Source organism: Chenopodium quinoa, unplaced genomic scaffold, assembly GCF_001683475.1.
Source record: "Chenopodium quinoa cultivar QQ74 unplaced genomic scaffold, ASM168347v1, whole genome shotgun sequence".
NCBI classification, from domain to species: Eukaryota; Viridiplantae; Streptophyta; class Magnoliopsida; order Caryophyllales; family Amaranthaceae; genus Chenopodium; species Chenopodium quinoa.
The window spans coordinates 3673765-3743198 of record NW_018743919.1 but is presented as its reverse complement, the minus strand read 5'-3'; the positions used below and the strand labels follow the sequence as shown (position 1 = coordinate 3743198).

General features: G+C 33.9%; 8 protein-coding genes across 11 annotated transcripts in view; 2 read left to right on the top strand and 6 right to left on the bottom strand.

Annotated features, from left to right (window-relative positions):
* The window catches only part of LOC110687439 (protein NRT1/ PTR FAMILY 5.5-like), a 4541-nt gene extending 1419 nt beyond the window's left edge, over window positions 1–3122 (top strand). Inside the window, exons 4-5 of the mRNA XM_021864089.1 lie at window positions 955–1487; window positions 1968–3122. Coding sequence (XP_021719781.1) covers window positions 955–1487; window positions 1968–2826 — 1392 coding nt within the window. The 3' untranslated portion in view covers window positions 2827–3122. The remainder of the gene's footprint in view (window positions 1–954; window positions 1488–1967) is intronic.
* Window positions 3123–12613: 9491 nt separating this feature from the next.
* LOC110687537 (acyl-CoA--sterol O-acyltransferase 1-like) lies at window positions 12614–13165 on the bottom strand. Its single transcript, XM_021864196.1, has one exon. It carries the CDS (start codon window positions 13163–13165, stop codon window positions 12614–12616), a length of 552 nt encoding a protein of 183 aa, XP_021719888.1.
* Window positions 13166–18456: 5291 nt separating this feature from the next.
* On the bottom strand, window positions 18457–28509 carry LOC110687438 (fumarylacetoacetase-like). Of its 3 annotated transcripts, XM_021864086.1 has the most exons (17): window positions 27946–28506; window positions 26014–26092; window positions 25770–25828; window positions 25555–25679; window positions 25397–25471; window positions 24970–25048; window positions 24681–24780; window positions 24540–24599; window positions 24367–24437; window positions 24109–24171; window positions 23873–23934; window positions 23372–23468; window positions 23140–23265; window positions 20695–20895; window positions 20184–20306; window positions 19656–19867; window positions 18457–19565 (listed from the first exon to the last, which is right to left on the bottom strand). In XM_021864086.1, the coding sequence occupies exons 1-16, from the start codon at window positions 28147–28149 to the stop codon at window positions 19745–19747; spliced, it is 1647 nt and encodes a 548-aa protein (XP_021719778.1). In that variant the 5' UTR covers window positions 28150–28506; the 3' UTR covers window positions 18457–19565; window positions 19656–19744. The 3 variants fall into 3 exon arrangements, with proteins under 3 accessions (XP_021719778.1, XP_021719780.1, XP_021719779.1); XM_021864088.1 differs by lacking the exons at window positions 18457–19565; window positions 19656–19867; window positions 20184–20306 and adding an exon at window positions 21588–21807 and having other exon boundaries at window positions 20768–20895; window positions 27946–28509; XM_021864087.1 differs by lacking the exons at window positions 18457–19565; window positions 19656–19867; window positions 20184–20306 and having other exon boundaries at window positions 20768–20895; window positions 21588–23265; window positions 27946–28509.
* Window positions 19153–19698, bottom strand: LOC110687536 (mannan endo-1,4-beta-mannosidase 6-like). Its single transcript, XM_021864195.1, has 2 exons — window positions 19656–19698; window positions 19153–19565 (listed from the first exon to the last, which is right to left on the bottom strand). Exons 1-2 carry the CDS (start codon window positions 19696–19698, stop codon window positions 19153–19155), a joined length of 456 nt encoding a protein of 151 aa, XP_021719887.1.
* An 11336-nt stretch (window positions 28510–39845) lies between the features above and the next one.
* Window positions 39846–41655, bottom strand: LOC110687437 (uclacyanin 1-like). Its single transcript, XM_021864085.1, has 2 exons — window positions 41317–41655; window positions 39846–40437 (listed from the first exon to the last, which is right to left on the bottom strand). The coding sequence occupies exons 1-2, from the start codon at window positions 41501–41503 to the stop codon at window positions 40079–40081; spliced, it is 546 nt and encodes a 181-aa protein (XP_021719777.1). The 5' UTR covers window positions 41504–41655; the 3' UTR covers window positions 39846–40078.
* Window positions 41656–43534: 1879 nt separating this feature from the next.
* On the bottom strand, window positions 43535–48275 carry LOC110687436 (alkaline ceramidase-like). The gene is made up of 3 exons (XM_021864084.1): window positions 47958–48275; window positions 44997–45338; window positions 43535–44553 (listed from the first exon to the last, which is right to left on the bottom strand). Exons 2-3 carry the CDS (start codon window positions 45248–45250, stop codon window positions 44040–44042), a joined length of 768 nt encoding a protein of 255 aa, XP_021719776.1. The 5' UTR covers window positions 45251–45338; window positions 47958–48275; the 3' UTR covers window positions 43535–44039.
* Window positions 48276–51338: 3063 nt separating this feature from the next.
* Window positions 51339–62156, top strand: LOC110687435 (transcription initiation factor IIF subunit alpha-like). The gene is made up of 9 exons (XM_021864083.1): window positions 51339–51833; window positions 51926–52084; window positions 54601–54746; window positions 58642–59015; window positions 59767–59882; window positions 60513–60683; window positions 60793–60999; window positions 61108–61323; window positions 61802–62156. The coding sequence occupies exons 1-9, from the start codon at window positions 51663–51665 to the stop codon at window positions 61895–61897; spliced, it is 1656 nt and encodes a 551-aa protein (XP_021719775.1). The 5' UTR covers window positions 51339–51662; the 3' UTR covers window positions 61898–62156.
* A 551-nt stretch (window positions 62157–62707) lies between these two features.
* Window positions 62708–69173, bottom strand: LOC110687434 (alkaline ceramidase-like). Of its 2 annotated transcripts, XM_021864082.1 has the most exons (4): window positions 69013–69173; window positions 65622–66672; window positions 64640–64978; window positions 62708–63647 (listed from the first exon to the last, which is right to left on the bottom strand). In XM_021864082.1, exons 3-4 carry the CDS (start codon window positions 64891–64893, stop codon window positions 63134–63136), a joined length of 768 nt encoding a protein of 255 aa, XP_021719774.1. In that variant the 5' UTR covers window positions 64894–64978; window positions 65622–66672; window positions 69013–69173; the 3' UTR covers window positions 62708–63133. The 2 variants fall into 2 exon arrangements, with proteins under 2 accessions (XP_021719774.1, XP_021719773.1); XM_021864081.1 differs by lacking the exon at window positions 65622–66672 and having other exon boundaries at window positions 69013–69172.
* Between the last annotated feature and the right edge of the window lie 261 nt (window positions 69174–69434).

Below are 69434 nucleotides of genomic sequence, written 5' to 3'. Positions count from 1 at the left end.
TTAGTTATTTCTACTCTTATATAGCGCGATTCCCTCATTTTCTCAAATAACTAAGTTGCTAGCCAATTAACTTCAGTTTAATTGGCTAACATGTACTATGTCTATCAGTCTATGTATATAATTTATGATTAAAGATTCACATGAAGTTAGTCTACCACCCTTTGTTGAATTGAACAAAAAATAAATTTAGGAGTCTAATGGCCATATACAAGTGTAGCAGTATTCCATCATAAAACCAATTGATACTAGGGAAAATATCAGATTTATTTATTACTTTCTTGAATATATGTTTGAGAACAGTATGTTTTGTGTGCAGCTGGTCATACCATGTGACTGCTTGTAAAAGAACAAATTAATTTCTATAACACTGACAAAGTAACCCTTATAATAGTGTAATAATGCCCGAGTAACCCTTATAATAGTAAGTGACTCCTATAACACTGACGAAATAATTAACCCCTATGATGATTGATCACACGGTACGGTGTGGCCAGCCATATATAAGAATTTGTGGTTTGCGAATTATTCTAACCCATCAGCTAATTGTTTGTAAAAAGGGTGACGATTACCATATTATTGCTTGACTATTATGAGATAATATTGGTTTTGGACGATACAATAATGATTTTGGTAATGATGGAAGTACTAAACTTCTAAAGCAAAGAATCTTTCTTTCAAATAACTGTCATTAACTTGTCTTTATCAATAATTCAACTCTTTCGTTGTCATTCTCATCCAAATCATCAGTTAGTAGATCTATATAATACAAGTAATGTTTTTGTATTAAGCCGCCCTTGAGTGCATGATTATTCTAATTTTCTGTCTTGTAGATATAATGTAAGGAGTTTTTATTTTTTATTTTTTTTATTTGGTATTTTAAGTTATTTGAGACTTAATTAAGTTAAGGTCAAGTTAACCAATATTTCTTGTACCAAATGTTGAATCATATTGTAGGGACTTGGTCTAATATGGATGTCAACACCACCTGTATTGGGCAAGTCAAATGGAAATTGCACCCAATACAAGCCTGAATGCATTGGCGAGCAGCAAAAACAACTATTTTATTCGGGGCTCGTATTCACCGCGTTGGGAATGGCTGCTCTCTCTGCTTGCTATGCGCCCTTTGCGCAGGAGCAAGCAGAGGAGGCTGCTGCTAGTAACAGTACACGTCGCGTAGGGTGGTGTCGTACTCACTTGGTTGCCTTTGCCGCACTCTTAATAGCAGCCTTTGTCAAGCCATGGGCTATCTTATTTGGAATATGTGCCATACTTGGTGTGGTTTCTTTCTTTTTTTGCTTAATCTTGAGGGTTTGCTTAGGGGTTGGAAACCCTGCTCCTAGGCCACAAGGGAGCCCCTTGACTACAATCTTTCGGGTTCTTTTCGCTGCTGTCTCCAAGAGCTTTTTCTCGCGCCCACAAGATATGAATGAGCTCTATGAAAACCCTAACTCTCTCCAAGAATTATTGCCTCATACGAATGGCCTCAGGTTAAATTAAATTTTGACTTATTCTATATTATACCTATCTCAATATATTTTCTCCATACCATTTTAAATGCAATAATTTGACTTTTACATCTATCAATGCTGAACTTCAACAATTAACATTGATCTTTAACCATGATTTAGCAAAGATGTTAAAAGTCAATATTATGAAAACGTACATTGAGACGTATCTATACTTGATTATATTTTACATTACATATCAATCACTAAGATGATCAAACATGAATATGTGAATAGTTGCACATTCAAACTGTTGTGATTAAAATGGAAGCGGATTAAAGATATATTTGGTCTTGTATTAATAAGCTAGTTAATTAAAACTAACATAGTATACCAAAACCTGTTGACAAAAAGTTACATGAGTACAAGAAGAGTTTAGGGGATCATAGTATACAAAAAGTGTTGCATAAGGTATAATTTTCATATAATTTGTAATATAATGTTACGCTTTACTATGCGCAGGTGCCTCGACAAGGCAGCTATAATCGAAGCAGAACCCGTGCTAGAGCAACAAGTGAAAAAAAGATGGAGCCTTTGCAAAGTAACAGAAGTTGAGGAAACCAAGATATTTATACGCACAATTCCCATTTGGATGACCTTCATTGTTTGCGGTTTTGTATCATCCTTAGGGGCTACCTATTTTCTTGAGCAAGCGAATCACTTGGATCGTAGAGTAGGAAAGGCGAAAACCCCTCTTATACTTTTCTATTGGTTTTATGACCACTTTAGGAAAAGCTTCACTAGTGGCTTTTTACCAACAATGTCCTTAAGTCGACGTTACATTCCTCGAATTGGAATCGCAGCTGCCATGATGTACGCTACACTTGCTTGCATCGCGGCAGCAAAGATAGAGACAAGAAGGCTCGGTGTTGTCAAGAGTCATGACTTAATTGACAAGCCACACGAAAGAGTACCTATGACTATATTTTGGCTTTTGTTCCAATTCGTGTTGCTAGGTTGTCATGATGGCATTCATCGATTGAGTGCTTACGGGCTATCATTGGATCAAGCACCTAAATCCATGGTCAAGTACTTTAATCTATTCGCGAGGGGCTTCTTTGGCCTAGGGGTCATGGGAAGTGTTGTGTTAGTCGACATTGTTGGGAACATTAGCGAGAAAAGAACGGGAATAAATTGGTTTCAAAGCACATTGAACACTAGCCGATTAGATAATTATTATTGGGTGCTAGCTTCATTAGCTGCTGTAAATCTTGTGATCTTTATTGTTGCGGCATGTTTTTATCGTTATAGGGTACCAAGAGATGGGCAATTGGAGAAAGGGCTATTACCTGTGGGCTTTATGGATGATGATCATATTTGACGACATGTGTAGTGATGTATTGCATTGGTTTTTATTTGTGTTTATTTATCGTTGAGCAATCTTGGGTGTAAAAAAAGTTATCAAATAGTCATATTGTCTTTACATTTGTAGTTAGTATTTGTATTAATTTTAATATATCCTAGCAATGCATGATACATGTAATCTCCCCATCCTTGTGTATTCTTAGTTTTTGGTTTTTTTTTCTTTTTTTTTTTAAATCACAAGCCAACATGAAATTTTATCTGTATTATCCTAACGGCTACATATAAAAAGTTAAAAGTGGCTGGCTTGATTGATATACGAGTGATTTTTCATGCATTCCTAAAGCTGTTGTGTAAAGTCCTATGTTCTTCACCTTATTTTTACTGAATCGAAATTAAGTAGGGCTTATTGAGAGTTAAAATAATATAGAATAAAGTTGGGGTAGTATGAGAGGAAAAACGATAAGAAATAAGAGAATATGTCCAAAAAGAAAGTAATAAACTAAAAAACAACTAATTTTTAAAAAATTATACGAAATATATTGATGTGCTTAATAAAAAACAGTGGGAGTGTTAGCTAGGATGACATGACCTAACTCCTTCGGTTTTGTTAGTGATTTAAATGTTAAGACGTGACCCAAAATTATATAAAGCCCAAAAATCTTGCTAATATAATCCTGATTAATCTAGTATGTTGTGGTAAATTGGCATTTAAATTTCCAACTACAAAGTTAGTTGAAGAAGAAGGATAATTAACTAGAATTTTCTAGTTATGAAGATTTCTAGATGGGACTTGAATTGAAGGATTTCAATCAACTGATATTCACTACTATATATATGAATAGTTGGCCATCCATTTGGTCATCTACAAAAGTCCGTCACTCAAATAGAAAATATAAGCTTTCCTACAAATAATCTCCTCCTTGTAATCAATTCCGCTATTCTTTATCTTCAAAATTTCTTGATTTACTTTACGCTTTTACTGCGAGTCCATACCCTAACATTAACTCTCTTTTCATTAGTGTGACTTGATCCGTTTACTTTTTTCATCTAATAAGTCATCCAACTAATAATATTGTTTGTTAACCATACATAAATCTTATGGTAGTCACTCTTCATGTTTTTAGTCTAATGTGACATATTTCAACCAAAATTTGGTAGTATATAACTATATATATATATATATAGGTCTCTTTAGCGATTAAATTATTTACATTTTTAGAAAATAATAGATTAATTGTAGACTCACATATATATACATAAACATGGGAAATAATCTAGCAAGTACCGAATATTCATGTAAAAATTTGGAAACAATATTATGTTAATGTAAAATTTTGGAAATAATATTAAAAAAGTAATTGGAGTGAGTCAAAATTTGAACTTAAAATGAATTTTTAGATTGCTCAAAACCAAAAATAATAATTAAAATTGGACCGAGTAGGGCCAAAACATGCTTTTGGAGCCCAACATCTTTTCGGTCTGGGTTAGCATCTAATATTTACATGAATAAACAGGAGGGTAGTCAGGATTTAAAAGCTATTAGGACCAACGGACCAACAAAAATAAAAGGAAAAATATATATTTTCAAGTACTTTTAAAAAGGATTGTTACCTGAGTTTGTATCAATGGTTTACTTATTTGTCACAAGGTTTTGATCATCATCCTTGAAATGCAATCAAGAATGAATATTTTTTTCAAAAAAAAAAATAGTTGGGTTACCGAATTTGGGTGAATGGTTCATTTACTTGTCTCAAGATCATCATCTTTTAAAGACGTTATATTTGCCCGTGCTCAAACCAACAACCCTCTTATACATGCAATATGTTAAACCCAACTAAGACAAAAGAATAAAATTGTGTTATAATTCCATTGTCACAATCAAGTTTCATTTTTACATTTTTTACCTTTAAACTTTAAGTGATATTATTTGCGAGGGTTTGGATGCACCTGAAACATTCAATATATAGTATATATCAAAGTGGGTGAATAGTTAGTATTGCATGTAATATGCTATTTTACTTTATTTAACTATAAAAATTTACAATTTACAATTTATTAATGCTTCGCTTTTGTGTTCGTATTTTTGTCATTTAAAAATTTATGTCCAAAGTTAAGATTTTGCACCAATAACACACATCAAAATACTGATAGGGTAACCCTTGACTGATCGAGTAACCACTGACCGACCGAGTACCCCTAATCGACAAAGTAACCCCTTGATCGACTGATGAGTAACCCCTGACCAACAAAGTAACCCAGGTCATACCTTGACCGGCAGAGTAACCCTGGCCACACCTTGACCGAGTATCCTGACCGGCCGACTAACCCCTGAATAAGTAACTCTTGACCAACCGACTAACCCCTGAGCAACCTCAACCACACAGTGTGGCCAGCTCGCTACATATGAAACTTTTCAGAATCATTTTTGTTTTGGTTAAAACTACCTTTAAATTACTATTCTAATTTATATGGTTTATTTAGTTAATTTGATATCGAAGCTGCTGAAAAAGTACATCATGATCATATAAAATTCTCTCCTTCCATAGTTGAGAGTCGGTCCTGATTCCATAGTTCATACTCTTTCCAAATAGCCCATCATGATCATATAAAATCCTCTCTTTCCAAATAGCCCATCATGATCATATAAAATCCTCTCTTATAAAATCCACTCTCTTCATAAACCCTAATTACAAAAACAGTTATTCATCAATGGCCTTAAAACCCCTTATTCTCCAACATCAAAAAATACATCTATGGCGGCATCGGCTTCAATATCGATGGCGGTCTTGGCCTCAACATCAATGGTTAGCCTGGCGGCATAGGCTTCAATATCGATGGCGGCACCGGCCTCAACATCAATGGCGTCCACGACGACAAAGACTAGGACAACAACATTCCAAAGAAACCCTAGAGCTTGATCGAATAAACCAATTACCGGATTCCGTTCTTCTCCATATTTTTTCTTTTCTCTCGACCTTCGACGCCACGTATCGAGCCGCTTTTGTCTCGAAAGGTTGGTCTTCCTTGATATGGTCCTCTCTTCCATCCCTTGTTTTCCGGCAATCTGACTTAAAGCAATCATATGATAATAATCAACACAAGTTTATTTTATATGTTGATGAAGTCTTGAGATATCACAATCGCAACAATTTTGAGAGGTGTTGCTTTGACTTAGAGTATTTTTGGCTCTCTAATATTTATAAGTATCATAAGCAGAAAATGAATTCGTGGATACGATTAGCACTTGATCATTAAGTCAAAAACCTCGAATTATTATTTTACAGTAGCAGGGCCTCGTGTTGTTTGCCTAGTTTCTTGTTTCGAAACGAGGTTTTAACCACTCTGAGTTTACAGGGTGTTAACTTTGAGGGTTGTCCTCGGGAGATTAATTGGAAATCATTGACGAATTTGTTTATAGAACAAACCGATTTGACGGATACCTTGTTGCAAAAAATATTGGTGGGATGTCCTTTATTAGTGTACTAGAAATTGGCCGATTGCAAAGGAATCAAAAGATTAGAAATAGTTTCTTCGACTTTGAGGCAATTGGTTCTACATAATTGCGGACTAGCTTCGGATTATAGACTTATAAAATGTGGGGAGATGTTGCATATTCTTGCCCCTTTTCTTGAAGAACTGAGTGTTTCAGGGTATATGTACTATAACAAGTGTAGTGTTATGAATCTTTCGTGCTTGGTCAAGGCTACTCTTGGATTTAAAATGGACAACGATGATCATAGTATAAGCGATAGTGACAGTGATATTGATAGTGACAATGATAGTGATAATGATAGTATCGACGAAGAGAATGCTCCTAAGCGTAACATTAAGTCGATAAAGATCCTAGGAACTGTTCGACATGTGAAGAAACTTACTTTAGGGACTTGGGTTCTTCAGGTGAGTACCTCAATTTAGCCCTTTTTTTTTTTTTTTTGGGGTAATCTTATGCTTGTCTTGACTGAAAATTTTTACATGCCTATAGATGAGCTATGCACCGGGTGTATATAATAATTTAGAGATAAATAATAGCTGGTATCACAATGAAATGATGTATCTTCTATCTGTACTCTCCTATCTTATATCTTAGCTTATTATATTCTTGTGTTATTATTTTCTTAACCTAACTATGTACTTTGTACTCTGTATTTGATCAACTTATCGAGGTATTAGACTTTGATCAAACTATATATAAATTTTAGTATTTCCTAAAAACATGGACATGAAAGTTTTAGCTTAAATTAGCATATAGCTAGAAATTTATCTTCTTTTTTTTTTTGTTTGTTTTTATCTTAAATTAAAGAAATGATTAGAATTCACTTTGTTTAAAATTATAATGAGCATTGTTACGTTATTGAAAAAAATATATACAAGTATTATCAATAGTTTCACTTGAATGAGTAATTTTTTTTTTTAGTACTTATTTGAAAGAGTAAATAATTTCGCTAAACTAGCCCCTTTAGCGCAAGATCCGAATGCACTACTATACATTTTAATTTATAGTGATGTTATTAATTTTATTTTGCACAATGCCATGTATTTAATTTGTTGCATCCTTCTTTCAAAAAAAAAAATAAATAAATAAAAATTGTTGCATCCTTGGGACACTACTAGTGAATATAATTTACATTACTTATGGATGAATAATAGGTTCTTGTTGCGGAATATCAATCTTTGTCATTCATCAATTGTAAGAGTTTAACTTTGGATATCAATTTTGAGCCGTGGGAACTATCTGGGCTAGCAAGCATGCTTCAAAATTGCCCCGAGCTGGAGAGCTTGACCATTAATACAACGAGTTGGTCGGTATGTACCTAAATTGCTATCAATAGATTAGTTTGTGCTGTTGATTATGCTACTTATATATATCTTACTCATTTGAGACTTAAGGTGTGATAAATAATGGTTAGATCTATAAAATATCCTCTCTCTTTTTATTATATAAACTATACTAGATTAAGGTCTTGTCCACTTCACATCTCACCTTAATATTTGCTGAACTAAAATTATTTTTACTGAACTAAAATTATTTTGACTGAACTAAAATTATTATTGCTGAAATTAAATTATTTTTACTGAATTACTGAATCTTTATTATACTTCTTTGAAATTACTGATTGTTACTGAACTGAACTTATATTTATTGAAATGAACTTATTTTTACTTATATTATGTTTTTTTTAAATGAAGTGAACATGGCCTAAATTAAAGATAAAGTAGTTAATATAGTCACGGATCGTAGCCATATTACAATACTATCCCATGATTAAGGCGGATCCTAAAGTGGTGAATTAGCACCAACAGTGAGATTAGAGTTAGCACAGGCCGTGGTTGTAGCCATTGAGGGAACGAGGGCTGATTAATAATAATTACAAATTGTTCTATTATGGAGAATCTATCTCATAACCTGCTAGTAGTTTGTGGTAGAACCGATTTGGCTCACCTCACCGCCACATTTGCTTCCTTGACTGCTTCCCTGGTAGATTGAGGAGGTTCTTGATTTGTCGTAGTAATGATAAATATCATTGTGGATACTGTGAATAACTTGCTATAGTTTTTATAAATAGATTTTATTTTAATTTTCAACAAATATCATGTGAATATAGAATCTCATTTTTTTTTTTTTTTCATTATTGTAGCCGAAGTACAATGACATCAAATATGATTATGATAAAGAGAAGAATTTTTGGGAGTCAAATCCCATTTACAAAAGCTGCAATTGTCTATTAAGATACCTTAAGACAGTGAATATTGTTGGCTTATCTCATGATAAAGGTAGCAAACTAGTGATTGAATTTTTACAGTTTATCTTGCAACATGCGATGGTGTTGGAAACACTATCCATTGACGTCGTTGATCAACGATACGACAAAACGAAGTTAGGTGATGATTTTCATCAACAATCTGTGTTTTACATGTTGACAAGCTTTCCGAGGTCCTCTCCAGCTGTGGTGATTCAAGTCATCTCTAATAACAGTGTTAAGAAGAGTACTTAGAAATTGCTATTTGTCTCACATTAAGTTTAGGGTTTTTTCTAAGGGATCTTTTTCTATTGGATGATATGATATTAATCACTTTGTTATTGCATAGTATTACTTAATTGATGCTAAATTTTTTTTTTAACAAATTGATGCTACTTGATGTATAACAAATACTTCCTCCGTTCTGTTTTACTTGACCTTTTTTCTTTTATCACGCTTGTCAATGCACAATTTTAAAGATTATTTTAATAAGATCCCACATGAATATGTTTTCCCTTACATACTTCGTATAATTCACAAAAGGCGGTCAAAGGATGGATGGTAAACAGTGTAAAAGTCAAAGCAGGTCAAGTAAAAAAGAATAGAGGAAATACAAAATTATGAGCGACCCTTTTATCTTTGCCTTAGTCAAATTATTAATATTTAGTACAAGTAATGGGATTTTCTAATGTGTGCTCATAGGATACTCTGAAATTTGTTATATGCCTGGGATTTTGCTCACTTGATGATTAAATAAAAAAACTATCATCAAGATGAGTACAAAATACTCATGGGTGTACGACTGTACGGTGCACCCGAATGTATACAACAATCTCTCGGGATACCCAAGTGCATGCAACTAGTTCAATTGGTTAAAGCCTTTGGGCGCAATACTCAAGACTTAGGATGGAAGCCAATTTAGAATCTTTTCATGTGTAATAATTTTTCATGTCCAATTTAGTATAAAATGAGAAAGTATATAAGTTTTCCCTTTGGGTTCATCTATCATTCCTATATACTCCCTTTTTTTTTTTGAAAGGTATATACTCCCTTTTTTCATAGGATTTAAGTTAATTTGACAGGAAACTGCCAAAAAATATTTAAAAATAGGTTTAGTTCAATAAAACAAAACTTTCATTAACAAAAATCAGTAATTTAAAAAATATATATATATTAGAAAATCAGTAATGAATTATTAAAAATAATTTAAGTTTAAAAAGAAATTAAATTTAACAAAAAATAATTTTAATTCAGTAAAATAATTTTAATCCACACCTCTATAAATTGAGAGTCGGCCTGATTTCCATCCCAAAACCCACCTTAGTTCATTCTTCAATCCATAGTCTTTCTTTATACAATATCCCATCATCTTTAACCTCTCTTATAAAATCTTCCTAAACCCTAACTACAAAAGTTCAACAAAAGATAAGTTAATAATGACCTTATTAACAACCTCCAATTCTAAAAAAAGGCAAAGAGTAGGAGAAGAGCAAGATTCAAAAGAAAGCGATCGAATAACCCAATTACCGGACCCAATTCTAGTCCATATTTTTTCTCATCTTCCAACCTACGATGCCGTGTATCGAGCCGGGTTTGCCTAGAAAGATTGGTCTTCCCTTTGGACCTCTCTTCCTTCCCTTGTTTTCCGGCAATCTGATTTTAAACAATCATGGGACAGTAATCACAAGTTTATTTTCTTTGTCGATCAAGTCTTTAACTATCACAATCCCTGCGATTTCGAGAGGTGTTGCTTTGATTTTGATTATAATTGGTTCTATCGTAATTTTCAGTATGATAAGCCTAAATTGGATTCTTGGATACGTTTAGCACTTCATCGTAAAGCTAAGGAGCTTGAATTATTGTTAGGTACCAAGTCCTCGTATTGTTTGCCTAGTATCTTGTTTCGAAACGAGGTTTTAACCAACTTGACTCTGCGGGGTGTTAACTTTAATAGATTTAGTGGTGAGATTAATTGGAAGTCGTTGACGAGTTTGTCCATAGAACAAGTTCGTAATCGATTGGCAGATGATTGGTTACAAAAAATATTTGTAGGTTGTCCTTTATTAGAGTACTTGAAATTGGCTGATTGTAACGGATTCAAAAGATTGGATATAGTTTCTACAACTTTGAGGCAATTGGTGCTTCATAATAGCAAGTTTGAGAGTCATAGATGTGGTGAAATGTTACGAATTTCGGCCCCTTTTCTTCAAGTATTGACTATTACTGGGTTTATGTGCTATAACAAGTGTTATTTGGGGGAGTCTATTCTTAAATTCGAAAATTTTCATAATGATGATAATCTTCTTCAATTCGCTTTAAAAGGTTAGAAAAGGATACAAATAGAAGTAGTGATAACAAAGAATATGATAGTGAAAGTAGTGATGACGAAGAATATGATGATGAATGTGTTCGAAATGTGAAGAAACTTACTTTAGGGACTTGGGGTCTTCAGGTGACTACTTCAATTACTTTAGCCTTTCTATTTTTCTTCATCTCTTAATTTCATAATTTGTTGCATACTTGACTACTACTAAGCTAATGAATTTACATTTCATATATGGATGAACAATAGGTTTTCGTTGGGAAATATGAACAATTCAATTGTAAGAGTCTAACTTTGGATATCAATATTAAGCAATGGGAACTTCCTGGACTAGCAAGCATGCTTCAAAATTGTCTCGAGTTGGAAAGCTTGACCATTAATATGACAACAACATTGGAACTTAAGGTATGTATCTAAATTGCTATCAATTGATTAGTTTGTGCTGTTATCATCGTATGCTACATATATATATGGATCTTACTCAATTGAGACTTTGGAAAGATAAATAATGGATCATGGATAGATCTATATGGTTTGAAAAAAATACCACTATGGATAATTATTTATGGAGTAGAATTTTTAGACATCACGTACAATTTACAGCATTGATTACATATGGGAATTGGCTTTATTTATTTATATAATGTGACAAGTTTTTTTTTTTTTTTTTTTTTTTTTTTTTTATGGAGGAGGTTACATGTGTCAAGTTATACACGGCCTTTTCACTTGAAGAATGAAATAACCTACTACTTTGTATATATTTATAAAAAAAAAAAAAAAAAATTGATTACATGCAATAGAACTATGTATCATGTGAGATTTTGGGATCAATTCTCATTACTCGCCCTTGTGACTCTCTAACCAACAAAAAAAAATAAAAATAAAAAATAAATAAATAAAACCTATGTATCATGTGAAGCAAGTGAATAAAGAACCTCATTTGTTTAATTTCATTATTGTAGGTGAAGTGCAAAGGCGTCAATTATGATTATGATGAAGAGAAGAACTATAGGGAGTTAAAATCCCAAATATAGAAGCTGCAATTGTTTATTAAGACACCTTAAGATGGTGAAAATTGTTGGTTTAGTTAGTAACAAAGGTAGCAAACTAGTGATTGAATTTTTACAGTTCATCTTAAAATATGCCAAGGTGTTGGAAACACTATCCATTCACGTTGATTCGAAGCTTAACGACAAAAACTATTTTCTTCAACAATCTGTGTTCTACATGTTGACAAGCTTCCCGAAGTTCTCACATGGTGCTGTGATTCAAGTCATCTCTGGTGACAGTATTTTAAAGAGTACTTAGAATCAGAAATTGCTATTTGGCTCACATAAAGTTTAGACTTTTTGTTTTGGGATTTTTTTTTTTTGGATGACATAGACTTTGTTATTGCAAATATATCTATATTTTCTTTTTTGCTTGACCACATTTCAACGCTCACGGTTTTTTAGTTCATTGCAGGTCATACACTTCGTAGTAGAAGGAAGTGTAAGAAATACCTACCTTTTAGCACCCTCATCACATGATACGATTCGAAGTCTAAACCATTAGGATCTAAGATAAGCTCCCTAATAAGTGATCCAACACCTAGTTAATACTTTGTTATTGCATACAATATTGCTTAGAGCAATTTAATTGATATGTGATGAATAAAAATAATAAATAATAATTAATTAAAAATAAGACACATCTTTTTCAAACTTTTTACACATTTGACATATTTCTCATTAAGGGTACCTCTAAACCTTCCTATCACATCCTACCCCTGCAATTCTCCTAACAGGGAGAAAAATCAGCCAATATGACGTTGCTAACACAAAACTAAGTGTTAATGGCACGGAAACAACCGGGTGGATCGATGACCACCCTAGGGTTCGTACCCAAAACCTCTTGACTAACATCTCAAGATCCATAAAAAATCCTTGTAGAACAAAGAGCTTGGTCATCTCCCAAGTGGGTTTCATCCCACAAGTCATGTGGTAGAACATTATCTCGTGCATTATCCCGGATACTACTAGGGTGACAACCAATGCTACTACTTGTCCTGGACCAACTCCGACGTAAACTTCTAGTAAGATACGCGCTGGATTGTAAATTGTGTGCCTTAGAATATCTGAAGAACCTCGGTTCCATCTTCTACCCCAGAAATTTTGAAGTGATGTAGCTCTATAGGGCTGCTTCAAAATAGGTATTGGCTCTAAATGTGGCAACATTTGGTGGACGACAATGATAAGTGCTAGGAGGAATATCATTCCATCACGTAAAGAAAGGGCGAAAATTGATATTGACATCGCTAGTACTAGTATTTGCAATACATTTTCCGACAACAAACTACTGTTGTCAGAAAATAAGGTTGTGTACATCTGATCCTTTTCAGTACCCTTTCGAACAAAACACGTACTGATGATGGCTTCATTCCTAATTTTAAAAGGGAAAACGGCAACGACCACAAAGTTTACATAACTATCACAAAGAATAAGATCACCCTTACCAAACGAGAAGAGTACGAGTTTGAAAGAGGAGATCCAAGAAATAAGAAAGACGCGAGCCCTCGAAGGGAGATCAGATAGATGAAGGGAAGTACCAAGAGGCAACAAAAAGAACGTAGAATACACAAACAAGTGGAATTAGCCTTGGTACGCCCTTAGGCAACTTTGTCACAAAGAAGTAGCAGTAACCATATGACATCAATAGTAGTAAGAGTAGAGAGATTGGTGATGATGAATCTGAGTAAGAGGGATTAGCTCCTTCATCAACTTCACTTAACATAATTAGTAACACTAATTTCACTGCTAATGAATAATATTAATTAGAAATTACAAAATGTATGTAGTAGCTAATTTATGTTGCAACTTAAGTTTGTAGTGAGGAGACTTATGATCCTTACTCTATATGCTTTAAGAAGGGAAGCTTATACATGGTCTAAATAACACTAATAGTAGCTGATATGTCCACGGTTAAGAATTAATTGCATCGCATTGACTTTACGTTTACCGACATACAACTTTATTTAAATTTATTTAACTCCATAATAAAAATATTTTCTCCGCTGTTTTAAAGTTGCATCACTTTTTTAAAACGATATTTTCAAATTATTAGTTACATCACTTTCCTTTTTAAATAATAAACTCTCTCTATCTCTTTTCTATCACATAGGCGCTATTTATTTTTGTTTCTACTCCAAAAATTGTATAGGAGTTCGTAAAAACTAAAATGATACAACTTTAAAAAAATAAAAAATAAATAAATAAATAAATAAAACTACAACAGTGCAAAAGTCAAATTAACGCATATGCTTATTTAAACTTTTGTACGGAGCATTGTGCACCACAGCACCACTGTACCTCTAAATGAAGTTGCTGGCCTATACTGGCTGAAGTTTGATGAGGATTTGACGAGTGTGAGGACTTTGTTGAAAACTTAATCAAATGTTCATATTTTTGGATGAATCTAATTCATGTGTATCAAAAAAAAATGAGAAAATGACTCTTTCTGGGACAACAATAGTACAATATACTAGGAGACTAGGAGTAGTTAATTCGACATTATTTGAATTAGACGCGGTGCTACAAATAATAACAATGGCAATATACACGGGTTTTATTAACTAAGATATTTTGCTATATTATCAAATTTACACTAAAAGTTTCTTAGTAAAAAAAAAATTACGGAGTATTTCGTAAAACAAAATACACCAAGGAGAGAAATTAGCCTTAGTATGCCCGCAACTTTGTGACAAAGAAATAGCAGTAACCATATGACATCACTACATCAATAATAGTAAGAGTAAAGAGATTGGTGATGATGAATCTAAGTAACAGGGATTAGCTCCATTATTATCTTCACTTAACATAGTTACGAATACTAATTTCGCTGCTAATGAATAATATTAGAAATTATAAAATGTTTGAAGTAGCTAATTTATATTACTACTTAAGCTTGTAGTGAGGAGACTTATTCCTGACTTTATATGCTTTAAGGTGGGAAGCTTATATAAGGTCTAAATAACACAAATAGTAGCTGATATATCCACGGTTAAGAATTAATTACATCACTTTGATTTTACCGCGACGTTTCCTAATATATAACTCTATTTAAAAGTAAATTAAGTATAAAAGTCAAAATGATGCGAACTTTTGTATGGAGCAATGTGCACCACAGCACCTCTAAATGAAGTTAGTTGCTGGCCTATAGGCTAGGCTATAGCCTATAGGCTAGGCTATAGCCCATAGGCTATAGCCCAATGGCCAATATTGGCTAGAGTTTGATAAGGATTTGACGAGTGTGAGGACTTTATTGAAAACTTAATTCAATGTTTGTATTTTTAGATGAATCGGAGACTAAAATATGTGTATCAATAAATGAGAAAATGACAATAAAGTGTTGGCTCATTTGGTAAGATTAGTTCTTACTTTAGATCCTAGAGGTCTGAGGTTCAAATCCTACCAAGTGAGGGTACTTGGGGGTAGGGATTACCTTACCCTCCCTTCTACTTTCAAGTGGCTGGCCCGCAAATACTGGACCAAAAAACTGTGAGGGTTGAGATCTGGTCAGAATCCTCCTTACCAAGTAAAATAAATGAGAAAATGACTCTTTTTAGGCCAACAATGCTTACTAGGAATAGTTAATTTGACATTATTTGAATTACACGTGGTGATATATATATATATATATTTAATGAAATATGTGAGCCTCTTACACTTAAAGACCTTGTGTGGTTTCTCACCTTACACGTGCTCAGAACCACCCCTAATTTAAATTTTGAATTTTGAACTTGGATCATGATTATAAACACAAATGTTGTAAACCTTATAAATTTGAGTGAAGTTTGATCTTAGAAGATCAATTGACAAAGGTTTAAACAAAATAAGTATAGATACAAGTATAAGGTTTGATATATTCACAAATTTAACGATTTTCAAATAAAATAACTTTTTGAGCGTAAAAGTACTAAAAGTTGACCTAACCTGCACCGAAATAACCAATGACCCAAATTGAATTGATACCCACATGAAGTGAAACATTAAAACATTTGTGAATTTAAAAAGACATAAGTTAACAAATGTCCTAGAGGCGTTGGATAAGATAATTAAAAGTAGAAATACTAATTTGAAATGAATTACAACGATTGACTCGTGATTGGCATGCATTCTTGTATTAATACCATTTTGAAAAATATTTTAATGGTTATCTAATACCCTGGAAACATTCGTTAGCTTAAAAAAAACTCGTAAAGAACAAGGTTTAATCTTTAAGAGAGTAAAGAGGTCCCTTTAGAACGCATTTACTTCATGCAACAAATTGCACAGTAGTAAACTCTACCACAGCCACAAGCTTTGTTGCTGCAAACTGATAATGGATCTCACATACCAATATATAGGAGGTTGAGAGTTGGCCTGGTATTAAATCTTGCAATCAATGAATTCTAACATTAACTTCATTTAAATTGTTTGATGATTAAATAATTATTAAAGTTAAAAGAGTGTTTTGTTATACAATTACAAAAATATATAGCACAAAACAGCCTATAACAAATGTCATGGACGACATATAGTGATTTAGATGTGCACAATTTTGTCTTGATCAATTAAGAGGTTTTGGACCATAATGAATGAAAAAACTAATTAACAGTTTGCCAACGTTTTCACACCATTAAACCTTTTAAATGATCGTTTTGTTGAACTTAGTAAAGTAAAATTTCCAAAACATTTGGAAGCGGTTTTTTCCCCTCCAAAGTTTAGTAAAAGTAGTACTTGTTCTTTTCTAATTTTCAAATTTTTTTCTCATCTGCAACATAATTTTACTTAGTTTACTACTAATTAGAACTTGGTTTATAGTTTAGTCGAAGACAATAGCCATTAAACTTTCAAACTCCAAAACTACTAGTGAATGGACGAAATAATTGGACAATTACATGCATTCACTAAAGTTTATTACAAACAGTACAATTTATAATATCAATCACGATTTTGTTTTTCACATAACTTTCCGAGGAGGAAATACAAGTTGATATATTCGATATCCTTGTTTCGGATATCAAGGGGTATTATGGACTTTTACTTCTGTATCGGATACCAATGCAATATCAAAATATTAATGTAATACTCTGCATTATAGATTGCCTTAAACATCCTTATTACTATTAGTTTCATAATTTAGGCGAACATCAAGCTTTTACAGCACATTTTAAAATATCAAAAGCGTAATTAATTATCATATACATAATCGTTAGGGCTACATATAAGGAGCTAAAAATAGAAGAAAAAAAATGAAAATATAACATTAATTACATACTGATTTACGCGTGATTTTGTGATTTTTAATTGTCATGCATTACTAAATTAATACCAAATTAGGAAAGATATTATATGTTTATTCTTAGCCCTAATGGCTACATATAACATTACCCAACTTGGTTTAATAATCTAGGCGAATATCAAATATTACGTGTAATTTATGATCTGCAAAGCCCATTACTGTCAAATAGCTGCCATATCTGCATAGATATAAGCAAACCCCTCTATCTATGTCACAGATGGTTGTCAAGCAATGCATAAATGCCCACTACAGCTGCAGCATCCAAGCTCTATAATAAGCTCTTTCCTAAAGTGAAAGAAACAAAGTTTGCTCAAGCAATACAGCAATCTTTTATAGAGGTTAGTTAGAGTCTTCCATTATTCGCTACTTTGAGAAGGAATACATGGAGGGCAGGACGAAGCTTAAGTTCGAATCTTTCGTGTTAGTTGCGCTTCTGATTTCATGGTTAGCAATACTACCAGCATCAGCATGTCCAGATGACAGCTCTGATTGCAAAGGCTGCATTCTGAGAAGGATGAAATATGATTGCCCGTCGTGTACAACAGCACTACGCTGCATGGCGAAATGCCTGTGGGCAGGAACGTCGAAGACTAAGTGCATAAAGAGGTGCGATTGCAATGATAAGTATCCGAAGTTATCTGACTGCAAGAAGTGCATGTCTAAGTGCAGGTGCAGCTGTGCTATGTAGATCAATCAAATGGACAGTTTGTAGTTGTACTTTGCCTCTTTTTCTTCTTTTTAGTTTTTTTTCCGAGCTAACTGACTCATCATCTTAATGTTGTGTGTCAAGTTCAATTGTCTTTGATTGAGATGAATTACTTACTTTTCTATTTTGGCTTCCATGAATCTTGATTGAAATTTCTTGACAGCAGTTCTTTGCCCTGGTTTGACACCAAGATTTTCTTGTTGAACCTGCAAAGACAGAATCAATATAGTTATGATTAGTATAAAGTAATGCTAATTTGATGGAGTTTTATCAGAATTATACTTTATTAGTATTATGATATGATCAGATGAAAATCTATCAAATTCCATGTCCAACCCTCAGGTCCATCTGGACTCATATGAAACCTTGTGTTCAGAATCAAATGTTTTCTGAATTTGCACAATTGGATCCAAATTATGTGTCGAGTTATCTGACAAGATGCTTGAGGTGAATTTAACAGTCAAAAAATTCAAAATGTAGTAAGGCAGAAATGGAGACTGCTGCTTGGCAACAACTCAAAGTAAATCCATGTAAATAAGCAAATACAAATTCCCATTCAAAACAAAGGATGGTGATTACTTTAATATCGCAAACATTGCTTCACATAAACCATGTTCAAGCTCAAACTCATCACTGCTTTTCTGAGTAAAGGAAGCGTGAATCACTACCATCATTGCTCTTAAATCACTTCAGATTGAAAGTTCATTTACCATCAATAAATTACAAAAAAATTTCCTCTTTCCCAAGACATAAACATATGTAAACAATAAAAGCTCTCACAGAAACTAATCCTCCAACATTTACAGGTATGCTTGGAACCATACTATACTAATACTATACACAATTCAAAGAGATAAACAGAAGAAGGGAAAGGGAAAAAAAAAAAAAAAAAAACATGCCTATGATTCACATCGATGCACACATGTTGTTCTGCGGCCTTCTGCCTTCTTCAATTCTCTCCTTGACCGCAGCCAATAATTTAATTGAATTCATCAAAACTGGTATCTTTAAACTAAAAGCTTCAAAGCCCAGCCATTATATTCTGCATATTTAATTTCAGGCTTCATATACTAGGACTAGGGTACTGGTGATAGACAAGGTTATGTATCCAACCTGTAGTGTCAGAATCAGTATTGTATGAAAACTTCCATATTTTCAGTCCTAGTGAAATCTCAGGTGTACATACCCAAGTCGGCATGTTTAGAATGCTACACGGGTACATGAGGAGTTAAAGTTCTGATTCATGCCAGTCCACTAAGGCACAAGACCGGAGCAAGTATCTTCTCCATTAAGTTCTCCAGCAGATTTCCTTTTCCACATGATACTCTTTAGCCTGCATGATTGTTCTGCAATCAGTTTATAGGTAGAAGGGTGATTCCATGCTACAACAGAAAATCTGTCTCCAAATTCCTCCATTCCTTCAACCAACAACTGCCATATCAAGGACCCAGCTCCTGCTTGACCCTTCTTGGCAGACTCAAAAATTTTATCATAGACGGTTCCCATCAAGTTATCACCATAATGAACATTTTCGCCTTTCACATGTAATGGGTAGCCAACTTCAGTAAACAGAACAGGTTTCTTCAGGATATTCTCACTGTCACTAATATGAGAATCCAACCAGTGTGAAAGGAAATCCAGTTTTGCAGTAACATTTGCGTGGCATCCTATATTTTAACATGTAGAGTAAGGAATGAGAAGAAAAAAAAAATTGAAGATTCAAGCAGTCAATTTTATCAAAGATCCGATTCACTAACCAGCTATCAGGGTATGCATGAACTGAAGCAAAGTCGATACCATCAATAGCTGAATTCTGTATGAAATCAGTTCCAAGCGAGGCAGCCCATTATCCAGGATTTATTTTTGATTTTTCAATAGTTTTGGGTCCATAGAAACCTTCAAGACCAATGGTAACAAGATGCTTTTGGTCCAAACTCTTGGTATATGCAACCATCTCAGTAATCCAAGCCTATAAAAAACAGGATGCATAAGTAATTGATGAAAAATCAAATAACTTGAATGAGATAAATCTTTTGTGCCAATCATTTCAATGAAAAAGGAAGGTCAAAAGGCCAGAAATACCAAGAAAAAGTAATACAGAATCAGGGGTGGCTCAGTTTGGCAAGTCACTGCTTACTGAAGATTAGATTACAATTCTCACCAAATGTAGCTATAGCTTGCCACACTATGCCACCCCAACAGAGAAAGCCTGATCTTTCTTAGATTACCAACCCTCCTTACCCACCCACCCCCCAACACACACACACACTAGATAGAAAGCTTACCTGAAGAGTGGAAGAACAAGAGTCAAAACCACATCGCGGCTCATTTATAAGTTCCCATGCAAATATGGCTGGTTCCTCAGAATATCTAACTCCACTTAAGGAGTTCTTTCTCGTTACAATGGCCTATAGCATTCAGAAACCAAGCCAAGAGATAAATAGGTTGGGATAGCTATAACTGAAGTGATGATGAGTCACTGAGCAACATAATTCTGCTTAAGATATCTGTTAAAGCAATAACCCATTTGCGTAAAGTGTAAAAACCTGTTTTATTTAATCCCCTCACAGCAGGTTAGTGATGTACATGTTCAAGCCTACTCTACTTCTACCACTATTACAGACTTGCATGCAGTTATGCTGGTTAGTGGTTAAGATATCACCACACCAAAGGGCAATTGCAAGTTCAGTAACACATATAATCTGATTAACTTCAATTCTATAAAATTGTTAACGCCAGCTAGAAAAGATAGAAGGGCTCTTCTCCTACAAGAATATAGTCAAGTTACTCAAGTACCTTGATGTAAGCTTTGTAATAGTCCTTAATTGTTGAATCTGCAAAGAAGGAATCAGCTGACGTTGAGATATTTACTACTCCAGCTTCTTGTGCCCATTTCACATACTGTGCTTTACCACCAAATGCACTCAGATTGTTTACTAGACTAAGAATCAATCTGACACCATTCTTCCTTGCTTCCACTATCACATAATCCAATCCCTGTTGCATAAAAAACCCAATACCATAGCATATTAATTAAATGAGTTAGGCAGAAAATCCACATATTTTTCTCGAAAGTGCAATTGTATCATTTTCAAGTTGTTCATTCAATCTACTGATTAATTCAGGTCAGTGACATTGAACCCTAATATACTCATAGCTAGATTAGCTACACGAGTACACGTTTAGTAGCATTCCCCATTACTTCTGATACAGCACATAGCATAATAGCATGAGCCTAACTGCTAAAGAATAAGCTCATCAATCATAAAAACAAATCTTGGGAGAGATTAGACAAACTCATACAATTTGATTTGGAAACATTAACTATGGTTAAAACAACCTCTATAGGTCCAAAAGCTAATGTAAGAAACTTTTTGACCATATTCTAAGTAACAAACCAAATAACCTACAAGTCTCCAAACCTACAAGTGAATACCTTATTTCTCTACATAATTTCACCTACCTTTAAACTACCATACTACTAGTACTACATTACTCGGGGTGGCATCTAGCTTAGTTGATTAAGTCTCGAAAGAAGTTACCACAGCGTGGAATCAAATTTGTCTATATCATTACCCTTTACAACTATCTATACACCAATATAAATGCTACATCACTACAAACAGCTCAATTAAACAGATAAAACAGGACAATTCACAAAAACAGAAGAGAGAAATCAAAAAAGATACCTTGAGCACTCTTTCACTGAAAACCCCAGGAGAAATCTGCAAGGAATTCGGGCCGGGCCCATCACTGAAAGCCCAAGTACGGCAAACATTCAACCCCATTTGAGCACCTTTCTTAAGCATTCTAGAAACCTTTGATCTTGATGGGTCCCACACACTTGCCTCCATCAACCAATAAGAATTCCACCCATTAACATACACCCTTTGATCATATTGATAATGGCTGTTGATTATGATGAAATTGGTGGAATTAACCCCAACAAAACCCATGTTTTTTTGCCAAAAAACAGTGGGAAATTCGAAAGTGAGCTGATTACTGAAATTGAGGAAGAGAAGTGTAGCAATTGTAGCTATTCCTAGAATTGGGTACGCGTATTTTTCTCTGAATTCGGAGTTGTTCTTCATTTTGTTTTTGGTAAAGAATGGAATTTTGGGAAAGTGAAAGAGAGGTTTTTTGTGCAGTGGAAGTGTGGTTAACAAACACTTATTTTGTGTCAAAAAAAAAATCAAACACTTATTTTGTCGGTAGGCAACCGTCAGAGTTGGTGCAAGGAATAATTTTTCATGTTACTATTTCTCCCTTTTTTTAAGTTGGACCCTATTGAATCGGGATATTTCACAGGTAAGATTATGAAAATATGATAATAATATCCCTTTTTTTTGCTAGAATCCAACATAAAGGTATTAAGATTTTGAGAAATTTTCTTTTAGGCAGTGACAGATCTTGGCCGAAAATATTAGAGGGGCCGGGATTTAAATATTTTACCCCTCGCTCAAAACTAATCATCATGACCAATATTTTACGTAGTATAAGTAAATATAGGTTATTTAAGTTCATTAACTGATTCCCGTTCAAAAAAAAAGTTTATTAACTAATTAATTACAATAATTTACGGGGGACCTGGCCCCGAATGGTCCCGGTGGAAGGTCCCCCTCTGCTTTTAGGTGACAATACGGTTAAATGGGGACTAGTACAACATTAAATGACCCAGGAATACATCATCTACTATCACTTGACTTATTTGTAGTATTAAAGTGAACTTGGTATCCCTTATCTAGACTTGAACTATTTCAAATTTTTAACAAGGTGAAAAGAACAAATATCAATATTAGCAAGCAACTAAGCATGTCCAAGATATCAGAGTTTTTGCTAGGGGAGCATAACACCAGAGTTTTAGCTAGGGGAGCATATATACCAGAGTTATAGTTGTGCTGTTCCAAAATATCTCAAATAAAAGTATACATACTTCAGAATTACAAAATCTGCAGTATTGCCTGTGACCAGCACTCGACTAATCATGATTCAGGATTTATTCTAAATCATCCACTAAATGAGCCAATGTTTTGCAAGTTCATGAATTTTGTCCTGCTTTTTGATTTTATAGTTCCATTCAAACAGTAACTTCAAATTTAATGAGCATGTGCATATGTATGCATTTTTCAGAGCGAATGTACAATGATGCATTCATGCAATGACCTCCATAAGAGCACAATTCCAATTTCATTTAACGAATTTGAAAATTTCTAAGGTATGGGAATTTTGAAGGTAACAAACCTTGCAAACACCAGTAATAATGACCTCATCTCCATCTTCTAGGAATGTCCTAGATGTTCCATTCAAAGAGAGTGGCTTTTGTCCATTCCATGTTTTCTCCAACAAACATCCAACAGAATCAGGTTCCTGTCAGCAAATCAAACAGGATCAAAATCTCCCAACAATTTAGCACAACTACCAACAATAAATTCAATTTCCGGAAAGCTGTATAAGAGCCATAACAAACACTTACAGGACCACTGATTGTACCAGTCCCAAGGAGATCACCAGGCCTTAAATTGCAACCATTAATTGTATGATGAGCAAGCTGCTGCGTCACCGTCCAGTACCTAAACCCCAAAAGAGAAAATAAGTTGCACAAACAAGATGGTTAAATCATCAAAAGACAATTAGTATTGGATAACATCATACATACTAGTAAGAACAAAAAAAATGAGACTACACCCTACAGTTAGTACAGAAGCAGGAAAAATAGGAAAACAACAGTAGATATCCTCCTACCATCCACAGAAAACTTAGTAACAGATAAATGGCATAATTTGCAATTTTAAGACACTTTCCCCATCTGTATTTCAGTATTTGTAATTATCAGCTTACCAATTAGTATCGCATTAAAAATAATGGTGTCACCTTTAAAAGTTTTCTCTAACTACAATCATACCAAATATATACTACTTACCAAATGGGAGCCACAAACAGAAGAAAGGACAAAGAATGGATGTGAGATACTTACAAATGGTTAAAATTGCTCTTAGCTACTACACAAGGCTCCTTTCCAGCAGGTTTGAGTTGAACCTAACAACCAAAAAATATCAATCATTAAAAAAAAATAATAAATAAAGCTAGAACTCAATACCAAATATTTAGCAGGCCAGCCAACATAAGGATGTTGGATACTGCAGAACTAACCTAGGAATCAGGAATGGATCAATGTCAGAATTGAAAATTATAAACAGAACTACATAATACCTCCAATTGTATATCATAGTTTTTCGATGTCTTCTCAGCCAAATATGGCAATGGGGGAGGGTCCTACAGTTACACAGCGGTACCAAATCAATGTACTTATCATCAACATGGATGTTTGGTAAAAGTTCAATTTGAAGACAAGAAAGCTCATAAGTTGAAATGACAATTTTCAATTTTGTATATAAATCTTTCTCAGGTCTTCACTCCTTGATACAAATCAAAATCACCTAAAGGCCAGATAACTAATACATCAAGTACCTGTTCTGGGACACCACATACAAAAGGTTCAAGAGCATCTAGGGTCACAATCCATGGAGAAATAGTTGTACCTAAACAAAGAAATATGTTTCATTACTTCATAAACTCCAAATATGTAAAGTCAAATTAACTAACCATTATGGAGAAAAAAAAAAAAAAAAAAAAAAACATACCAAAACTCTTCCCCAGGAAAGGTCCAAGAGGCACATATTCCCAACCTTGAATATCTCTAGCTGTGGAAAAATTTACTCGTAAATTTTTTTGACAGATAGAAGCAATCCAGATTGTAAAATAAAGTTAAGAAATAGATCTACCACTCCAATCATTCATCAGAACAAGCCCAAAGATGTGATCAGAAGCATTATTAACGTCAATAGGCTTCCCCAATTCGTTCCCTGGACCAACTACTGCAGCCTGCAGTATCATAAAAACCCACATAATCCGACTATTGATTAGCACTATGTACAGATATCAAAAAACATGGCCACTTCCACAACCAAAAGAGTATCTTAGTAAAACTTATTCCACCGTTTATGGTCTCTTAACTCTGAAAATATTATGCTTGTATAAAGTAAAAGTAGAGAAGAGAGCTACAGCTTATACCATTTCCAGCTCAAAATCCAACTTCCGTGAGGGCCCAAAGTAAGGAGATGGCGAGTTAGGAACTGGAGGTCCCTGCCCTCTGATAAGAAAAACAGAATGATGAATTTGATAAATTAATAGAATAGAAAATTGTATGACATATCAATTACAGAGGTGTGTAAGAGAGGAAGAGCTCAATCAATAAATGCTGCTAGCTTTTGATGGGATGTTGCATACCAACAGGATATAATGAACCAAATGAACCAACAATATATAAGTATCACGTTTCTTTTCATTTTTTGGGGGAAAAGTATAGCTGTAGAAGTATCAAATTTCATGAGCATACAAATTATATGTAATAATTCTGGCTGCAGTGAAATCTATTTCTTATGCAATTGGAAAAGAAAATGAGAAGTAAAATGATCAGAAATGCAACTAGAAATCAGACCTTGGTCTCACTATATCAGTTCCGGAGATGACAACAGAAGATGCACGCCCATGATAAGCAATAGGAATATAGTACCTACCCAATTTTCAATCAATATCATTGAGCAACATATCCAGCTTAACAACAGCATTTCTTTAGGAATATCACACATGTCATACCAATTCAAATTAATGGCATTCTCTGGGCCACGGAATATGAGCCCACAATTCTTAGCATGATGCTTGGATGAGAAGAAGTCAGTGTAGTCTCCAATGGTCATAGGTACAAGCATCTCCACCTTGCTCTAAACAAGGAGGTTATAAATATTTAGAACTGTTATACAGGTAAATAAAATAGTCTAGCTTAAAATTGCCATGTCACAGGAGCAGTTTACCATCGGAATTAGTGCTTTCTGCCTCAAACTTGCATTGTCACGCAATGTTGGCTCACTTTCTGTAGCCAAAAAAAAAAAAAAAAAAAAAAAAAAAAAAAAAAAACAATAGGTCAAAATTTTCCCAGCCTAATCTTGCAGGTTGAAATCTTGGAATTCCAACAAAGCTTATGTTCCTTTTATTGAGAAAGTTAGATTTAGTATGGATCAAGCAAGTAGATAGATGAAACAAGGAGATCCCGCATACCTGATAGTAGCTTCTGAATGGTTGCACGTGCCTCCTTCCACGCAGGTCGTCCCATTGCCATAAATTTATTGAGTGTAGGCTATTTTCATAACAAAGTTGCTAAGCAGTTTGCACTAGTATAGAAGACATAGCTAAAACAAGAATGATTGACAGAATTGGAAGAAAGAACATGATGTGGTATTTGCATGTCATATTTTGACATGATTTTCAATTTTTCACAGGACATTGAAATGTAGTGCGCAAATTATCAACAGAGTTTCTTAGTAGTTCAAAAATATCATTATTTAAAACAAATAACTATAGATTCATGGATCTCGAAGAAAACATTTTTCAAGCATCTGGAGTTCTGCACATCATATAATTCAATATTTCCATTAATAAGAAGTTGTTAAGGACATAGGAGATGGAGGGATGGTTAGTCCCTCCATCTCCCCCCCCCCCCCCCAAGTGGTTGGGGGTTCAATCCTCATCCCCCCCCCCAATTCCTGTGATAGGGTGGGGGACCCCCCTATCTTACCGTATAACAAAAAAAAAAAAAATAATAATAATAATAATAATAAAGGTGGTGTTAATCAGCACCTCTTTTCAAGATCCCACCAAAGAAAGAACATAAAAATCAAATTCCACTAATAAAGGGAAAAGAACCATACTTTTAAATTTTAACTTATGCTTTGTTTGGATAGAAAATAAGGAAGGAAAGGAAGGGGACGGAAAGAGGAAGAAGGGAAGGGAAAAGAAAGGGAGGGGGGAGGTGAGCTCCATTTTTCCTCCAAATCTCTCCAATTTTGGAGGGATCGGGATTATGCTTATTGATCCCTCCCTCTCTTTCTCCTTCCTTCCCCCAATCATTTACCCAAACAAGAGAGTTTGTCCTCCTCCCTTTCTCTTCCCTTCCTTTCCTTTCATTTCCTTCTATCCAAACAACTATCAGTGTTGAAGCCGTCCATTACACTGATTATAGAAATTTTCCATATTAAAATTTAAACAAATCATCTATTGGTCAGAATTCACCATTAGAGACAATTACGTACTAAAATTTCAACACAAAAAATTGTTCTTAGATACATAAATTGCTTGATAAACTCGAGTAAACCATCCTTAACCCAACGCTTAAACTAACAAAATAAATTTTCAGCACAAATTCAAGAACCTTATGACAAAAACTACTGTACACCGAATGTATCATACAGTATACATTAGGCTCCATCACCCCAAATAACATAAAGTCAACTTCGCGAAGAGATGACTCTCAAATTGAAGTGATCAAGTATGCTAGTATGTACAAATTACAATACACTTGTTGTATCCAATACCTACAGTTTTGATCATAAAGTCACAGTACTCACATCATAATCTCATAACACTTCATTACCCGCAATCACATAAAGTCAACTTCGCAAAAAGGTGACTACATTTACATTATCTGAACTTCCGAAGTGACTAATTACGTTGCCGTGTGTACAAATTACTATACAACCGTTGTATACAAGACTTATAATTTCAAAATTCTATATCATAAAACCACAGCACAATTTCAACATATTCACGGTACATAAATAAAATCCAACACAAAAATCCACACAAATATAAACAAATTAAAACATACTTCCTACCTTCTATTAATATTGCAACAATGATGAAATTACGCATCCCAAAGCATATTTTATATGCTAAATATATATAATTGTATAAGAATAAAAATTATAAAAAGTTGATATTGTGAAAGCATTTGACGAGACGAATCCAACAGGATCTCACATGACTATATTTTGCTTAACGTATAAAATATATTATATGGTCAAATAAGAGCGATATTAATAGAAAGGAGGAAGTACAACATACAAAATCCAATAACATCAAATATGCATGACTAATTTTTGACAATTTTGACCAAAATTTTAATCGTTGAACAATTGAAAATGAAAAGAAGACCTGATTGAAGCAGTCGGAACCACTGAGAAGTGGACTGGAGAATAAACCGGCGGAAGAAATTTGAGAGAGGTCGAGCACAAAGTCACCGATGGCAACACCGGGTCGAGGAAGTGAAGCGGGTTCGGGCTTGAAAACACCGTAAGGAAGGTTCTGGATAGGGAAGTCGGATTCCGGTGAGACGTCGATGAAGGATTTCCTCGCCATTTTTGCCGGCGAAGTAGAGAGAGAAAGAGTAGAGAGAGAAAAAGAGAGTGAGGTTGGTGGAGGAGAGAGAGTAAAGAATATGAATGGTATCTAACTCGGAATTAATGTTGTATGCAGGAGGACTTGTAGGAGTATTACACGGCAACCAAATTTAACCGGCGGAATTGTTGACGAGTAGATTTTGAATTGCTAAATGCCACGATGAAATCGTGGTATTAAATGACCTCAATACCCCCATCATTACTTACATTCACACAATTGCCAAAATTTGACCTTACATCTCTAAACTTGAGTCCTTGACCATCCAAGGCATCACCATCGCAACTCCGCCTTGACCATCAGCTCCACCGCCTATACCACGACTGCCATCACTAACATTGACCATCTAAGGCATCACCACCGCGGCTCCACCTTGACAACCAGCTCCATCACCAATTCCACGATAGCTCTAATCATCGTTTATGCTCTAATTCTTTTTTCTTTTTTTTAAGATTACGCTTTAATTATCGGCTTTACATTAACATTTGTTTCAATATATATATATATATATATATATATATATATATATATATATATATATATATATATATATATAGAGGAAGGCTCATGTAAGAACCCTCCTCTATATAAGAACTCAATCTTATATAAGAACCAATCTCAACCATTTATTAGTTTTGATCCAACCATCTAAAACCATCCTTTAGTAATGGCATTTCTGTAATTCTTTTTTTATGTTCTAAATTTTTTTGCCTACTCTTATGTTCTAAATCTAGTCTACCTATTTTCTAATTTTTTTTTCTATGTTCCAAATTTAGTCTACTTATATACTAAAGTTTTTTTTTTTTTTTTTTTTTTTTTTTTTTTTCTTCCTATGTTCTAAATTTTTCCAACCTATGTTCTAAAGTTTTTTTTCTTCTTCTTATGTTCTAAATATTCTTTTACCTATGTTCTAAATTCTTTTGCCTATGATCTAAATTCAGTCTACTTATGTTCTAAAGTTTTTTTTTCCTAAGTTCTAAATTTTTACTACCTATGTTCTAAAGTTTCTTTTTTTTTTTCTTTTTTTTTGTTTATGTTCTAAATTTTCACTATTGCTAAAGTCCCTTCACCCTACAACATATCATTGATTATCATCATCAATTTTTACAAATTTTTTGTTATGGTGTTATTTTAAAGGTATGATGTTAAATTAGGGTTTATTTATCAATCTTATAATTTCTATAATTTTTTTTATTGAATTTATGTTTGATTCGAATTATAATTTCATTGATTTTTGTGTTGAATATCAAGTTTTGTTTATTCAATTTCAATCGATTGTGTAGTTTTTCATTATTGTTTTCTTTTGATCGATTTTTTTGCGTTTTTTTGTTCTTCAGTTTGATTTGCTTGTTTTTCTTTTTGTTCTAATCATTCCAGATCTTGTTTAAATATAATACTAAGGTTGATTGCTTAGTTTGGTTGTCAAAATTACATACTCTTGGTTTGGTTGCTTGGTTCATTCTAATTTCTACTTTGCAATTTTTTTGAATGTTGATTTTGTTTGTAATTTTAATATCGTTGTTGATCTCAATTCAGGTTTATAATTTTAATTTCATCATATAATTTTTGTTTTTTTTTAGAAAAGTACAACCTTTGATAGACCTTGGTTAATTTGTTGCCTTATTGGGATCCCATTTAGTTATTGTTCATAGGATCAAATCCACTATGTTCGAAAGTTTATCCTTTTATGTTCTAAAGTTAATCTTTAATATTCTAAAATTTACTCTTTATGTTCTAGAGCTTACTACATATATTCTAAAGTTTAGCTTATATATTTTAGAGTTTATCATTTTATGTTATTAAGTTTTTCTTTATGTTCTAAAGTTTTCTCTCTATGTTCCAAAGTTATTCTATATGTTCTAAATTTTCCCTCTGTTCAAAAGTTTGATCTTTATGTTGTAAAGATTGATCTATATCTTTTTGGTTGTTAAGCATTTTCTAGCAAGGACTATTTAGTATGGTAGTATTTATTATGAAGTTGAGTCCTTAAATCGACTGCAAGTTTGAACAAATATAGTTCTTTTTGCATCTAAATGAATGTTTTTATGTCATAAGTTGATTTGTTTGAATTAGCTGCAACTTTAAATAATTTATTATTGTGAAATCTAGGGTTAAAAATAGAATATGATTTTGATTACTTGCATACTTGGGCATACTATATCATCACTTATGCATATCATATGAGCACTACAAGTGTACTCTTCTCGAACAACCTCACATAATATGCATATCAATCATGAGTATACTTTCTTATTTAAGCATTACCCTTATTTGTTAGTCATATTTTTGTCAAAGCTTGCTTGGTTAGTACTAGTCTTAACATGGGATAATCCTTGCGCTCCCAAAATGTGCACTAAAGGACTACTAATGACAGTATAAGCAAACTTAATGTCTGTCTTAAAGCTTGCTTGGTTAGTACTAGTCTTAACATGGGATAGTCCTTGCCCTCCCAAAATGTGCACTAAAGGACTACTAATGACAGTATAAGCAAACTTAATGTCTATCTTTTTTGTAATTTTTTTTAGTTCGAATACTTTAAATACATCAACCTACTAGCTCAACGGGTAGAGCATTGTGCAAATGCGCAAAAGATGTGGGTTCGAATCCCACGTAGGTTCATTTTCATAGTGTGGAGACAAGAGTTTGTATGTGAATTAAGTTGTAACAAAGTTTCCATAGTCGTTAATCATTTCGATCAACCAATTTATTCTTGTACAAAATATAACTTAGTGCTAATTTAATTTTCTTTTTGAAATTATTTTTAGAGTTAACCTATGTAGGAATCGAACCTACATCTTCTATGCATTTGCATAGTGCTCTGCCAATTGAGCTAATAGGTTTAGCATATGTTCTAAAATATACTAAATTTGTTCTAAAATTGACTGAATTTGTTCTAAAGCATGACCGAGAATATAAAAAAGATTCGTATAATCATACTACGTACTTTAGAACATAGGCAGAATATTCTTTTTCTATGTTCTAAAGTTTTTTTTGCCTACTCCTATGTTCTAAAGTTTTATTTTCCTATGTTCTAAATTTAGTCTACTTATGTTCTAAAGTTTTATTATCCTGTTCTAAATTTAGTCTACTTATGTTCTAAAGTTTTATTTTCCTACGTTCTGAAGTTTTTTTTGCCTACTCCTATGTTCTAAATTTAGTCTACTTCTCGTCAAAAAAAAAAATTAGTCTACTTATGCTCTAAAGTTTTATTTTTCTATGTTCTAAATTTAGTCTACTACTTATGTTCTAAAGTTTTATTTTCCTATGTTCTAAATTTAGTCTACTTATGTTCTAAAGTTCTATTTTCCTATGTTCTAAATTTTTTCTACCTATGTTCTAATTTTTTTTTTCCTATGTTCTAAATATTATTTTTTTCCTATGTTCTAAATATTATTTTTATGTTCTAAAATTTTTTCCTATGTTCTAATATTTTTTTTCCGATGTTCTAATTTTTTTCCTTTATTCTAAACGTATACTCTACATTTCTTCTGATGTTCTAAATTGTATTTTTGTCTATGTTCTAAATGTTTTCCTATGTTCTAAACCTGTGCCTTTAATTTTTTTTTTTAATTATTTAGCCTATGTTCTAAATTTACCTATGTTCTATATTTTGATTTCTTCGGCCTATGTTCTAATTTTTTTTCAAATGTTTTAAATTTTCTTTTGCATATGTTCTAAATTTTTTTCTTTTGTTCTAATGTTTTTTTTATCTATGTTAAATGTTTTCCTATGTTCTAAACATGTGCTTTAAATTTTTTTTCCTATGTTCTAAACATGTGCTTTAATTTTTTTCCCCTATGTTCTAAATTTATCCTATGTTCTAAACCTGTGCTCTAATTTTTTTTTATGTTCTCCCTTGCTGCTCAGCCACTAAACCTTCACCACGCCCTCTCTTATCCTACACCGCATCTCCAATCCACACCCCTCACTCACAGCCACCCAATTCGGCCTACCCCCTGCTGCTCCCTCACGCAAAACCCTCCACCTCTACCAACATCACCAACCTTCTCATTCCTCTGCCACCAATCACAGCCAACAATCACCACCAAATTCACACCACCATAGCAGCCACAAAACAATAGAAGTACCCACACAACAACGACATCAACAACCAAAAAAATCGCCCCAAAAAAAATCGCACAAAAATCAAACCATAAAAAATGAATAAGTTTAAATAGAAAAACGAAGAAATCTAAAAAATATTATTTTCTTGAAATCAAATAGAAATCTAACATAAAATCGCCAAATATCGCAAAAGAATGACGAAATCAATCATACAAAATTGACGAACAAATTAGTACTTTGATTAAACAATTTAACTTGCTTCATTATTAATGTCGTAGAACTTATGCGGAAAATTGAAGGAAAATCGTTGAAAAACCTTTGAATTGCAGCATCAATGGCAGCTTTTGGGAGTTTGAGGAGAGAGAAAGTCATGGACAATTAAGAAAGAGAGAGAAAGTCATGGGTTACGTTTTTATTTGAAAGATTAAAGTGGTTTTTATTTTTTTTAATCCTGACCGCTCATCCCAATCTAATCCTACGGCTGAGATTGGTTCTTATATAAATAGGGTTCTTATATAAGGAGGGGTTCTTACCAGATCCCTCCCCTATATATATATATATCAATTGGTTTTCTTTTTTCTCCTTTTTTGACAGGTTTTTAATTTCTTTCCAAATATAAAGTTTAACTCAAAAATTAAAGTATAGTCAAAATTAGTATGTAATAGTGAAAAAAATTATAGTGTGCTAATGGTTTTATAACAAAGGGATTAGATCATACGAGCAAGTGTACATTGTTTACGATTCACTATGCACAAAATGTTGTTGTATTGCTATTTATCTGGTATGAACATATTTGACCATAGCTTGTTAATTGGAATTTATTTTAATCATTATTAAACATCAAAAAGAAAAAAAAAAAAAAGTACTTTATGTCGGATTTATTTAATGATTCTTATTTGAACTCATTAATCTTAACCTGTATTTAATGGAAATATGATGATCAGAACACGATCTTAGTGTGTCTACTCATGTATATTTTATGTTTCTAAAATATTTGCCCAAATTTATCTTTATACTTACTAGTTACTAACTTACTAATCCCTCATCTCAATGCAATCTGTTACCAAGAAAATTGTGCATAATGATTATTTTAATAAGATTTAACCCCGTCCGTGGTAACATTTGTTTTGTTTTTTTCCCGTTTAATATATATTAGTAAAAAATTAATTGATACAGAGTACTAAATGAGCCATGCAAAACCAAAGCACAAGTCTTGTGTGCGGTTGTGGCCGCTTGTTAAAAAACAAAGTAACTTCTACTCCGTATAACACCGATCAAATAATCCTGTAATACTAACTGAGTAATTCTTACTCCCTCTTTTTTTTTTTTTTTGCTAGAGATGAGATTGCGCGGAGTTTTCGGTGATTTAATAAAATAAGATGTTTTTTTTTAAAGATAATAAAATAAGATGTTAGTAGGGGTAAATAAGATTTTTATTTTATTGAAAAGTAAATTAGTGTGAAAGGGAGTGGGGCCATTGAAGGAGTGAGAAATAATAAAGTAAGAAAGAGTGGGGACATTGGTGGGTAAAAAAATATTATTAAATTGTAAGAGATTTCCAAAAATGGAACACTAGCTTATAAAAAAACGGACATTAATAGTATCTCTAGCTTATAAAAAAAAAACAGAAGGAGTATAACACTAATGAAATAATCCCAACCACATATAAAAAATTTTGAAATTAATATTTTCAAGTTACCTATTCTTAAAACATTTTTTTTAATGATAAACATAAACAATAAAATTAGGAACGAAATGGGCTTAGCCAAAACCTTTTATGTTCATGAAATCTTTGCCACCTCCTTCCCCTTTTTGGCTCACTTGTTTCGCGGCAAAATAATCTCTTAAAAAAAACTGACAAATCTTAGTTCTTCGACTATAATCCCTAATTCTGAATAATCCTCTTCCAATTTCCAGATATTCCTCCCACAAAACCTCAGCAATGTGGCTCGATTTCATGTTGAATTCCCTGAAGCTAACATCTGGAACAAACAACGATCTCTACTGCAGCAATTGCAATCAACTGACGCTTTGTTCTAAATGCGGTTAATTTTCTCCATCATCTTTATCCTCATTTGATTCATTTCTGTTTAATTGAATTAATTTGATTGTTGAATTTTGTAGAAGTATAGTTTGAGGACTAATGATCATTATTCTTAATTGGTTATTAATCGTTGAATTGGGGAAACAATGTGGTTGATAAATGCTTAGCTAATTTAGAGTAAAATCTAGGAAAAATTAACAAAAATAATCCAAACTATTAATGTCCTTCTCAAATTAATTTCAACTATCATTTAATCTAAAATAATCCCAACTATTGGGTGCCCTTCTCAAAATAGTCTCTCTTACCAGTTACCTATGATGTCGTTATTTTTAATCCTCCTCCTTTTCTGTACATTTCACCCTTTCTTTCTCCCTCCACCATTTCCATAACCTTAGCACTGTCATTCCACTCCAACGGCGGCCCAATCAACCCCTTCTCTTGCATACTACTCCGTACTTCATAGTTAATTGCTTTGGATGTTCACTTCTAAAGTTAAAGGGAAACATCTGCGGCATTGCACAATTACTATCAAAACAATACCATTCCAAATTCCATCTAACTTCTTGAAGATCAAAAGCAACGAAGTCTGCAATGTGATTTCATATGCAATTTAATCCCCTGTTTCTCCTCTGCTTCTCAAAATTGAAAATCTGCTAAATTTAAACTAAAAAATTGTAGATTTATTCTACCAATTAAGTTGTGATAGTGCAATTGACGGAATTTTCGATTTTTCTGCAATGTTGATTTGAATTTAAGGATTAGATTAGGATTTAATAACTCTTGAAATGTGATAATCAAAGCAAAAGTACATGATTTTTGTTCATTTCCTAGCCTAATTTGACCAAAAAGAAGACTAAAAAAGGTCCGACCCATTTTCTCCAGCTAACCATTAATGGCAACTACACCGCGACGTTGCTATGCCCAACTCCACAACTTGCCTTTTTTCTTAATTTTTTAAGTTTTTGAGGGGTTGTATTTTGCTGTTAATTCAAGGAGATGAATGTTTTTGTGGGAGTGGAGGCAGTTTTGTAGAGTATGGAGGCTATGGAGGGCAGGAATATAGGGAAGGGAGAGAGGTTAGGGAAGAAGGTTTTTTTTTTTTTTTTTTTTTGTATTATTATTTTAAAAGCAAATCAATCTTAAAGTGACACATCATGCTTTCAGCCTGTTTAATAGGTTATCAAAACATGGAGACTAATGTGAGAAGGGTAAGTGTAAGGAATATTTCAAACAATAACTTTGAGCCCCACTATGATCATGCATTTAAGCATGGTGGCGTCCAAAGGAAAAGAAGTAGAGATAAAAGAGTTGCCAACAAGTTTTAGGAACTTGTAAACCATCCACGAGTGTGAAGGTTACACCCCATTCACGATCACTGAGATCGCTAACTCCATAGTGGTCCGGAACCATGACTGGATATTCGGAGATGATGGTACAAATTTAACCTAAAAGAGATTGAACCTGCCTTAAATCGGCCTCTACTTTATTCTTATGATATTCATGTGTGTTTTCCGATCAACATACATATAACAAGTTAATCCTAAACCTGTTTAATCTACGTTGGTTGATTATTAATGCACAAATAAATCTATTATTGGCGATCACTTGAATTAAAATCATATTAAACCTAAAATCAAATTATTAATTATCTTATTAGGCGTGATTTCAAGTACAAATTCCCTTTAAATTTGCAGAAAAGTGTTGATCAAGCAATAACAATAAATCAAGCAACATAATAATTAATTGACACAACAATCATCATCATAATAATATCCTCATAATATCAATAAATCATAATTAGTAGCAAGATCCTAGGCATAATACTAAACGGATTAATAACAAACCCTAGCATGTCCTTAAATAATAAAGATAAAACTTTATCCTAAACATGATACTAGAAACATGATATTAGGAAGGAATATTAATTAACACCCTAAACATGATACTAGGAATCAAAATCAACATCCTAACATGATACTAGGAATTAAAATAATATTCTAAAAATGATTTCTATATCAAAGGAATAATTAAGTAATTGAATTACTTACTTTGATGTCTCGTATCTCTTTCTATCAAAATAATACACACGTTAGTAACTACAAGAAAGAAATAAATCCAACAAATAAACCAAACCCTCAGAACTATCAACCTTTTACGTCGAGGTCGAAGGTTTCGAGAAGGACTTGGAGTATTCAAGTCTCGCAAAGGTCATATGGTGTGATGTGTTTAGGCTAAGGCTAAGAAAGGGAGAGAGAGAAAGCCTAGAGTTTATAGAGAGGATTAGATGATGATTGTTGGTGGTGAAAACGGAGGAAAACATCCCTATATATAGGAAAAAACGAGTGAAAATATCAGAAAAAGAGTCATAATCCGACTCAGAGTAAAACACTTTTCATCGCGTGGCGATGAATTCATCGCGGCTGTGCGATAATTCCATCGTTGCGCGATGCTTTTCAGAAGATAGGATCCATACGGAATCCAACTTCCAATCAAATTGGGTTAGTTGAATGTCCGTACTTATCTTTATTTTATCAGAATTAAATCTATTAAAAACAAGTGTTTATCTGATATAAAATTCTTAAACTTTATCTTTTAAAAAAGAGGATAAATTAGAACCTTCTAGAGGTCTCTAGAAGCTAATAATCAATCCTAAGGGATTTAGGACTCAAAACAACCTTCTAGATAATTTTAGAAGGTTATGATAAATCCTAATGGTTTTAGAAATACAGTTAAGACAAATGGAACCTCCACATGATCATTGGGTCCGCAGATAAGGCTCGGTTTGGACCCATTTTAGTATTTTGGTCATAACTTCTTCGTTATAACTCTGATTTGGGCTTATAAAATATCGTTGAAAAGCTCTTTTCAAACCCAATCCAACTACACAATTATTGGACCCATATTATAGACCAAAATAAATTGGTTTAGACGCTTTTATAAAAAGGACACGAAAAGAATGATTTCAAAGACACGAAATAAATGATTTTGGCTAAAAACATTTAAAGAAAGGGTTAGAAAGGGGAAATTCACGAGACTCTTCAACTCTTCACCTAACTCGATAATCAAAGACGTGAAAGGTACTCATTACCGAGTTTGGTTTTTGTGGAGATACAATCAGGTGTCTACAGTAAGTTAATAGTTAGGATTATCTTGAGTTAAAGTGTTGTTGGGATTAAAATGAGAAGATGGTCAATTGTTGGGATTATTTATGTTAATTTTTCCTAAAATCTATCGTAATTAGGTTACCAATTATTCTAAACTGTTCTTTGAGAATGGATCAATTTGTCTACTTTGAAGCAGGGGTGGTCAGGTTGATTAGTTGCTTCTTGTGGCATGCTTGAATTTTGTATGAAAGTGTGTGATGGGAGTTTGTTGATGTGTTGCAGCCCGGGAAAGCAATATGTTTGCGGCTTCTAGTTACCGCGTTCATTGAGTGATCTAGTTCTTGCTGTGCTAGTGATGGTGGATGGACAGATTAGTGGATGCTAGACGAACAAGTAGGGTAAGAATGAGACTAATGCAATTATTTTGTTGCTATGTGTATGGAGAGAGAGCGTAATTGAGGATCTTGATTTAAGGTGTTGCGAGTAAAGTAGAGAGGGTGATTTCAACATCAATTTTGCTGAGTATATGAATATATACTCACCTATTTTATGCCCATATCTTGCCTGTTTTTGAACTTTAAATTTTGGTTGAAGATGAAGATTAAGAATGGTTGTTAAATGTATGATTAAAATTTCGAAATAAAACTTGTTTGGGAAAAGGGAAAAGATTAATGGGATGGAGAGATTGATGGTATGGACTATGGAGTATCTTTGGCCTTTGTCTTATAATGAAGTTTAGTTGGCTCTGTTAGTGGATTGTGCCAGCCCATTTATTTGGATAAACCTTGAGGTTTTTTTTAAAAAAAAAAAAAAAAATATATATATATATATATAAAAAAGCAAAAATTGATTCTTGGCACTCAATTTATTACTTTGTTAAGGTAGACTAACACAGTTAGAAGTATAATAGCTTAGAATATGAATGTTGCAACATACCCTCCTCTCATATGTTTGTACAGTTTAACGCTTTGAAAGTGTTATTTCGAGGTTTATAAGATATGTTTTGTGTGCAAAAGAAACACAACATTAACAATCATGCTTCTGATTGCTTCTGTGTGGAATCATCTAGTTGGTAGTACATCTACTTCAAGCACACCTGCTTCAGCTACATCACCATCGTCTGCAGAGTGCTAGTACATCTACTTCAGGCACGCCTGCTCAGGGCCCTATCTTAGAAGAGGAAATTAGAGTTGTATTGTTGCAAAAAGCACCTGTAACCACTACTGATCTTGTGTACACATTTAAAGCAAGACTTAAGACACAAGAGGTACATATTATTTTCTATTTACCTGAGACACATTGTTGGTTACATGATTTTATGAATGAATTACAAGTATCTGAAGTTTGGTTCTGTTAGAAATTTATGTTCAGTTATGGTTGTGACTTTTATCTTAAAATAATTATCGAAATTCCTCAAAATACACTAGTAACACAATAGTGTTATGATTGTTATCTCTATCCTCCCTCAACAAAAAGTTGCCTCCCAATTTTTTTTTTTTTAATTTCAATTGCGTTCAGTAGTAGTACATGATCAATCAAAATGTATTTTGTTGGCTGTTTGATTAAGAGACTACTCCATGTTCTATATTCGTATTAATAAACGATATGGTTAAATTAAAATGTGGAACCCTGATGTCTTCCTATAGATCGCTTCCCCCTCATATTTTTGTCGTAGCTGTCAATCTGTCATGGTTGTATGCCCGTATACCAATTGGTTAACAATGCTTTATCTGATTCTGTTCCTAAACCCATAATCATTTTCTGTAGGATATTTTGAAGAGGATCTCCAAGATACAGAAGAGCGATAACATGAATTGCATTGTGCTAAGGGAATTGGGAAATTAAACCTGATTAGTGTCTACTTTAATTCAGACAAATCATAAGAGAGTAAGAGACACTATCTGTTTAGAGCTGTCAACTTTTTCTTCCCAAGGCTAAGGTATCAATTGAAACTGTGAAGATGTAGAACTCATATGCTGACTGAATTTTCGTATAGATAATGTCTGACTAATATCTGTGTGATAATATCATACGAAGTATACAACAAGGGGATTGATTTTTTTTTTTTCCAGAGTACAGAAATCGTACGAACTCAGTTTTTGAGGAGTTTGCTGAAATTACGTGGTTTCATTAAAGAGTAATGTTCTCAGGAAAAAAAAACTGTGGATAAATAACTTTTTATTGCCAATTTCTGTAAACCTTTAAAGATTTTTAATATTATTCAAAGTAATTTTGTTTTTCCAGATGCGTATGGTTATCAAACTTCACATATGAACAACAAAATCAGGTGAAAAGAAAATATCAATATACATTCTTTTCAACATTTATTTTGTTGTTAAGAGAGTTACAAACAATAAATAACACTCAGTATGCGATATATAAGATTTCGGGTTCCACCTCTCAAGATTTTAAATCCGAGTAACTAAACTGCTCTTACTTGCATCTACAAAAACCATTACAGTATGTCTGTATATAAGAGCAATAATATGCTAAGCAAGCAATTGATTACAATTTCCACAAGTTCAAAACTCAATATTCACCTTTTTACTGCCACATGAAATAGAATTTAGGCACCATCACAAATCACAATAATACTGTTTTTTTTTTTTTTTTTTTTTTTTTTAAGATTTAAGTTCAAACAAAAAGTAATAACAAGTTAATAAAAATGATAATATACTTATATCCCCATATAATAGAAAATGATTGTAGCAATAATTATGAAAGTGGGCCCACAAATCTTAGTTGAAGAAGATGGAGCAGTGGGTTCTTGGGCCAATACAGAATTCCATGATGAAGTTGATGATTGAATCACATCCGTTGATTTGGACTTGATCTCAACAGGAAGCTTTAACCCTTTTTTGCAACTTTCAGGATTAGTACTTGCGAAGTAGCGGATCCCTTCCTCTTCTAGTGAGATTTTATCTAAGCCGTTGTCATAAACTTTGATTGGTTTGCTCAGATCACACGACTCAAATTCATTCTTGCTTTTTAGTTCGACTATCTTGTCTTCTTCTAAGCCACTAGAGTAGGCAAACCCTGTTAATTAGCCACGTCAAAAAAGTTATGCTAACACAGACATCAATATTAATAAACATTTTTAAATAAGATCGTATTATCATCATAAGACAGTCTTATAGGTGGATTGTTTTTATAATGGTCAATTGGCCGCAAATGTTTTTATAGTCGATTACTAAAAGGAGAAAACAATTAACATTTGATGCGGTTGTTTAATAATTAGTCACATAGAGTCTATAACTATCACCAATTGGTTGTTGGTGCAGTGGTGATTGGGGTTACACTTGATAGGGAAGACCGCGTGTTTGATTCCCCACAACAACAATTGGGAAAAGACTAGAACTTAATCACCCAAAACTGAGCCCCGAATCCGAATTAGCTTAAAGGGTGAACCGGACTGAACACCAAAAAAAAAAGTCTATGACTATCAATCTTGATAACGTGTATCAACACATGATAGACATGATTCTAAATTCATATATGGCTATATTTTACCCAAATTAGTATCTATGTACACATATTGAGTAATGGACATCAACCCTAATACAAAAAATAATTAGGTGATTTCTCTCCTAATTGACAAAACCATGGGGTTGCTAAAAAATAAAAGTAAAGTAACATCTCCAATAAGTTAAAACTAACTAAACACTCTTTTGATTTCATGAACCTCCCAAAAAATTATATCAAATCAAGTTAGTCACACGAAATTGCCCTAGTAAAATATCAAAACCCAATTTTAAAACTCTAACCAGAAGCTTTGATAAAATATAAAACCAATTAGATTCATGGTTAGAATCTCATCATAATCGGTTTTTATATTATACGCAATGTAGTAAAGAGTAAAGACTTCAAGACATATAAATTGTAAAGATAGAAATATGAAGGTGCAAGAAAGCATACATAGGAAGTCCCCAACAACAAAGCTCCGGCCAGCAGCCCACGAGGCGATATCGGAAGCGAGTTCCCAACCACGATCATTTCCGACTACGTGGTGAACTTGAGCCTCGGCCTTTTTGCCACCAATAACAAACACAACCACCACCAACAACAACAATAACATGAACAAGTTATTCTTAACGCAACCCATGTTTTCACAAGTGTTACAAACTAAAAGTGCAAAAGAATTAAAGGTAGTTTATAAAGAGCAAAAGATTAGAGTAAATAAGAAGCCTAGATATTATTATTACAACTGCCAATACCCTTTTATATTTTTCTCAAAGCCTTACTACAACTACCAGTCTCTTTTTATCTATCTTTCAAACTTTCTTTTCAATTATTTTATTTTATTTATTTCATTTTAATATTTTGTAGTTTTTGTTTTATTTTGCTTGTTACGTAATTTCACTTTTGTACAAAGTAAAGGATGTTTCAAGGCAGTTTCCTAAGGGACCTATGTATTTGTCACAAGTATTTGAATTAGTGAGGTATATTATTAGCCTACTAAGTTTAACATTATTCAGAAATTCTTGGATTTATTAATTAAAGAGACAAAATTAAAACCAATAGAAAAATTGAAAGCTCCAAATAAATAGAGTTATACAAAGTATTGTAAGTATTGTATTGAATTATTGAAATACAAAATGGTGTGAAAACGAAAAATATTTAGTCCCATTAATTTTTCTTTTCGCCTCTTTTCTCCTAAACTTATTTTAAAATATCATTTAGTCAACAAGTATAATACGTCGTATAAGTTAAGTTTGTCGCACAATGTATACTAATGAAATTTCAAGTAGTAAGAAGTGGTTATATATTAGATTAAAATGATAACTGAACTGAAAGGACATTAACATATTAAAAGCGTAATTGTTAATGTTTTAATTCTTTAAGTAGCAAATAATATGAATGAATGACGCATGAGCACATGAGTAGGCGAAAAATATGGAATGGCAAGTAGTTCATATTCTAACCACGCAAAGTTAATTCAAGTTTAAACTAATAAATAATATTGTATCGATATTTTAAATTAAATACTTACTCAATAAACAAAATTAAAAGAAAAGTTTTCTATTTCGAGGGTGAAACATAGATACTCCCGTACTCCTTAATCCCAAATAGTGTTTAACCCTCGTGGCAATCGTGTGGCCATATACTTGACTTTGGGTCGTTGTACTTTCAAGTAAATTTACTTTTCTTTACTCATATTTAAGGTGGTTATTATTCGTATTGGGTTGATTAAGGGCGTATTCGGCACCACCTAGTTTTTACAAGTTAAATTACGGCTTAGAAAAATAAGTTTTTGGTAATGTAGTGGTTGGGGTAAGTTTTAGTGAACGGTGGAGCTGAATCAGTTTTTATCAATAGCTTTTGGGCGTGTTTGGCAAAATATAGTTATGGAGTTAGTTATTAGCTGTAAATTTGTGATAGTAGTTGTTAGCTATTAACTGTGAAGATATATGATTACAACGTAAGTGTTTGATAAGTAAATGTTGACTCACTAATATAAATTTTTAATTATAATCCAAATCTATCCAAATGTAGGTTATATATAAGACTTCTCTAGCACCATGACTATCAGAACACTAATTAACTACTCTAGCCTTTAGTATGAGTCTTATCTATTCTCCTATATCATCATGTACTACAAAGAAATTCCATTAGTTCTCATGATCCATAAAAAATTTATAACATATATAGTACTCCACTACATTTTACATAAAGAGAAGGTGAGAATCAAACCCCTCTCATAGGAGTGGAAGGAGGGCCACTAGGTCAACCTTGATTCTCGAAATCAAACTATTTCGTATATATATTTAATGTATAAGATACATTACTTTCTCATTATTTTAACTACCATTATTTATCTAAAGAAAAAAAATTTAGGCTCTTAAAACTATAATAGTGGGTGAAGGAAAGATAAAAGTCCATTTAGTACGGGTAACAAGCTTCAGAGTAATTGACCACATAAATTACTACTGGGGCCTGGGAGCACGAGTTCCATGCGTAGAACATAGCTCTCGTGTGAGTCATGTCTCGTGGCGTATAGCATAGAAATAAACTTGTACGAACGGTACCTAGACTACCTACTACAGTACTGTACTTTGAAGCCGATAATAAATTATGGTAATCGGTAAATAATCAGATAACACATGTACTATTTGTTAAACAAAATATGAAGACATTCAAACAAGCATAGCAATTACTACTTCGTATTAAACACGACGAAGGTAAGACATCAAAGTGACAGAGTCATCGAGTTGTACAAATGTATAAATCACTAAAACGGATGCATAAGCAAGAAATTTCAGCTTCTAGGTTACAGTAAGAAGACAAATGAATCAAAAAATTTACACTTTCCACCAAATGAAGAAAACCAGAAATTTACAGAACTGTTGAACCTATACTTGAGTTCTAACAGAAAAACTACCATAGCTTCGACTAATCTAGACGCTAATATAAAAACAAAACAATGACTATTTGCTTTACCAAAATTGCCCGTAACCGTCTACTGTTGTATGTACGGTTAATGATAGTTTCGTGACAAGCCATACTTCAGAACAGGCTTTGTCAAGATTGTCAACAGTCCCTTCTGAGTGGGTTATCATCAGGCAGTGAGACACCTTAATCTGTGGAGTACTTAAGGGGCCGGGAAAGGTGTTCAACAAGCTTTGAGTAATTGTGTTTGTTCACTGAGATTTTGGTTTATCGATCTTCACATAGGGTACAAGACCCAAGAAATGAACAATCTTTGGACCCCATCCTCGCTGCTGAGCACGGCAAAACATCAGAAATGCATTTGCAAAGTAAGAGTTAAAGCCCATAAAGACACGCCATAAAGCATGCCCTTGTGGGTTGATAGGCCAACCAGATATATGCTCGCAGAAAACACGGTCACAAACCCAACACAGGCTTGCAAGAAATAATGTGATCACATAAAGCTTTGCAAGACGCTTGGCTGCAGAATCCTCTGTGTGGATGTAGTATTTGTACATCTGAGGGATGCAAAGGAGGCAGAGCACAGCATAATGACCTTTAAAACTAATCTTGAAATGAAATACTGAATGAACAACGGCAAAAATAACACCATAGAGGAAGAGGAATGTGGGCATTGTGCTTCGGTAATGCCAATCAGGTGAGTACAGAATGTAGATATAAAGGAGCATTTCCCAAACCATTGGAGTTTCATCACTTTGCTGTTGCCTGTAAAACAAACAGGCATGTTTCATGCAAAAATGATCAACATTTTTCAAATGAACAATGATGCTACCAATACCAGATATCTCAGATATAAACAGGCAAGATTCATTCAAATAAGTCAAAAATGAGAATAAGAGCAGAAAGGGTGGGGGGGGGGGGGGGGTTGCATAACAAGAAAGACACAAATAAGTAAAGCAAAATGGTGATCCCACCAATCTAGTTGCCTGACAAATCAAAGACCTCAAAATTCATAAACCAAAGAGGCAAAGACTCAAGGTGCAAAAGATAGGATCAAGCAGTGAACTAGTAAGACCAAGGAAGTCATGAACTAATAAATGCACAAACTTTTACGATTAGATGCAATGGTGTAGAATCATATCCAAGAAACTGAGATAGGGTAAAAAAAAAACATGATAATTGTAGGAGAAATAAACTAAGTTACTTACACACGTTGCAGTGTTTCATGGAACAATATGCTCCCCATTGCAAGTATCATATTTGAAAGGTGAAGAACAGTAAATCTCTTCTTATAACCCTGACTCAAGGCAATTATGAGGCCAATGACAGCTAAGATGATAGCTGGTATATTAGAAATTGTGTTGTAGAACTCTGCAATATAAGATGAACAAACATAATTGTTTTCACACCAGTCAATAGAGGATGTGACTGGGCCCCAGAAGTTTAACATTTCATCATACATTGATCATATAGCTGGTGAAGCACAATGTTGGTCGATATAAATTGCTTATTCGAAACCTTGCAGGGCTCTTATGATCTCCAAGCTATTCCTGCAAATATAGGCCTAATATTTAGCATAGAACAAAATATCTTCCCTCCTTTTCCCAGTCAAAAAAATGTATGTTTAACACATAGTGAAGAGCTCAAGACAAAAGCAAAAATTAAAATAAAATAAAATTAGGGGAAAAAAAAAGGCTTGACAAAGCACTTGACAATAGTCACAAAGAGTTATGTCACGGAGTTCTAGACTTGATGACACAGAAAGTCTCATGCTGAGAAAGCAAGTGTCTTCTTAAGCAACAGGAAGAATGAGCACTAAACTAAATCATACAACTATTTAATTGCCTGAGAATCATCCAAGAATAATAATGAAGATACTACCTCAATAATGAGTAAGATGATTTCCAAGGGTTGAAAACATGAGAAACCATCATTTAATTATTTAATGATAAATATGTGAAAACAAAATGATAAATATATGAAAACAAAATTACAAAACGAGTGATGCAAGTTCTGCTGTAAGTTAAAAATAATGTAACAGTAGTATGACAGCAATGATGAGAGTAGAAACAACAATAGAAGGATGGAAATCCCAGATATGCGGCAATTGGACAACAATGAAACGGTTCAACTCTCAATGAACCCACAATCAAATGCCTTACAAATAGAAACACCACACCAGCAAAGTACTTCATACGAAGTGTAATGGCATACCAGTAGTGTATATCTACAACAAAAGAAAGGTGCAAAAGCTTAAAGCAATAATAATATCTAAGTACGATATGCTGTATATTGTAAGTGAGACAAATTTAATGGTTAAAATGACATGGGAATTAGTTTGAACCTGTTGTCTAAAATTTAATATAGTTTCCGATCATGGTCCTCTTGATTTATATAATTCCTTCACCTTATTAAAAAAATATTATAAAAATAAAAAAATAAAAAAAAATAAAAAAGAGAAAGAAAGAGAGAAATCGGAAAAAGGGAGCATATGCATCTGCCAAAAGTTGATGAAGCGGAAGGAGATACTAATGAAGCATATAATAATGAAGGGTAAGCATAAGCATCCACCAAAAAGCCTTACTTTTCATCATTATCTCCTTCGGCTCCATCGTCTTTATTCTTACATAAAATACTTTTCACCCCATCACTTTTGTCTCTTATCAACTTAACTCAACCAAAAGTAAACAAAATAAAAAATGCGTTAAGGGTGATCTTGAGGGATGGAGGGAGTAAAACTTTAGACACCGGGTAAAAATAAATTCCCATACCATTTTAACCCGTAAAATTGTAACACTCAAAGTATAAAGTATATTGTACTTAAGACCAAAAGACATTATAGAATGTTGGAAGCACAAGCTTTTACTCTATCTGATGGGAAAACAAGCAAAAGAGGTGGAAATGGGAAAAGTATTGTGGCTCCCGTTGTTCCTCCCAGCCAAAGCTTTAGAACTATGGCAGAGCCTACAAGTAAAGAAGCTAGCAAAGAATCTACTAAATTGTATGAAATACAAAAGGGCAAACAGTGGTATAGTCTGTCCCCTACATTGACTCAGGTTCACCCATCTCTCCTACGGCTGCATGACCTAAAATACTATCTTTGTTCAATTGATTCTTTGAGGCCAGCGTGCAAGTGTTCATCATGTTGAAATCACAAAAATAAATCTCTTTTAAAACTTCCAATTACATGGCTAAATATAGGTCTCTTTTGAATTCGTTATGGAGAGGCCGAGTGGCCATCGTTTTTCACAGAGCTCCAAATTTTTGCTTAGCCATGTTTCTTAGCCAGCTAGATTCTTCATGAGCTCTTGATACACTTAGATACAGCTATACACTTGGTAACACCCCAAAATTCATATTTATATCAAAAACCTGAAAACCTCATGTTTGAATGCTTCGCTCTTTCCCCTTAGTTTTCCTCTATACACGTAGTTCTTCAACATGCCTAATCAGGATTACTTTCATTGGAGTTTGAATACTACAGGATTCCATCCAAGCATTTGCCACGAATTCCTAATTACATCATGCACTAATCTAAACACACAAATATACAAGAGATTCACCACAAATATTAGCATTTTATATCCACCAACATCACAACTGACCAAATATCAAATGAACAAACCAAATGTACCATAATCTTCTTACTCCAAGCAAAGAAACCCACATGAAGAAAACACATTATCTACAAGACTACAACATCGCAACTGGGCAGCAATAAGTGTCTGATCAATAATGTCAATGTTTAGTATATCTTATTATCATACAATGTCAATGTTTAATCCAGCAATAAAAACACCCTACACCCGTAAAACAAAATCCAAGCACATACCCACCAACCCAAAATAAAAAGGTTAAAATAGTTCGAAATCCAAAATTTCTCTTTTTATGTTTCCTATGAGTAATTATCAATGCCTATAATTCATAGATGTTGAAATTCAGAGATCATACTCAAAATGCAATTTTTAAAGGCTAACACACAAATGATTACAAATCTTTCTCACATTTGATTAAAAAGTCAAAGTGCAAGCTAACAATTAAACTCAACTCATAAAAATTTTACCAAAAAAAAAAAAACAAATAATCTAATCAAACACCTATCAATTCTACAATCAAGAAAAAGGGTAAGTGTCTGATCAACTACGCATAAGGAAAAATGATATACTTACCTTTATAAGAAGAGATGAAATCACTGAACTTTTACTTTCTAATGCATCAATTTTTCAAGGGAAGAGAGAGAAAGATATCGACTTTGAACCTCAGTCTTTTTTCCCTTTCATTTTTGTCCGGTCACCTCCGTTCTTAGGTGGGTCTCCGTCCACCGGTCGCCGCCGTTCTCGGTGGGTCGCCGGTGAGGGAAGAAGATATTAAAGAAGGCAGCATCACTGACCACAGTGTACAATACAAAGTAAATAGTGGAAATGTGAGGCTAGGTTTCTTTCAAGGAGTTCCACTTTTTAGTTTGAAAAAACCAAAAGAAAAATGGAAAAAAATGTATACATATTCGTATATTAAGTTATTAACCTAGGATGCCACAGACATTTCGTCCAACAATCGTGTCCGTGTCCGACACCGACACTCGTTCGACACAGGACGGACACACATAAAAACTGCATCCGGTTTTTTTAATATATTTAGACACTTTGAGACAAATCGTATCCTACTATGATACGATCCGGTTTGCATTTTGATATGTCACCTCATTTTTTTTAACTTTTTTAATTAGAAAGTTAAGGTAAAGTATGAGAGAAAAAGGTAAGAGTTATAATACGAGCGCCTTCAAAACACATTTCATAGCACATTATTGTATGTGAATTAGGAGAATATTATTTAGCTACGGCAAATGACTTGTTTTAAGGTTAATTATTTAGTGTTTTGTTGAATAGGTTGTCAAAATCTCGTTTTTTTTTATATATTATTTGTCTTGTTATTTGCCGTACCCGTGTCCCCTATTTTAGGATTGCCATTTTGGCGTGCCCGTATCGTACCCGTGTCCGTGTCCGTGTCCGTATCGGTGCAACCTAGACATTAACTAGGTTTCCAGTCCAAACTAGATATACTTCATATTCGATTTTAATCCGATGGGGATTGGAATATAGAATTACTCTATAGTTTATTCCTTAGACTTAAGACCGGACTTGTAATATATACAGATCTAATATGGCCTAATTATTCGAATGTGGCTCGGGCCGAATTTAGGTTCACGTCTTATACTATACACTGTATACATTATATATAAAGTGAAAGACAATGACTCAAAACAATTCTAAATAAATACAAAATATGTCTTCGACAATGAATTGGGAGTCACTCCAACCCAATAAAGGCAATAATAATTCTTGCAAGGCTCAAATCATAAGTCACGACAACATGTGCACACCCTCCACTATCGCCCTTCTCATGTGATCTCTTGCTACCACTTAGCCAACTCTTGACCCCCCCTTTATGCATTAAGGTAAGAGAAGTAAGAATTCTAGATGATTACACTTATTATATACAGAATATCATTTTTAAATTGCATGCAATATTCACAAAATCGAAAATGTGCAACTAAGTACGTACGTATTTTGAAACATAGACAATATATGATATGAGTACATTTGTCTAGATTATAGACATATTTTCTATGTTCATACTTCTTCATGAAATGAGATATGAAATACATTAGTTTGACGGACTTATTCATTTATGCATAACTTTGATCATTTCACTGTATTGGTTAGAGTCTCTAGAAAACCACCTTTCAATTCAAGGAGACCTATTTTCTCTTCTTGATAAATATAATTTGTTATTAAGAGGCTAAAATTGTAAATTTGTAATATTGTAGGCAAAACCACTACCCTAAAATATTACACTTATAAATTGTGAATAAAATGATGCATTTATTTAAATACAACTTTGTCATTTGAGAAATATATTTTGCTCATTTGCCTCAAAAAAATATATTTCGCTTATCAATCATCAATTAATAACATAACACTAAAACAGACAATAGGAATGACACATGTCACTTCCTGGTAATGTATTTTCCCTCCAAAACTCCCCCTCCCTTTTTTAAATATATTTTTTATTTTTATTTTTGTCAATGTCGTCAACACCTATAATAAATTATATACAATATTCACCAAATCATATAATTATGATATTTTTTATTCACGTATTTTACAAATCTAAATTAAAATATTCTCCATATCAATTAATTCCTAACTATAAATATTACTCCATATATCATATACAATACTAGTGGGTCAAATGCATGGTTATTATCGTGTCTATAAATTTGGTGAAATGCGACGGGTAAAACATGTATTAGATTGTAGTTGGTAAAGCGAATGATATGACAAGAAAATTTTAGTTTTTTTCCTACGGAGTTAGAAAATAAATTGGTCTACTTCTCTTGTATAGGTATGTGGAGCATTATTCATTTATTTTTCAATTAATAAAATAACATTATTAAAAGGAAAAATTGCGAAGAAGGTCCTTTTAAGGAGTCGACCTTGTCGGGAAGGTCCTTTTATGAAAAAGGTGGCATAAAAGGTCCTTTTATGACGTTTGGGTTGTGTGGAGGGTCCTTTGACCAAACTCCGGCGTTGACTTCTGTTTTGCGGCCAAAAAAAAGTCACGTGTTGTGCACGTGACCTCTTAAGTCTGATTTTTTTGTTTTTCTTTTTTTCCCTTTTCCTTCCCTTTCCCTCTTCTTCAAAGCAGCAAAATTTTGCAAATATCATATATTTTTTTTCAATCTCTGCTTTCGTTTTCTTTTCGCATTCTTATATTTGCATTCAAATATCATATTCTGATTTCCTTGTTTGAATGCAAATGCTATGAACGTTTCTTGTCCTTCTTGCACATTAATCGAATTTTTGGACGAATTTCACGAAGAAATCTAAAAAATCGATTTGGGGGTTTTCATTTGGTGAAGCTATTCTCAAAATTCTTTGCACCACTTGATTGTATATTGAATTGTGAACAATTTGGTGTGAATTTTATGCAATTTGGTTGAAAAAATAATAGGTTCCCATTTTTGAGCTTGCCTCCTACGGCCTCCCATGGAGTTCCCTCCACTATTGTCTTCTTGAATCTTGGCATGTATGTGACTAGTCTATGTTATGTAGTTATGAAGAATATAAAATTGTGTTAGTCAATTTACATGATTTCTTAGCTTCCCAAGTGAGGGAAATTGAAAGGAAATAAGGGAGGGAAATTGAAAGGGAAAAGGGGAAATCGTGGAAGAAGAGGGAAAGGGAAGGAAATGGGAAAAAAAGAAAAAAAAAAAACTCAGATTTAAGAGGTCACGTGCACAGCATGTGACTTTTTCTTGGCCGGAAAACGGAAGCCAACGTCGGAGTTTGGTCAAAGGACCCTCAACGCAACCCAAACGTCATTAAAGGACCTTTTGTGCCACCTTTTTCATAAAAGGACCTTTTTCACAAGGTCGACTCCTTAAAAGTACCTTCCTCGCAATTTTTCCTTATTAAAATTAAAAGAAATGCAAATAACATAAAATACTATTTAAATTACAATCCATTACTTTTGTATCGACAATTAACCCGAATAACTTGATTTTATAAATCATGCACGGGCACTATGCTATTACGAGTATTTCAATACTCCTCTTTCCGACAACCACGGCTCCATCATTTTATCGGCCGACTTGTAAATAAAAACCAAAATCGAGCTCATTTCGTGGCAAATTAATACGGAGTACAAACACAAATCTCTCACTCCCTCTCCAAAATTAAACAAAAAAAAAAAAAAAAAACATTGCTCAAAAATCATTCGAAACTTACTAACCCTAATTCTTCAAACTATAATCCCTAATTCCCAATAATCTTCTTCCAATTTCCAGAAATTCTTGCAACAAAATCTCAGCTATGTCGTTCGATTTGATGCTGAAGCCAACATGTGGTCGATGCGGATCAAGCAGCGATCTCTATGGCAGCAATTGCAAGCATTTGACGCTTTGCTCTAACTGCGGTAAAACTATGGCGGAAAATCGCGCTAAATGCTTCGAATGTGGCACCCCTATCACTCGATTGATTCGCGTGCGCAATTTTCTTTCTCATCTTTATCATCATTTGATTCATTTTCTGTTGGATTGATTGAATTTGAATTTTTTGATTGATGAATTTTGTAGGAGTATAATGTTAGGACGAATTCGAGCAATGATAAGAATTACTTCATTGGGAGATTTCCGACTGGATTGCCGAATTTCTCCAAGAAGAAGAGTGCGGAGAATAAATGGACTTTGCAGAAAGAAGGGCTTCAAGGTCGCCCGATTACCGATACTTTGAAGGTAAATCTTTTTAAGTTTCGTGGGGAAGAGTTCATTTTAGAATTGGGTATACAATTTGATTAATTAACGTTTAGGGTTTTTGGTCACTTTTCTTTATTGGTTGTTTATCTTGGATTGGGGAAACAATATGGTTGATTGGGGAAGAGTAAATTCTATTGTAATTAGGTAATTAATTGTTCTAAAGAGTTCTTTGAGAGTTGATCAATATGTCAAATGCCGGTATAAGTCACAACTGTTTTGGTCATTTGATTCGTGTTTGAAGTAGAGGTGGCCGGGTTGATAAGGTGCTCCTTGGGGCACGCTTGAAGCTTGTATGGGAGTACGTGATCAGTGGTGAAAGGGTGTTTGTTGATGTGTTGCTACCCGGGAAAGCAATATGTTTATGGCTTCTAGTTGCTGCGATTTGTGCTTTTTGAGTGGTTTAGCTTTTGCTGAACAAGTGATTGTAGATGGACAGCTTTGTGGATGCTAGACGAACAAGTACAATGAAAATGAAACTAATGCAATCATTTTCGTGCATTTGTATGTGCTATCTTTTGGGGGAAGGAGGACGGGGATTAAATTAAAAGTGAATGGTGTTAGCATGAAGAATTTAGTTCAGTCAAAACTTGAAAATGTTGCATGTATGGACAGAGCACAATTGAAGATATGGTTATAAGGTTTTGCTTATACTTATCACAATTAATAGTAAAGTAAGAAGGGTGATCTAAACATCAATCTTGCTATGTATATGAACGTCCCATCACGAACTTTACATTTTGGCTTGAGGTGAAGATAAAGAATGGTTGTTAAATGTATAGTGAAATTTCAAATGATAATCTGTTCGATAAAAAGGAGAAAAGGATCAATGGGGTGGGGAGAGGAGGAAAAGTTATTATGTAAATTATTAGCTATAAGTTAAAAGCAGATATGAAGTTTATTTTAAGGCATCTCAAATGATAAGTTTGAAATCAAGGGAAGGAGGGGGTGTTTATTTTGCTCTACTAATGAATTGTGCTACCCACTTGTCAAGATAATCTAGGGTTCTTTTTCAAACTTTAAAAAGGTTTCTTGTCACTCAATATATTACTTTGTTAAGGTAAACTACTTCAGGTGGGAGTATTTGTGAAAAACTTTAGAAGACTAATATTGCATTACATCCTCTCAAGTGTATGTAGAGTGACATGATTGACACTATTGAGATTTTCAGTTTCTATTACTCCCTCGGTCCCTATTTGTTTGCCCCATTGTATTTTTTGGGTCAAACTTTTAAAATCATCTCTAAGCTATAAGAATTAATGTATTCATGTGGGACCTTGTTGGATTCGTTACAATGTCTATTTTAAGAATATTTAACTTTTATAATTATTGCGTGTATAGAATTGGAGATATTATGTTTTAAGACGTTTTAAAGGCCGTGAAAAGTCAAATGGGCAAACAATTAAGGACGGAGGGAGTATGATATAATAGAACGTTCTTTTAAATAAGGCTGTGATTGTTTTTGTATTGTCTAATGTAGCTGTATTTACCAGGGTCATGTATTACGTGTATGCACAGAATATTTGTATACAGCCTAAAAAGCTTTCCTTATGCTGTAAATGTTGAAACGTGTTTCAATAAACTAGTGGTCTTAATTTGAAAATATAATCCTGAAAGTCAAAATAATGCAAATGATTTGGCTCGAAGAGAGTACAAGATGTTAGATCCACGGATTAATTTTGAAATTTACTACCTTATGCACGATGTTGTATCTATCTATACCTTCTTATTGATTTGTTATTTTCTATACTTGTGAACATGATATACTATCATGCCAATACATGTAAAGCTACCAGATATATTCATTTATATAATTAATTGCTTATTTGTTATTGTTGCCAATTTTTATCCTTAATTTAACGATGCGACACTTGGCATCTTTTAATATTGTTCAGTCATCAGCTCTAAATTACAGAACTCTGTTATCAATAAAGATTTAATATAGTTCATTCTGTGTACCGCATAAATTCAGACAGTTTTGTGCACTCTTTTTACTTTTGTTTTGGGGATTGGAGATTTAAAGTTCTAAACCCTTGCTATCTATCCTTCTATTTGTATGTAGATATACTTGGGTTGAACCTGCAAGTCTTTTTGATATTCAATTTGTTAGCTTTAATGTCTAGCTTCAGAGTCTTACCTCCCTGACTTGCCCACATGACAATTAGCTTATTTTGCATTGTAAAGAAGTTATCCTGTGTTGATTTGAAATCTTATTTGTCTTTTGGTGTTGAAATTGTTCCTTTCTTCCATATGTCTTTGTAAGGTTTATAGTTTGGTATCTATCGTTTAACTATTAACTATCAAAAATTCAAAAGTAATAATAGTGATGGTCTTAGGCAGCCATTTAGTATATATGTTATCTGAAAACATGGAGTTATATTGCTTTCATCTTGTGTTTGTAGGTTACTTGATGTGCAGTCATGTTGGACAAGTTATTGACATTTCTTGCTGCTTGCTCCATGTGAATTATAGTAACATTGATGTGTAATCTTCAATAGGAGAAGTTAAAGAATAAGCCTTGGATGCTGGAAGATGAAACTGGGCAATCACAGTTCCAGGGTCATTTGGAAGGTGCACAATCGGCTACATATTATCTCCTAATGATGCAGGCCAAAGAGTTTGTTGCAATACCAGCTGGTTCTTGGTATGTGAAATTTTACTCGTACAATTTAAGAATTGCATTTTTTTTCAAAATTTCAAGTTTAACTTGACCATAGTTGAAAGTTTGAAACTGTGTCCTTTATGTAGTATCCAATTATACCCTAGGTTGCACCGAATCGGGTACGGACATGATTCGGGTACGGGATTCGGCACTAGAAAAAAGTAGGACATGGGTACGGAATTTTTTTTTATTGAATAAAGGATTTTTGATGAATTTTCCAACTAATCACAGAAAATTGATCCATATAAACTCAAACAAGATATATATATATAAAAAAAAAAAAAAAAAGAAGAAGAATTAAAGTCAACAAACATTAATATTTGTAAGCGGTAGTGGCTTACTAAACTTACTAAACATAGAAAATAGTATAATAAAGTTGTAAGTCTTACAAGATAATAAAAGATTCGAAGTTCAAGTTTTACAACCATAATCTAATGAAGAGAAAAACACATTATCATTCAAACCATCATCAAGAATAAAATTCTCCCGAGTTTGCCCATCTCAAGACAACCAACATCATCTAGATTGTCATGCTCATCACCACCCACGTCCCACGTCTTTGTTCTATCCTTAGTGTATGCTTCACTTCTTTTAGAATACAAACGAAGGCTATTATGAATATACACCAAATCTTGGGCATGATTAGGAGAAAGTCGGTTTCTAGTACAAGAGTGAATGAACTTGTAAGTGCTCCAATTTCTTTCACAACAAGAGGATGAAGAAGGTTGGCCTAGCAACTTGAAGGCTAAACTTTGAAGCATGGGAACTTGTGAATCATAAGTAGCCCACCAATTTTTTGCATCCATCATAGCCATATCATGCAAGCAATCTACATCTTTATCATGCAAGCAATCTACATCTTTAAATATACCTTCCGATCTTTGAGAGAAAATGGCAAACTCCGTGTTAACCTTCCTTCTTTCTTCGGGGATCTTGGTAAAGTCTTCTAAAACATTGCAACCTTTGAGTAGAGATCTCATTGTCAACATTAGGAGGAACATGACCATGATCTTTATTAAGCCACTCATTGGTATAAAACCTATTTACCTATGTATAAAAATAAAGCAAACAACATAAGAATTTATCAAATATAAAGGAAGAATAATAAACAATTATTAAGATATTGCCTTGGATTTAAACAATGTGCTGAGGAATGGAGTGGAGTACTACCCTTACTCCAACAGCTAACAAGAATGTTTTGAACCACATTGAATAAGTTAGATTCCTCATTATCAGTCTCGTGCTCATACTTGTAGATAGCTTCTTTTACCTTCAACATCATGGAGTCCCACCTTTCATACACCAAATGAAGAGAAGCTTTGTCCATATCACATTATCTAATCATATCATAGATAGGCCTTGTAAACTCAAGAATATAATCAACCTTATCCCACCAAATTTCATCTAAAATTGTTGCCCTTACCACCGATGCTTGTCCACGATTATCATCCCTATATGTAGACCATGCCTCACTAACAACCATTGCTTGAAGAACATTTTTAAGGAGTTTAAACCTTTTAAGCATAACAATAATTGAGGCAAAACGAGTGTCGGCAACTGATAGCAATTTCAATGCTGACAACTTGTTATACATAGCAATTCTCATTTGGTGATTCATTATGTAATTCTTGACAAACAAAGCATCACTATGAACTTCAGTTATCCAATGACACTCATCATAAACTTCTTCATTGTTTAGAGAATTTCTAGCAGCACACATACTTTTCAACCGTAGATTAAGTGTATGCACTACACATGGAGTCCAATATATATATGAGGATATCTACCCTCGATGAGTTCTCCAGCAGCTTTGCAATTACTGGCATTATCGGTGATAATTTGAACAACATTTTGGGGACCAACTTCATGAATTACTTTACTCAATATTGTGGCAATGAAGTCTTTATCCTTCACTTCACCACATCAATCAACAGCTTTTACAAACATCGGACTAGATTCACAAGCAATCATGATATTAATTAATAGCCTCCTTTGTGGATCACTCCACCCATCACTAACAATACTAACCCCTTTAACTTTCCAAGTACCTCTTTTAGGTTCTAACAACCTGTTAACATTTTCTACCTCCTCATCAAGCAAAGTAGTTCTCAACTTGTATCCAGGAGGTGTATATCCGGGAAGAGTGTTATTTGGTGCAAATGTATAAAAACTCACATAATATGGGTTTCTAGCTAGATTAAAAGGCAATCCTCCTGTATAAAACATCCTAGCAATCCCTGCATTTAATTGCTTATGAGCTTGCATATTAAAGCAATCTAAAACTGGATTACTACCTTTCCTCTTCTTTACATTTCCTGATGAAGATGGTGGTTGCATAGAAGTAGCTTCAGAATTGTTAGAGGAGATAGGTTGGTTAGGCAAAGGTGGTCTTTTGGCTTGCAAAGATTCCTTAAAAACTTCATGTTAATGTTCAAGGTTTTTCATTTTATTGATATCATTAGTTGTCACATTTGTACAAGTTTTAACCCCTTTCCCGGATATACAAAGCAAATGAGCTGTTACTCTAGTGTATGAGCCAAACTTAATTTCTTTACAGAAGGTGCATTTCCAACTATAATTCCCCCCACCACCTCATGACTTATCACCCTTAACCACAAACTTCCACAAAGGGTATAACAAATCATCCTCACTAGGAGTAGAACTACTATTAGCATCACATGAGGCCGAAGCACTGGACATTATCAATCAATCTGTGTATGAAGGCAAAACATGCATATTAAAATAAAAATCCAATCCTCTAACTAGGTAGCAACAATTACATATAGAAAAGGCAAATAAAATAAATCTTATAAGTCATAAAAATTTCCTAACAAAATAACAGTAAAAAAATAAATAAATAATGTTCAATTGTTTTGTACATTCACAACTCAAATCAAAATGAAAATAAACCAAATTTCTATACTTTGTAGTCAAATTATTATAGTCCCACAGTGATACATACACAACTAATAATCAACAATAATCATTAAAAAAAAAAAAAAATAATCATACCTTGAGATTTTGAGATCTAGATTGTAGAACACCCAAAAGACAACAGAGAGTAGGCGTTGTAATGGGCTGCGTAGGCGGACTGCCGTCTACGTGTGGGCGGTGAGTCGGTGAGAGTGGTCGCGGTGGTTGCCGATTGAAGAGGAATATTGGCAGAGCAGCAAATTAACAACAAAGCTAACTTATTAATTACTTGATTGTTTAAGATTAATGTAAAGAAATGAAAAAACAAAAGGATAAATAGGAGTTTTTGTTCATCTCTATGAGAGCAGGGAGTAAAGAAGAGAGAGAAAGTGGGTTTGTCTGCTAGAGTAGGTTAGGCAGTTGGAAGATATGAAAATTTGGGGAGAAAAGAAGGAAAAGTAACCTATTATGTTAAAATACAAATAAAACGGCCCGTACCCATTTAAATTGGCCCGTACCCCGTACCCAATTTTTTTTAAAAAAACTGGACACATAAAAAACCGTGTCAGGTACCGCAATACCCGTGTCGTACCCCGTACCCGACCCGACACGTGAAATACAGCCAAACTGGCGTACCCGTACCGTGCAAAGTAGATTATACCGTGTAGACAGTTACTGTATGTTGTGATTAATGATTGCACTCGTCTTGTCTATTCTTTACAGTACAGCTATAGCTGTCAGGGCTTTATATCTCAGATGTTATTGATATCACATTCACAGTAACTCAATCGTCAATAACCCTTATAATGTGGTGATGTGCGTGAAATTTGATTCCATGATAACACTTTGGGCTGCTCTTAGTTTCTTATTGCATAAATTATTGGCATTCTCTCACCCCTCATTCCCCACCACCCCCAAAACTAGTAATCCAAAATCAGTTTGTGATTACTTGTGGCTATGCCAGGTACAACTTTAATAAGGTTGCACAATATAAGCAACTTACGTTAGAAGAGGCAGAGGAGAAGATGAAAAATAGGAGAAAGTTTGTTGATGGTTACGAAAGATGGATGATGAAGACAGCCAGCAATGGGGCTGCTGCATTCCCGACCTTTGATGCGAATCTTGTGAAAGATATTCCTACTGGTGGTGGAGGGAAAGGTCGCAAGAAATCAACTGCTGAAAAGGAGGGTAATGCTTCAGAAAAGGGAGAGGATGAAGGAGAAGAGGATGCAGATAGGAAGCCAAAAATTGGATCTAGCAATGGAGCTGATGATGACGACGGCAATGAAAGCCCTGCTGGAGGTGACTTTGATGATGAAGATGATAATATTGAGAAAGGTGAGGAATTTGTGTTGTTTTACATCTGTTGTCATCATTTATTATTTTTTGTGGTTCCAGACTTTAAACCATATCGTCCTAAACTCTTATAAGATGGTCAATGTTAAAATTTCTGGGTACCTACCTTTGTCCTAGTTCTGATAGTGATGATATTCGATGTTTATGGCTCTTGCTATTAAGCTGAATCAGCATTTCGTCAGCCACATCTAACTGCATGTCAGTACATGCCATTATTATTTTTTTGACATAATCTGGGCAACAGGACTGCCAACATCTGATCATTTGATCAACTTCATATCTAGAGCTGACCCCCCCCCCCCCCCACCCTGGCTCCAGGGTGTTGTGGGGTGGGGTGGGGAGGGGAAGGGTCCATTGTTGAAAACATGTGTCAGGCACTGTTATGTTATGTATCCCTAATCACTGTGGTGTGTATTGACTCTTGTGTCAGGCACTGTTATGTATCAGATACTTCTATTATAAGAATTCCCCTACTTTTGATTTAAAGGTATCAAGTGTTAATAGGAGCATTTTAACCGATCTTTAGAGCTGTATTGATACCTTCCGGCACTTAAGAATGGTACAATTTGCTGTTGTGGCAGTGGAAGGTAATGTGGTTAGGGTCCTTGAAGGAGCCCTTCCACTTTCAATGATTGGTTGGGGTCTTCTTATCAAATAGACTAGTTTAGGGGTAAAAATGAAACACATCAATAACTAATCATGTTTTTGGTTGCTTTTGTTTGGAATCATCTAGGTGATGACTGGGAGCATGAAGAAATTTTCACTGATGACGATGAAGCTGTTGGTAATGATCCTGAGGAGCGGGAAGACCTAGCTCCTGAAGTTCCTGCACCCCCAGAGATTAAGCAGGTTTGTGTTCAATGAACCATTTTATACATCCAAATTGAACTGCCCTAAAGCAGTTTCTGTAAGGGCCTATTCTGCTCAACTTATTTTCATTTGTATTATGAAAAATAAGGGTTACTCAAGTTTAAATTACAACTAAATAAGTTTTAATAGGGTCTAATTCAGATAAGTTAAGATTAGTAAAAATCTGGTGGATAAACCGCGCCCTAAGTTATCTGTTATATAGTCATTTGTTACTTTATTTGGACTTGGTTTTTGGTATTGTGCTGAGCCTATGGATGGTTAGCATGATTAGAAGTTTAGTGGATTGGCTTCTGATTTAGCAGCCCCTGCTCATTATGCTACTAGAGGCAAAAGTACATTTCGTTTCTTTGCTTTTTTTATTTTCAATTCCAAGATTCTTACCTTTCCTCCATAATTGTGCACACAGTAACAATTATGTAAATCAACTGGGCCCCTGTGTCTAGACTCTGAAGAAGTTCAATTAGGGATTATAATCTGATTTTAAGAGTAAATGATGTTCACTGGGATTTCAGAATTGCTCCTTTTGGCTGACTGAAGTGATATCATTTGTGGATTTGCAAATTGAATTATTATTATATTTATTTGAATGATACTCATAATGGTTTTTAGGACGAGGATGACGATGAGGCTAATGAAGAGGAGGGAGGACTGAGCAAATCAGGGAAGGAGCTGAAAAAATTGCTTCAGGGACAGGCCAATGGGCTTAATGAGTCTGACAGAGATGAAGAAGATGACAGCTCAGCCAAAAAAAAGAAAGATGAAGAGGATGATGATGATGACGTAAGTATATAGTAGCTGCATATTATTTTCTTCATAGACATTAATGCTAGTCGGCCTTTTTCTATCTGAAATTTTGTTGCATTCTCTCCAATCAATTATATAATGTTAGGATGAGGAAGATCGCCCTTCTCCCGTTTTAGCTCCGAAGTTGAAGGACCCTAAAGATGAGCCAGCTGATAGCAGCCCTGCAAAACCAGCTCCTGGAGGATCTTCTCGGGCAACTCCTGCCTCAAAATCGGCAAAAGGAAAGAGGAAAAATGGTGATGATACAAAATCTTCTAGTGCAGCTCCTCATAAGAAGGTGAAAACTGAAAATGTAAGTCGCTTTCTCACCTGGCCTCATTTTCATTCGCTTGTTATAGTGTTGATGTAATTTGTCATTTTTAGTTCCTTTCACTCGACTGATTTTGATGTTGGGGGGTAGGATGTGAAATCAGCCGCAAAGGAAAATGCATCAAAAATTGGTGGGGCCCCAAAAGTTACACCACCATCGTCCACAAAGGCTGGTACATCTACTTCAGGCACACCTGCTCAGGGCCCCGTCTCGGAAGAAGAAATTAGAGTTGTGTTGTTGCAAAAAGCGCCTGTAACCACTGCTGATCTTGTGGCCACATTTAAATCAAGACTAAAGTCACCAGAGGTACATATTAATATATTATTTCATTTTTACTTGAGGCACATTGTTGGGTACATGATGTTATGATTAAATTGCACGGATCTGAATTTTGGTGCTGTTAGAAGTCTATGTCCAATCGCGGCTATGATTTGTATCTTGACATAATCATCATAAATTCATAATCCTCAAAATACATTTGTATGTTATCTTTTTCCTCTTCAAACAAAAGGTTGCCTCACCAATATCAGTTGTCCATGATCAAATAATATGTTTTTGTTGGCTGTTTGTTTAAATGGCTACTCATTGTTGTGCATAGTATTGAACCTTAATGATGTGGTTATATTATGATGTGAATTTCTGATGTCTTCCTTTGGGCCGCTTCACTTCTCATTTTTTCGTAGCTGGCATAGCTGTATATTTCTGTGGCATACTTAGCTATACCAAATGAAAAACAATGCTTTGTCTGAGTCTGTTCCTCAAGCCTGTTTTCTCTTTTCTGCAGGACAAGAAGGCGTTTGCTGAAATTTTGAAGCGGATATCTAAGATACAGAAGAGTGATAACAAGAGTTACGTTGTGCTAAGGGAGAGGAGCAGATAAATCTGGTTATTGTCTGCTTTAATTCAGACAGAAAATAAGACACTATATGTTTGATATTGTGAACTTTTTCATAAGGCAATGGAATATCAGGACTTGTAAAGCTGTAGAATTCATATCCTGACTAAACTAGTCACATAGATGATGTCTGATTAATTTCTGTGGAAATATCATATTCTGGTACAACTTACTGCAAGACCGCCAAGGGAATTATCTTATCTGAGTACGGAATATGAAAGAGCTCAATTTAAACTTTAAAGTACTCCGTAGTTTGTTGAAGTTGTCCGATTTCATTAAAGAACACAACTTAATAATATTCTCAGGAAAAATTATTGATAAATCACATTTTATTGCCATTTTCTGTAAACCTCTAAAGCAGTTTTGAATTATCAGTGATTTGTTATACAGATGGGTATCGGTATTAAACTTTGCATAAGAACGACAAAATCAGCTAATTAGTGAGTTATTCAATGGGTCAAGCCTCTAATCAATAAAAAATATATCGTGAAAAAGTATATGGGATGTGATCTTAAGTTTTGAGTACCATTTATGAAGATTTTAATTACAAACAACTAAAACACAAAAGATGTCATATAAGAGTTCCAACCAACAGTACCAAAAGTCATTATCATATAGTCATATCCCTACCAAATTCACAATATGATCCAAGTCACCCAACTGAGTTTCAGCATCACTTGTACAGTACTATAAGCTCAACCAGACAGGCAACTATCAGTAGAGCAGATCGACAAAACATTCGTCAATACAAGGAAACAAAGTAAATTATCAGAATCTCATTGTCATCTATATATGTAAATGAATAAATTAACATTTGTAATTATATAAATCACGAAAAGCTTGCATAAACAAGAATTTTCAGAATCTGGGTATCAGTAAGCTGACAAGAGAATCAAGAATTTAACAATTTCCATCAAATAAAGACGACATAAACATAGTAAACTGTAAACTATAGAACCTATACTTGAGTTCTAACAAAAAAACTGTCCATAGCTTCGACTAATCTAGATCCTAATATAAAAACAAAAAAATGCTGAATATTTGCTTCGACAGAATTGCCTGTAACCATCTACTGTTTTAAGGATGGTTATAGTTTGCAAGGTAAACTTCAGAACAGTCTACGTAAACAGTCCCTTCTGAGTAGGTTTTATCAGGTAGAGATGCCCCTTAACTGCAGAGTACATAAGAAGGTTCAACCAGCTTTGTGTAATTATGTCTAGCTCATTGAGATTTTGGTTTCTCAATCTTCACATAGGGAACAAGACCCAAGAAATGAACAATCTTTGGACCCCAACCTCGCTGCTGAGCACGGCAAAACATCAGAAATGCATTTGCAAAGTAGGAGTTAAAGCCCATGAAGATGTGCCATAAAGCATGTCCTTGTGGATTAATAGGCCAAGCAGAGATATGCTCGCAGAAAACACGGTCACAAACCCAACACAGGCTTGCAAGGAATAAAGTGATCACATACAGGTTTGCTAGACGCTTGGCTGCAGGATCCTCTGTGTGGATGTAGTATTTGTACATCCTAGGGATGCAAAGGAGGCAGAGCACAGCATAATGAACTTTAAAACTAATCTTGAAATGAAATACTGAATGAACAATGGCAAAAATAACACCATAGAGGAAGAGGAATGTGGGCATTGTGCTTCGGTAATGCCAATCAGGTGAATACAGAATGTAGATATAGAGGAGCATTTCCCAAACCATTGGAGTTTCATCACTTTGTTGTTGCCTGTAAAACAAATAGCAGAGATGTATCATGCACGGATAATAAAGATTTTTTTCCAAACGATCCAGAAGCTGCAATCCTGTTTAGTGGGGAAGGGGAGGGAGTGGGAGGGTACAAATTAGCTTTTTTGGCACTGATGGCATCACATACTCGAAGACTCATAGCTCCTCACTTGAGCTTAATCTATACTAAAGAGCTGTAGCCAACTTCACCCTTTAGCTAGACCCACGAGCAGAAAACCTCATGGTCCAAATCTAACTTGCTAGTGTTGTATCTACAGCGTTTTTATTTTCAAGGAGTTGATACAAGGGAATGAAGATTTCCATTATTATTAGTAAACTACTTCAGAAACTCAGGAGAGTGAATATTACCATGAAGATTTTAAAAGCAGTCATGAGGACTACTATTTAGTCAGAATTAATAAGTGAATCATGAAATAAAAGGAGAAACACACACACCCACAAACAAACAACAGTTGAAGCAAAAAGAAAATTAAGCAAAACCAAAGGTGTAGATAGGTAAAACCCAAAACCTGGTTCTACCATAAACAAACATTCCAAAAGTAGGACTTTGTCCATTCAAGTGTCAATACACTGTCGACCGATGCTACCAATGCCAGATATCTCAATCAGACTCCAAAAAGGGTATTAAAAATGAAGCAATGAGCACAATACAGCAGAATCGATCAAGATTCATCAGAATGAGTCAAAAATTAAGAGTGGGAAAGATGCATAAGAAGGAAGACACAAAAAGTAAAGCAAAAAAAAATTATCCCATCGATATAGTTGCCTGGCAAATCAAACACTCGATATCCATAAACCAAAAACTCGAGGTGCATTAGATAGCATCAAGCTGTCAACTAGTCAGACCAAGGAAGTCATGAACTATTAAATGCCCAAATTATACCATTAGATGCAATGTTGTAGAATCATAACCAACAACTTAGGGTAAAAAAAACATGATAATTGTAGGAGAAAAAAAAATAAGCTACTTACACACGTTGCAGTGTTCCATGGAACAATATGCTCCCCATTGCAAGTGTCATATTTGAAAGGTGAAGAACAGTAAATCTCTTCTCAAAACCCTGACTCAAGGCAATTACGAGGCCAATGACAGCCAAAATGATGGCTGGTACATTTGAAATTGTGTTGTAAAACTCTGCAATATAAGATGAACAAACATAATTTTTTTCACACCAGTCAATAGAGGATGTGACTGGGCCCCAAAAGTTTAACAGTTCAGCATCCATTGATCCAAAGTGTGAACCACAATGTTGGTCTTTATGAATTGCTTATTCAAGACCTTGCAGAGCTTTTATGATCTCCAACCTATTCCTGCAAATAAAGGCCTCATATTTAGAATAGAATAAAAACATATTCCCTCCATTTCCGGTCGAAAAAATGCATTTAACAAACATGATCTTCAAAAGTTGGTAACATGAGAAATGATTATTTGATGATAAATTTTTTAAAGCAAGTTCACAGCATGAGTAATGCAATTCCTGAAAGGTGCAAAAGCTTAAAAATATCAACAAGCAATAAAAATACCTCCTAACAAGCAAAGGTGATCATATATCTCTATGCTTTAAGTCAATAAAAAAAATAGTAAGCATTCAAAGCAAAAAAGGATCCTAGAACTTTATGAAAGGTTCCCTTTTGTTTGATGTCTTTCATATATTTGTCCTAGATTCAAACACAAAATATTTGAGTAAAATGATCTTAAACTAAAGCTTCAGTTCTAAGGAATCTGCTGTACATCAAATTATAATGAAACAAATACATAGATATTGATAGATTCAAATAATATTACAAAAAAAAAAATAATTCCTATGCATTAATTGGCATATGATACAACAGCCACAGAAAAATGAATCCTCAATCATCAACAAATGCATACACAGATGTAAAGTGAACAGCAAAGCAAGCATATAAGATCAACTAAAAATGACCACCCTTAAATCATTTATGTTTTCCTTACCTCTATAGTAAACTTCATCAATCAGAAGCTCTTAGTAGTCACTCTTAAATTCTCGATTGATTAGGGGTATGTTTGTTACTTTGTCTCCCAAAACTCTGCGGAGTCTGCCAATGCTTCAATACTTCTTTTTTATAAGGATTTTTGGGTATGACAGAGGTTGTCATAATAATTCTAATCAATCAACAAGAACATACTTTCTCTGTTCTTTTTTAGTTGACACGTTTTGACTTTTGACACTAGTTACAAATTTTACTTTGACTAGCTTTGTGATTTATAAATATGATAAAACATATTCATGTGGGAATTTGTTTAAATCGTCTTAATGTAATATTTATTAATATCAACTTATTATAATATTTACATGTTGCTAATAAGAGTTATAAACTGTTAAAATCATGTGTTGGAAAACGTGATAAAAGAAACGTGTCAACTAAAAAATAACGGAGAAAGTATTAGTTAAGACACCAATGTACAAAACACTGCTAAAATGAAGAATCTACTGCCAATCAAAATCCTCTAAATAGTGAAGGAATCTACCTAATACGTAGTACGCTTTGGTATGAAGAAACAAGTACAAGATCGCAATATGCTACCTAATAATATTGACAACTAGCCCAAAAGTTTCCGACTTCCAGCAGACCAATATACGTGTTCCAATATGCGCTTTCCCAATAAGCAATTCGCAAGGGGAATGGAGTACTAGGTAACACTGATGGAAAGAATAGATAATTGAAAGGACATGTTCTTTCATGACTATAAACGGAGAACAAACATTAAAGGTGAAGATGAGAAATCATGGTGACGCCTATTCTTCCTAACTCTGAAGTGCTCCCTTGCCAAATTGCCACCACTGGCTACTTAACCAGTTAGATTCCTCATCAACACTCGATACAATTAGATGAATTACATTTTGTGACTCCAAACTGAAGCAGACCCCTGAAAACCCCAATTTGGACACTTCACTCTCCAGCATAATGAGAATAAAAATCTGCACCTGAGTATTACATTATCTCGTCCAAACTCCAAGCATTAACCATATTTTCTCTGTTACCTGAGTTCAACGAAGATGGATCTCAAAATGTTGTGTTTGGATCCATTAAGAGCAAAAGTAACCAGAATTCAACAACTATCCATACATCACTAGATAGATTAATTCTTAACAGTTCATCCAAAAAAAATATATATATAACAGATTTCGGCAGGATAACACAAGCAACCTCAATGTAGACTAGTAGAGAAAGTATGAAGCAATAGGTTTTGTCACCAAAGGTGTCACTGATAAAGTAACAAGTGACAAAGAAAGAAGATACTAAGTTCCACAGATGAAATTTATAAACATCTTCACAAAACCTTGAAATATCAGTTTCTTGACATAAAAGATGTTATTACATACTTCAACCCAAAAGTAATTTGAATAAGACAGCTTTAGAAAGAATGAAATCACATTCAACTAATTCATACCAATTTGCACACAATGATACGAATCCAAAACTCTTGTATGGCAACCCCAACCCCCCATAAACTTTGTTTGATTTAACATTATTCAATAACCACAGGGTCAACAGCTTCTTTGCTAATCTGAGTTGATAAGAAATACCCCAGCATACACATTGAAATCCTAAAATCTACAAGGGCTTAGATAAATTTAGGTGGTTCCATGGAGGTGGTGGTGGTTTTAATTGACTTCTTGCTCTAATATGAATTAGAACACATCATTAGGTCAACAGTGTACATAACATCGAAAAGAAAGAATCTACTGCTCATATAAGTCCTTAACGACTCCATCAAACAAAAAGGTGGGAAGAAAGTAGGAAGCACAGGCTTTTCCTCCCTCTGATAGGAAAACAAAAGTCATAGTGGCTATCGTTGTTACCTTAGTCAGAGCCAACGAGTAATATTGCAAACAAAGAAACTACAAAATATGTGTGGATCATAAAGGGGCACATTATGGTAGTATATCTCCTACATAGAGTCATGTTCAGCCATCTCTCCTAACACCTACATGACCTGAAGTACATTCTACGTTCACTTGTTTATTTTAAAGCCAACCTAACCTACAAGAGTTTATCACGCTAAAATCACAAATATAGGTCCTATTTTAGATTTTTAATTACATAGCAAAATTATAGGTCACGTTTGGATGAGTTATGTAGTGGCAATTGTTTTTTTTGTAGAGCTCCCCTCCAATTAATTGCTGCTTATGCTAATTAGTCAATTAGGTTCTTCATCTTAATACACTTAGATACAGCTTTACACTTGATAAGACCAAAATTCAAATTAGATCATACACCTGAAAGCCACGAGTTTAATTGCTTCACCCTTTCCCCTTATTCCCTTAACACTGTGTTTGGATAGCAAGATTTGGAGGGAAAGGGGAGGAAAGAGATCAAGAGAATGTGAAGAAAAAAAAGGATACATTGTCACTTATTTGGATAAGAAATAGGGCAAGGGAAGAGAAAGGAAATGGAGGCATCCATTTTCCTTCCCCTTTAATGAACCAAATCCCTCTTTCCCTACCCTCACCTCACATTCTCTTCCATCCTTCTTCTTCCTTCCCCTCCTTTCCCTTCACTATAGTTATTCAAACATTAATTTTCCTATATACACAATGTTCTTCAACATGCCTAATCAGGATTATTTTCATTTAAATTTAAATAAATACCAAAGGGCCCCAAACAAGCATTTGCCACGAATTCCTATTTACATCATGCATCAATCTAAAAGCACACTGAAATTCACAAAAGATTCCCCACAAATATTGCTTTTCATAACCACCAACTTCTCAACCGGACAAAAATCAAATGAACAAACCAAATGTACCATAATCTTACTCCAAGCAAACCCAAATGATCCAAACATATGATCTTCAACATCGCAACCGCCAACCGGGCAGGTGACAGCTAGTGTAGCATACAATGTCAATGTTTGATCCATCAATAAAAACACTCCACCCTCGTAACACAATCCAAGCACATACCCACCAAACCAAAAAATGAAAAAAGATTTCTAAAATAAGTAAAAATCCAAAATTCCTCCTCCTATGCTTCCTATGATTAATCATCAATACCCAAAAATTCATAGATGTTGAAAATCAGGATCATACTCAAAATGCAATCTTTTAAGGCTACATCTAAAACACAAATCAACCCCAATGATTGCAACCCCAGAAAATTTAAGAACTAAATGATTACAAGTCTTTCTCACATAAACTAATTGTAAATAAATATTTAAACAAAAAAAAAAAATCAAGCTAACAATTATATTCAATTCATACCAAATTTACCAAAAAAAAAAAAGACAATAATCTAATTATACACACCCATCAATTCTACAATCGATAAAAAGGGAAAGTATTCGATTAAATACATAAAAAGAAAATTCGTATACTTACCTTTCTAAGAAGAGATGAGATCACTCATTTTTACTTTGTATTCGCATCAATTTTTCAGGGGAAGAGAGAGAAAGAGATCGACTTTAGACATCGGTTTTTTTTCTCCTTCCATTTTTGGCTGTAATTTGGGAATTCTAAGAAAAATTTCTTATTCGTTGTTTCTGTTTTTGGGACATGCAGATGCAATTCGGGTTTGGGCCAATAGTTGAGACTGGATTTGGCAGCCCGGTGCTAACATGTGGGTCGACATGGGTCATAAAAGCGGCCCATGTCTAGAGGTTTTGGAAAAATAACACAACATGACGCGATACATTGAGGATACTATGATAATGCCCGTGTATTTAGAGTCATTCTAAAACTTACTCAAATTTAAAATCTACAAAGTATTAATCAATACCAGTATGTAGAGTTAAATTTTATAA

What these genes read in the sequence shown, in the direction of transcription:
- LOC110687537 (XM_021864196.1), bottom strand. Translation starts at nt 13,165, where the DNA reads ATGTCAATATCAATTTTCGCCCTTTCTTTACGTGATGGAATGATATTC.
- LOC110687536 (XM_021864195.1), bottom strand. Translation starts at nt 19,698, where the DNA reads ATGGTATCGACTTTGCTTCAGTTCATGCATACCCTGATAGCTG. An exon ending in CATGCATACCCTGATAGCTG is followed by an intron (nt 19,566 to 19,655) that starts GTTAGTGAATCG and finishes GTTAAAATATAG; the next exon opens with GATGCCACGCAAATGTTACT.
- LOC110687438 (XM_021864086.1), bottom strand. Translation starts at nt 28,149, where the DNA reads ATGGCGAGGAAATCCTTCATCGACGTCTCACCGGAATCCGACTTCCCT. An exon ending in TGGATTTTGAGCTGGAAATG is followed by an intron (nt 24,781 to 24,969) that starts GTATAAGCTGTA and finishes ATGATACTGCAG; the next exon opens with GCTGCAGTAGTTGGTCCAGG. An exon ending in TTATTACTGGTGTTTGCAAG is followed by an intron (nt 20,896 to 23,139) that starts GTTTGTTACCTT and finishes TTTATGCAACAG; the next exon opens with GGATTGGATTATGTGATAGT.
- LOC110687437 (XM_021864085.1), bottom strand. Translation starts at nt 41,503, where the DNA reads ATGGGTTGCGTTAAGAATAACTTGTTCATGTTATTGTTGTTGTTGGTG. An exon ending in TGTTGTTGGGGACTTCCTAT is followed by an intron (nt 40,438 to 41,316) that starts GTATGCTTTCTT and finishes GCTAATTAACAG; the next exon opens with GGTTTGCCTACTCTAGTGGC.
- LOC110687436 (XM_021864084.1), bottom strand. Translation starts at nt 45,250, where the DNA reads ATGTATGATGAAATGTTAAACTTCTGGGGCCCAGTCACATCCTCTATT. An exon ending in CATGAAACACTGCAACGTGT is followed by an intron (nt 44,554 to 44,996) that starts GTAAGTAACTTA and finishes TTTGTTTTACAG; the next exon opens with GCAACAGCAAAGTGATGAAA.
- LOC110687435 (XM_021864083.1), top strand. Translation starts at nt 51,663, where the DNA reads ATGTCGTTCGATTTGATGCTGAAGCCAACATGTGGTCGATGCGGATCA. An exon ending in CTATCACTCGATTGATTCGC is followed by an intron (nt 51,834 to 51,925) that starts GTGCGCAATTTT and finishes TGAATTTTGTAG; the next exon opens with GAGTATAATGTTAGGACGAA. An exon ending in CACCCCCAGAGATTAAGCAG is followed by an intron (nt 59,883 to 60,512) that starts GTTTGTGTTCAA and finishes AATGGTTTTTAG; the next exon opens with GACGAGGATGACGATGAGGC.
- LOC110687434 (XM_021864082.1), bottom strand. Translation starts at nt 64,893, where the DNA reads ATGGATGCTGAACTGTTAAACTTTTGGGGCCCAGTCACATCCTCTATT. An exon ending in CATGGAACACTGCAACGTGT is followed by an intron (nt 63,648 to 64,639) that starts GTAAGTAGCTTA and finishes TTTGTTTTACAG; the next exon opens with GCAACAACAAAGTGATGAAA.